Genomic DNA, 72,089 nt, shown 5'->3' with positions numbered 1-72,089 from the left:
ACGCTATGTTTGGTTAGGGTGAAAATGTGAAGAATGAAAGTAAACTTGTTTGGTTAGGGTGAAAATGATATGAAAGTTTTTTTTTTTTTAAATGTGGATCCCACAAAACAATAAATACATATAAAATTGAGATGAAATAGGTTGAAAAAAATTATGAGAGAATTCAAAATTCTGAAAAATTTTAAATTCTAAGAATTTAAAAGGTAAAAAAAATATTTAGAGTGTGATTGGATGAGAGAATTTAAAATTATGATAAATTTTAAATTCTAAGAATTTTAAATATTTCAATTGAAATTATTTTATTTTCAAATTTTTGTGTTTGGATAAAAAAAATAAAAAATGTGAGGGTGAAAGAAAATGAATATAAAGAGAAAAAAATATATGATTGGTGTGTTTTCAAAGAAGATAATATTAATGCGGTATGGGGAGTCACAGGGAACCAAGACACGACAACATACACCACCACACTCTCGACCACAACATTCAGTCTACGACGCAAGACATGACCCAAGTCCTCCGCCTCAACGAGTATCTCTGTCGCATGATGGACAGCGACAACTGATCCCCTAACAGGCGGGTGCATTTTTATGTGCTCCCTACACCCGCACCCGATCAACCCTCCACGAGTTTGGACGATAATTCTTAAAGAAAAGGATCATGTAGTGAGGAAAGAGTTACGAGTTTGAAAATAAGATTTCGAAAACTTTCAAGTGGAAGAGAGGATGAAAGTGATAAAGAAAACACAAGAACGTTTTGAAATATAAAAAAAAAAAATTCAATTTCTTATATTTTAGAAGAAAATTAAAATTATATATTTTTAATTATTTAAAATTCTATTTTAAAATCTAAAAAAATTAAATTATTCATAAAAAACATCCAAATAATAAAGTTTAGAATAAAAAAATTTAAATTCTTTAATAAATTAATTTTCTGGATTAAAATTTCACAACATTTTTATTGTTTTCCTAATCCAACATGTGTAGTTCAAGTTTCTACACATGATTTTTCTCGTCAACAAGGACATATCACATTACCATTAATGTTAAAAGAATTAATGCTCTTTAAAACTAATTTTATCATACTATTTACGTGAATTAAATTAGTAGTTTTTAAAATGCAGAGACAAAATTGACACCAGTAAACCAAATAATTAATTTAACCGGAGTGAGAACATCATTACCCAAAATCAAATACCCCTTCTCTCGTCTCTTACCGAAAGAGATATCCTTTTCATTGCTTTAGCTTCCCTATGTCTCCGTCTATGTAAAATCGTTGTTCCTATCTCAGGGGGTTATAAAACACGCCGAAAACGAGAGATTACAATCATAAATAATCTCTGAATTTGCCTGCTCTTTGCTTCCGAACACCCCTTGCGTGAGTGGGAATGCAAGAAGCAGGGTTGGGAATGGGAATGGTGAGCGGAGAAGTGTCCGCCGCCGGCGACCACCATCACCACCACCGTCAAGTGAAGGCGGAGATAGCCACCCATCCACTCTATGAACAGCTTCTGTCTGCACACGTGTCATGCCTCCGCGTGGCCACACCCATCGATCAGTTGCCACTCATCGACGGTCAGTTATCGCAGTCCCACCATCTCCTCCGCTCTTATGCCTCACACCATTCCCATTCCCTCTCGCCCCATGACCGACAAGAACTTGACAACTTCATGGTACATTTTCTTTTCCCATTTCTCATCTCCTTTTTGTCCTTACTATTTGTAATTTTTATAAAATTATAAAGTTTGAGACTCTAATTTCATTTTTTTTTTTTAAATATGAGCAAATCTGGTCTATACTCTATATATTTACCGATCAAATTTTCTAAATTTTAGAAACTATTTTTGCATGATGATTAGTATACTTTACAAATATTAGACTCATATTTTATAAGAAAATGAATTTGAATATTTTTTCGATTTGAGAATATTGAATGAACATTTTTGAACCTTGAGACTTACTCTAAATTGATTCACCTAAATTTTTTGTTTAAAAAAACTTAATTGTGTATAAAAAATATTTTATGAGTTAATTTTATATAAGAAATATTCTAAGAATTAAATGTGATATTATAAAAAAATATTATTACTTAGAATATTGCCAATTATCTCTGTAGGTACATTTTCATATTTAGCTTCAATTCTTAAGAATTTATTTGTTTATGCCAATAATAAAAATTCGCGAATTGATGTGAATTTTATGATTAGTGTGACAATTTAATTATTTTATGCAGGCACAGTATTTGATTGTGTTGTGTACATTTAAAGAGCAGCTTCAGCAACATGTGAGGGTGCATGCCGTGGAGGCTGTGATGGCCTGCCGTGATATTGAAAGTACCTTGCAAGCTCTGACAGGTACTCTCTCCTTCGTTGGTTTCTTCTCTAAACATCGTCTCAGGAATTCAATTTATTTGTTGTCTGATTCTTTCGTTGGCTTTAATTATTATTATGCGAACAAGAGAAAGGCATCACTTGTGTATTAATTAAAAGCAAAGAAAATCGTTAGGCATGTAAGCTATTTCTGGTATGAGGTGCGGTTTCTTTTGGTTATTAATTCTTTTCTTGTCTTCGAAGCGATTTCAGAGAAAGGAATAGCATTAACCGATGCGTGTTTTCTCTGGGTCGGTTAAGGCTAATGAGAGTGGTTGTGTTACTACTAACGTTGTCTAGAGAAGTATACAGAAATAGGAATATAGAGAGTGGGTTTGTTTGGTGGAGGGTGGTACTCTCGCCCACCATGCTGCCATTGGCAACAACCTCTGATGCCGTAACTTTTCTTTGTTGGTTCAGAAATCCAACCGTTATGGATAATTCTAAATCCTCATACTTCATCTTTCCACAAAAGCACAAATTCTCCTACTAGTAGGCTTTAGATGTGTTTTATATCTCTAAAAGCATTAAATATTTTTTATTTTTCATTCATTATTTCATAAAAGATAGTAAAGTCCCCTTTGTCTGCAGAGAAAATGGTGAAAAAAGAAAATAAATAAATAAATAATAAAGTGATGTAACATTCATATTTTTATATTATATTTTAATTCAAAAACTTTAATCTCATGTGACTTTTATTTTTCTTTTCACTACCGAACGGAGCCTGAGAGAATATAGCATTACTCAACCGTTATATTGCTGAAAAATTTCTAGTATTAAAAACTTGGAACTAGTGCCACAAGCAAATTCATTCTGGAAAAATATTTTCTTTGACAACCCATAGACAGATAAAAAAGTATATATACTGATTTGATTTCTGAAACAAAAATAGACAATGATAAAAAGTCAGTGGCAAGATTTAGTGGAATCCCTCAATCAATTCTTTTATTCACAAGACTCATACCAATATCAAGACTTTCTTTTTAAGGAATTTCAGTTTAGTTCTGCTCATACAACATATTATTAAGAATATAAAGTGAGTATAAAATTGGAGTGAGAAGATTTTAAAATTGTTCATTTTATAATAAAAAGGATTAAGTTATAAAAGTATAATAATTAATCCTTAAAAAAAGTATAATATTTAATCAAAATAGTGACTAAACTTATACTGTCAATTGATAATATTTTCGACAATAACTAAAGACAATAATACTCTTGATCAAAAGGCTCAGGGTATTTTGATAATTTTAAACAAAAATCTAGATAGTTGTAGAAAAAAATTCAAATATTATAGTAATTTTCTAAGTTTAAAATAAAGCTTTTATAATTTTTCCAATTGTATTTTGTCTTAAAATGAGATTCAATATAGTTTGATGCATGAGGGAAATTTTGGTAATTTTCAGATTTTGGTCTAGAATAGCATTTAAATTTCATATTTGAACAGTACTTTATAATCTGAAGTCAATAGTGTATGTTAGAATTATCGGTCTCAAAAAATTATTTTCTTCACTGTCATCTTGGGATGCGAGAGGAAATAAATAAATAAAATATTATTATCATTTTGTACTTTAAAAGTTTTATTTTGATTTATGCTGACGTGATCGCAACATGACAGATCAACAAGTACATGGCATAACACTTAACACGTCACCTCATCATATGTTAATAGAGACACTAAGATCCTTACGATTGATTAACTGGACTGATAAAATGTAATTTTGGGGATGTTTTTGCCATTTTCATGCTTTTATGCGAGGCCTCACATTTTTAAGAATGGAAATGGTGGTTTACTCAATAGAAAATGATATAAAAGGAATCTAAAATTGGAGTGTGAAGATTTTGAAATTGTTCATTTTATAATAAAGTCATTATAATTAATTAAAATATTGTAATTAAGATTGCAATAAAATATATTTGTTTATGATTATTTATATGTTAATCAACATATTTTCTTAGTAATTATAACTTTTATTTTTTTCTCGAAGATAAATATTACTAATCAGGAGGAACTGCATTAATAATAAAAAAATCATCAACATTACGTTGGTGCTAGTGGAATTAAAATCAAATGTCTAAAGTAAGATGTTAGTTTGAGTCTTAATTTTCTCACTTTCTTCATGTATATAATACATAGATAAAATATAATTAATTTTTTATTGTTTTAAAGTTATTTATAATTTTGTATTTCATATAAGTTTAATTTAGAGAAACTTTTCATACACTATTTTTTTTTCTTTTCAGATAAAGACAGAATTGAAAAATATTAAATTTTTTCATAAAGATATAAAAAGTGACAAATTAGAAAAAAGAAAGTAGTATTAATAATTTTAATAAAATATGAGATCAGATTTTCCAATTTCTTAACACACATTTCATTAGCTTGCATTGAGAATTGGAACTGGATTTGTTTATTATTTCCTCGAATTTTATTTATAAGACCAAAATTAAAAGGTAATGTTTGATTCTTTTTATTAGATTCACTTCAAATTCATAATGTCTCTTGCATTAATTATTTTTAAATTAAAATATCGTCGGTTAAAAAAAATTATAATGACAAACAAGTAGGAGAGAGGAAAAAAGGGAGTATTAATAATAATTATAATTTTGAAAAAAATATAAATTTAAGACATTTATTATTATTAAATTAATTAATTACTTTACTTACGATAAATTAGTTAATTGTCTTATAAATAGGATGAGAGAAAATATTATTATAATTTTATATTAATTGATATGGGTTTAATTTGGTAAAGTTTTTAACAAATATCCATGAAGAAAATAAGTAGGTAAAATAAATTAAACTGCTTTGTGTGAATAAGATAATTTAAAAAAGTTAAAGGCATGTAAATTAATTTTAATTTATGGAAAAAGTTTGATACATTTTATTATTATAAGAAGTTTCATCATCACTTGTTCAATAATCTTTGAAGACTAGTTTGATTGGGACTAGTGTTGGAGGAAGCGTGAGACTCTTCACTCTTGTGAGATGTGGAAAAGTCTGAGGTAATAACTGATAATAAGGTCACTAGTACCCTAGATAGGCAACCCCAATGACCCCATAAGCCTCTGGTAACATCTACTTACGTCTTCAATCATTGTCGCTTCCACTACTAGGAATACGAGGAAGTCTCAAGTCTCATTTAAGGCTATTAGAGATTAGGATAATTTCGTCTCAAAAATTGCCTTTAAATATTTTTAAATAAAATTAATTGACAATGTAAATTAAAGTAAGTTATAAATGGTTCAAAGTTGACTCATAGTTTGGCAGGAGTATTTAAAACCTCTTTGGATTCTTTCTTAGCGTGAGTAGTTTGAAACCTCGTTATGAAGACCTCTTTCTGAGTTGTCTCACTTGTAACAATGATTGTAACTTTCATACCATTCTTTACACTGTCTTTAATACTAGTATAAAGATAGAAGCAAAGAAAATGAGGTGAAATTGTTATAGTTCGTGCAATGTGTAGTGTTTATTACCACAGAACTAGCAGCTGGATCTTTAGTATTGAGATTAGTTACATCAATAATTCATCCTTAATATTCAACGGCTAGTTAATGCTAATCATACAAGTATGTATGTGCTCAAATCTAGTTAATAAAAAATGAAACACCTTTTCCCCCTAAGCTTTTTCAAACACATTCTATCTGATTCACTATGTGATTCAGGAGTCAGTTTGGGAGAAGGAACAGGTGCAACAATGTCAGATGATGAAGATGATTTGCAGATGGATGGCTCTTTAGACCAGTCTAGCGCTGAGGGACATGACTTAATGGGATTTGGTCCATTGCTTCCTACAGAATCTGAAAGGTCCCTGATGGAAAGAGTTCGTCAGGAGCTTAAGATTGAGCTCAAGCAGGTTATTCTTAAAAAGTCAACAATCAATGTGCATGCTGTTAGTGCAAGTGTGTCATTGACAATTTCTTTTTTCCTTGGCTTTGAATCACAATCCAGATTTAATATCTGCAGGGTTTTAAGTCTAGAATTGAAGATGTTAGGGAGGAAATATTAAGAAAACGGAGAGCTGGGAAATTGCCAGGCGACACAACATCGGTTTTAAAGGCCTGGTGGCAGCAACATGCTAAGTGGCCCTACCCAACTGTAAGTAATGTGTAAACCATCTTCTTCGTGAGCAATTGAGCATCACTCATTGTGTAAGCAAATTAACTAATTTCTGTCCCTTTATGTTTCATCAATCTTATAATTTATTTCTGTGTTTTGGTGAAACCAAAACTAGACTATTAAGGTTTATTATTGCTGCTGCATACATATTTACAAAAGCATGTTTATTGTTAGTTAACAACAAGAATAACAACAACGAAATCCTTATCCCACTGAGTGAAGTCAGCTAGCCGATGGGGTAGCTCTAACTCATTTGACATTGTACTTGAGCCATACGATTTACTTCCAAGTAATGACCTAAAATTAGTAAAAATCTGTCGTGGGTGATTCATGTTCAACATGCTGACCGTGACCAAATTTTATAGTGGTTGTCAAGGGCCTAAATCAACCCTTCTCCTTAAGCCGGGCTTGGGACTGACTATGAAACCATATGCAGAGTTGTTTCTTGTAAGCTAACCAGCGATAAATTATGCTGTGAAGAATTCATTCTATTAAGATCCAGCTAATTAGTGTGACTATGTATGCTTTATAATTGAAGGTTACTAATATTATTGACATTGTGCAAACGACATCATAGTATCTTTTAGGTTTTAGCTCGCAACACATTGATCATTTGATGATATGGTACTTCTGGGCTCTGGCTTAATTAGATTGTCACTAAATTTTTTATTCTTTCAGGAAGATGACAAGGCAAAACTTGTGGAGGAGACAGGGTTGCAGCTGAAGCAAATCAATAATTGGTTCATCAATCAAAGGAAACGCAACTGGCACAGCAACTCTCAATCAGTTACCTCTCTGAAGTCCAAGCGCAAGAGGTAGAGAGATTTAGTTTCGGGTTGGAACAGATATAGCAACATTTATATATGTTTATGGACTTTTAATTACTTTATGCTAATTGCTGACAGAGAGTATGCCCACTAAGGATTCCAGTCTGGTGCAGAAGATAATAGGTGATGCACTATAACATAAGATGGCTTACAAAAGTGATGGTTGTAAATTCATGGAATACATAACGGATACGAACTATTCTTCTTGTTGTGCATGGTTGCCTCCATTTCTTTCAAGTGTTTTTTATATGTAAATTGTTTGCTATGATTTGACTGGCCGAAGAAGTATTTTTAGCAGCTGAAAGGCTGCAAGTGTTTCCTATACTTGATTTGCTTACATGTACTATTATGTAAATTTTGTGTTGTACTTGATATCAGTTAAATTTACAAGTACTAACATCTCCATCCTTTGGAGGAGATAACTGTAATTTGTAAGGATGCAAAAAGGAATTTAAGGACGAATTGGCTAATGAAATCAAAGTGTTTCGGCTTCCCCGGTCAGCTGTTACATTGAGATACAGATATTTATCAGATATGTAAAAAGCCAAGACAACCAATTAAGCATGGTTAAACTTTTACGAAGAATTAGAGGGTGAAAAAGAAGATATTTGAGAATTTAAAGATGGAATATTCTGCTTTTAAAATTCAGGAAATTGTTAGTCAAGTGACAGTAAACATAGATCTAAAAGGTGGAAATGCAGATTACTTTTACCAAGTTTGATCCTCTTTCGTGACAAAAGTTAAAGAACTATCTCCTATGGAATACAAGATGTAAAACGAATAAGAGATAGAAAGACAAACAAAGATAATAACGTGGATCCAAAATATAAATATATATTACTGTGCCTGGTAACAGGTTTTCTTATGTTTCGTTTGATGGGATATATATGGCCCCAATTTGATGACAGTAATTTCAACCACTGGGGTTTGTCGGTGGAAACAACAGAATGTGATTCTCAGGTTTATGGCACTGCTGCTTTGGTCTACTTGTTCCTAATTCTGTGGTTGATGTTTGATGTGTATATTTTACTGTTGCTATTACAAACACATGTTTGATGTGTATATATTACTGGTCGATTTAACACTCCATCGTTTGATGCATGATGTAAAAACAACAGAGAGATATAAAAGAGAAAAAAGTGAGAAATATAAACAGGTAATGAGATGTAACATGAGAAAGATAAGAGAGAAAAAAATGAGGTGAAAGAAAAAGTAGAACTACTATTCAAATATATGAATATGATTATTAATGACAAAATTAGGAGCCATTAACAGTGACCAAGCAAGTGCTTGTAGGTTGACTGGTTGAGGCTACTTTGGGTGAATTGGTAAGTCAGGAAAATTAACATCAGCACTCAATGATTTTCCTTCACTAGCAAATTTTCTTTTCTTTTGGTATCATCTAGCAAATTAAAATAAACTTACGACATATCTGAAGTTGCAAGCCCTAGCTAGTTGTTACATCCCCTTCCTCAAATCCACATAACCAGAAAATTGAAACAAAGATTACCAGTGTACTGTGTGTATCGTCATTCCTCTTTGGCTTACTAGTAAAGCTACTCGCCTACTCAGCTGATTCTCGTTTTCAACTGGAAATATGCCGTAAGTGATGAGGCATATTTACAGAAATCATTTCTTATTTTCCTATTTTGGAAATTTTTTTGTAAAATATAACTTTTCTTATTTTGATTTTCTTTTAAAGAAACGATAAACTGTGTCTCTTAATATTCTTTCATCAGAATTATTATTAAAAGGAAAAGGCAAATAAACAAAAACATGCAAATATTGATTATCAATTTAGGTATTTTGTTTCACTAGAGTTTATCTTTCTTTTTTTCTATATTTTTATAAAATAAAATGAAATTGGAAGAGAGAGTAGAGGTTAAATTGAAAATAAAAAATGTAAAGAAATAGTAGATAATTTTAGTAACTAGTTTTTGAAGACATTTGAAAGGTATAATAAGGGTCTAATAAAGTTGTAAAATAAAAAGCATCTCCTTTGTATAGTGATGATATAGGTGATAGATAACATATATGTTAGGTTGTGTACCGGATTAATATTTCAAATAATTTTAAAAAAACTTATTTTTATAATGAAGTTATGTGGTATTTAATTAGGACTAGATAAAAAAATGATGATATTTATTAAAATTCTTTATAACTTATAACAAGTCTCAATAAGTCAAAATATACAAACTTCAATGAATTATTTTTAGGATGAATTTAAGTGGAATTTGTGTAATTTTTTTGTAAGATGTACAAATACCATACACATTCAACAATCACATTCAAAACGCATGAGACTTTCTAGACTTTTATTCTTTCTTTTTCTGTTAATTGTCAAACTTGTTTTCTTTCTTATTATATATAAATATAATTTCTTTCTTTTCCCTGTTGTTGAGAGTGACACAGACATTCATATGTATCACCTCATCAAATCTCATTGTAATGATTTTTCAATTGAGCCAGTAAACGAATCTTTAGTATTATTAGATAGATAGCAGAGATCTAGCGTATTCTCTCGCTCTTTCTTTTTCTCTCTTTCACTGTCACAGAGAGAGAGAGACATCATGGACTTCCCAGCCAACGGCGCCTCCGCGGCCCATTCCCTCAACTTCCTCATCTACGGCCGCGCGGGCTGGATTGGCGGCCTCCTCGGCACCCTCTGCCGTGCCCAGGGCATCCCCTTCCAATACGGCTCCGGCCGCCTCCAGAACCGCGCCTCCCTCCAAGCCGACATAGCCCAGCTCAAGCCCACTCACGTCTTCAACGCCGCCGGCGTCACGGGCCGCCCCAACGTCGATTGGTGCGAATCCCACAAAGTCGAGACCATCCGAACCAACGTCATCGGAACCCTCACCCTCGCCGACGTCTGCCGCGACCACGGCCTCATTCTCATCAACTACGCCACCGACTGCATCTTCGAGTACGACTCCGATCACCCCCTTGGATCCGGAATCGGCTTCAAAGAAACCGACATTCCGAATTCGATGACTATATTGGATGAACTGCTTCCTATCTCCATTGAGATGGGGAAGAGGAATCTGACTGGGATCTGGAACTTTACTAACCCTGGAGTGGTTAGTCACAATGAAATCTTGGAGATGTACAGGGATTATGTTGACCCCAATTTCACTTGGAAGAACTTCACTCTTGAGGAACAGGCGAAGGTGATTGTTGCTCCCAGGAGCAACAATTAATTAGCTTGACGCAGCCAAATTGAAGAAGGAATTTCCAGAGCTGTTGTCTATTAAGGATTCTCTTATTAAGTATGTCTTCGAGCCAAACCAGAAGGTTAAAGCTTGAGTGTAAAGGTCTAACTGTTTAAGGTTCCCATTTTTATTATTACCATTGTCCTCATTGATTTAAGTGTGTGGATTTTGTGTAGATGTCAAACACACAAACTTAAGGATTGCAATCATAGTGAACGATGCTACTGCCTTTAAAAATAGAAAAACAATTAGTTGATAATGCCCATAAAACTTGAGGCTTATAAACCAAGTGGAATATGATTTTCTGCGGTAAGACTTGGAAATCTTCAGTCCCATAACACAACATGACGAGTGAAAAATACCTATTCTTATGATCTTTTTATTCTTTTGTGTTCCATAAGGGTGGTGATACGATGCTTGCTGGGACAGTCTCACGGGGTTTGTTGCTGAGAAAGGACAAACCATTCAAAAAGTAACCAAGTCGCGCCCTGCACACCTTAATGTTCAATAGTGCTTTTCACTGTATTTGGCTATCAGGATCACTTATCAGTTCAAAGTTCACGCCAAATAAGCCCATTTTCAAATGCCAATGATAACATGCTTTAACCCGTCACCATAAGTCAACGATTTTCGTTCCTAATTTTATCCACACTTCATTCTTTTTACATTCTCATTTGCAAGGTTACGGCCATTTCCTGATTTAAATTCACTTGGGGGCATTCATACCCCTTTCTGCACTCCCACTCCTGAATCAAGACGAAGAAAAAAGACCAATTTTTGGTACTGTTTAAGTTAAAACATGTACTCTAGTTTTTTTTCGCTCCCAAATATATTTCTATAGTGAGAGAGACTAATGTTTCAGTATCATAAGGAGTTAAAATCAGGGTCATCACCAAATTTTTTGTTTCTCTATACGCAGGAATATTAAACTCAAATCAAAGGTCACGTCTTTCAGAAAACTTTGTTTTTCAACCAAAACACATTCGTATATGTTCGCCAGTTTTGACTTTCAACATTGTGCAGATCTTCTTTTTTTTTTTTTTTTTCTCACTTGTAATTGTTGGCTTGTATTAATATTTGAATGTATGATGCACGTGTTTGAAAATAAATTAAAGAAAAAAAATCATCTTTAAAAATGCAATTAAATGCTCTCGAAAACCATGTGACGAAACGAAGGCATACTTGGCTACTTTATTCACATTAAAAGATTTTTACTCCTGTAAGGATTAAAAAAAATGGTGATTCTATTCTATCCTTTATGAAGTCATTCCATTTTTGTATATCACCCAAGGAATTAAAGGATACCAATGTTATGGGTTTAAACTTAATCCATGATCCAATCCACCTTAATATAATTCAGTTGAATTTTGGATTTTTTTAAAATGTTTGGATTAAATTTGACTTAATCTGATTAAGATCCAATCATGAACGGATTGGATAATGAGTTTTATTTTTTTAATCCAATCCAACCTATATCATATAATTTAATTTATTAACAATATAAATTAATTATTAAATAAAAATATATTAGTACACATAATTTATTAAACACACGAAAAGCACATTCTCTATTTGGAAGCCACTTCAGGAGGGATTTATATGAACATAGAAGAGTAAAGAATAAAATAATGAGAAGACCAAAAAGAGTTTCCAGATAAAGTTTAATACTGGAGAACTTAGCTTAAAGGGGGATTTTGTTGTGTAAATTACATCAAATTCTTACGTGAAGCCTAAGAAAAAGGATTTCTTACATAAACAAAAGAAGTGAAACACACTCTCAAACACCTTTTTTAAGTACATCATCTCCTATTGATTAAAAATTATTTAAAACTACAAAATTATTAAAGAGATTCATTAAAATAAAATGCGGGACTCACAATTTTGTTTGTGCAATGAAAAAACAAAGTAATTTTAGATATGAAAGATATACTTTGTAAACTATAGTTTTATTTTAAAAATTGTTATTACATGATTTTTATATTCAAGTATTCTTTTATCTTTTCTTTTTACTTTTATCTTTCCTTCTATCATAAAAATGTTTATTAAATATCAAATTAATAAAATAAAAAAACACTCAACTATAGTATATTTGATAATTGAAAAAAAATAATCTAGTTATAAACAAGTTAAGATCAAAGATTTTTTTTTTCAATAAGTCAAGCCCAAACTATAAATTTAATTTATTTAAATGCACAAGTCAAGCTTAAATATCTTATATGTATATATATTTTTCATAAATTGAGTTTTTTTATTCATGGGAAAAACAAAGCTCAGAAATTGAGTTTGATTTCAAGCTATGGTGGTTGCATTATATTTTTATTCCCAACAAGTTAATGACCAAAAATTGATGATTTGGATAAAAGAGTACAACGTTTTTTCATTTATGAGAGAAGCCCAATATTAGGCTTAGGAGAGGGTGATACTAGGTGCACCCAGCATTTTAAGTGAATGGGCGAAAATGCTCTTCACTCAAGTTGATCCGTACGAGTCATATAAATTAATTTGATCCGTATGAATCACATGGTTCAACTTAATCCATACTCATACGGATCAACTTGATATGTACGACTCATATGGATCATATTGATCCGTATGAATCATACGAATTTTATACGAATCAAGTTGATCCGTATGTTTAAATTATATTTACGGATCAAGTTTATCCGTATAAATCATACGGATCAATCATAGAATAATTTTGGAATTAACAAAAAATGCTAAGTGCACAAGCAATAAAACGGCTGCATCCAGCATCACCCCTTAGGAGAAGGAAGACAACCCATCAATTGGGCCCAGTTTCCATTAGCAACTTAAAAACACGCGGACGAGTTATTTTATTACGCTCAGTATTGTCACTGCAATTGACTGTGGAGTATAAAAACATGGACAATGCTTCCGTTACACAATAATTAACAGAAATACAGCATATAATCGAGAGTACCTCAAAGAAAAAGAAAAATCGGATTCGCTAAGCATGATTTTAGAATTTGGATATCCACAGAATATATTCTCTATGCATAACTATGGTCTATGGGTATATATATTGATATGACAGAAATTGAACTTGAAGACTACATAAGCGATGACAACACATATTATTTAACCCCAAAAAAATATTATTTACTTTTGTTTTTGTTTGTATTTTTATATTTTTATAATAATAATAATAATTACTTAAAAATTTATTTTATAAATTACAAAAGTTTAATAGGCCAAGTAAAATAATAAAACAGAAAGCAATTTTATTTACAAATATTCATATAATTTTCTAAAATGATTACTTTGTAATATGTGTTTTAAGTTTACACTAATATAATAATAAAAGGTAAAATATAATAACAAATTACTTGTAAATAAAATAATATAATAATGGATTTTTTTTTAATTTATATGAATATAAGTAGAAGTATGATTATTTGTCCATTGGAAGAATCATCACAAAACAACATTTACCTTTACCTTATCTTGAAGTTCTACAATTTTCTTCTTGTAATTGCACATGTGATCACTTGTTGCATTGTTAATTAAGATTCCATAAACAAGTATCATTATTCTCTTCATTATTAATGCTAGTAATAGTATTGGCTTTTCACTTTCTTCGTTATTGACAATATTGGCTCTACACTCCTACAAAAATGATCATACTTATGACAAATATAATATTTAACATTATTTTATCAATATTTTCATTTATTCTACTAAAATTGCTTATAGCCTTTCATTTTCCATGACCTCTAATGGATTGTTGACTCCTTAAAATTGCCATGGTCTTTTCTTGGTTGGGCACGCACATTCTTTTCCTCTTTCACGACCACGATTTTTTTATTTCTTTCTTTTTCATTTTTCTTTCATCTACCCTTTGACTCTGGGGACTTGCTCCAAAGGCTTATCATGTATTCTCTCGAGCCTTTTTTCATATGCACAAAGTGAACCCATGATTGGTCCTCGGAGATCGAATCTAAATACTTAGACTCTTTAATTGTACAGACCATAAAATTTGTGGTTAAAGAGCAGGTGTTGAAAATATGTTTGATATTTTTAGTTTAAAAAAAAATAATTTAGTTTATGTTTTAAGAATTTGTTATTTGTTTGAAATTTTTAAGATATTATTTAGAATAAAAAATATATTATGAATTGGTTTTCTCTTTTTAAAAAAGATTAGGAATTTATGTTTATAAATAAATATTCTTGATATGAGAAAAAATAATATTCTTGAGGCTACAGATCTATCAAGACTCAAACATGGATCCAAGAACAAAGAAAGAAAATAAAAAAGAATAAAGAAGAGAAGTTTTTAATGTGTCTCAAACAGTTACAGACAAAGACATAAAGATAATTTAATGTGATTATTGTAAATAAAATCAAAATGATTGTAATAAAGTGGTCAAATAAATTAGTGATTTGTTAACATCGACAAAATCAAAATCCCAAATTCACGTGTGTGAAACTTTCATGTTAATTATTTTTAAAGTTTATATCATAAGTTGATATATAAATGATTCAACTAAAGCTAATTTAGGGAGTGTAAGACTTTATATTTTTTTTTTTTGTAATACTACAACACACCACTACTATAAAAAAGGACTTCAACGACGGTCTAAAGTGAGATACAACGACGTTTTTCGCCCGTCTTAGAATGTAACGTCGTTGAAGGTTATAAATTACAATGACGTGTATGAAAGCATCGTCTTAAAAAGTAAGCAACTTTCAAAGACGATGTTTACCTCAGCATCGTCTTTGAATGTAGACATTCTAAGGCGTTGCTGATGTAAGCACTGTCTTAGTAAACTGACATTCAAAGACGGTGCTGATGTAAATACCGTCTTAAAATGCTGACATTCAAAGACGTTACTGATGTAAACACCGTCCTTGAATTCAATATTATTTTTAATTATTGATATTTTTCTGGTTCATATCCCATCAGAAAAAATATAAATAATTAAAAATAACATATATTAGCATATACTAATTATGTTAATATATTATTCGGTCTCCGAATCATACGCAAATGACATTTGCCAAAAAAGATAATATATTCATAGGAAGTAGACTTCTGCTATAACTATTATATCCTATACTGCAATCACCACGTGGCTCTTGTTATCAATACACATAAATGTAAACTGTTGTTATTATTATTTGTCAACTATCAATTAACGACCATAAAAACTTTAGTTAAATTATACTTATAGCAGCTAAAAAAACATAAGTATATACCAAAAATGAGTATCTACCAATTTCACAATATTTCTCTGCACAAAAGCAATCGGCTGAGATTAAAATTTTAGAAGAAATAACATCAACAACCAAATGTACCTATAATTGGTTAAGGGTATAAAGTTAGCAAGCTTCCCACAATCTGGATCATCATCAAGACTGTGTGTGTCAAGAGCAACCCTCCAAACCTCTCCATCATACCAGACAACAGCATCTATGGCAGGCCCTTTATCATCATAACTCTAAAACATAAAATAGCATTGCCTTTTTAGTAAGATAACTCAGTTGACTAAATACTGAGCGAGATCAGGAGGTTACAAGCACCAAACCTCTTATATTTAATTATATGGATTGAACTCCAATATTTATTATTTAAAAAGTTTCACCATCTATATATGGTTCTTTTGAAAAGTTAATCACCATTTTAGACAGAGACAGACAGTCAAAGGGTAAAAAGACTAGACGAACAAAGAACAAAACCTCCCAGGTTAGAACAATCTTCCATCTTGAGGCTTTTGAGGATCTTTTTATTAGCAACAAATCGAGCAAATTCACCCCTGCATTGTTAATGTTGCAGAATAGACAAAATTAATCAGCAAAAAGTGGCAATGTGGTATCCTCTAGTCAAGCTTACATGGTACTACAAATTGTTTATGGCTTGGTGGTGGCCAAGTTATCAATTCTAAGAAAAATGAAATTTATAACTTTTTCAACAACAAATTGTACTGAGTTTTTTATATATATATAAAGCTTGTATTGAGATTCTTTTCTTATTAATAATATGCCAGCTAAAATATTTTTGGTACCTATAGTTTGGCAATTGCCAGCTAAGAAACACACGCTCACACAAATTAAAACATCTACTCCCTCCCACATACCAACCCAGTTATGTTAGTCATAATTAACTTTACTTATGATGATTATCATTATAAATACATAAATATTATAAAACAGAGAAAAGCAGCCTGGATACCAAGTTCTTCTTTGATTCTTGAGAGGTGGTTGGTGATTTTAGCCTAGCAAACAACTCTTGGATAAATGTATAGTCATTCTTCAATAAAGAGACAATCTAAAAATAACAGAGCATACAACAATAAGGACAATAGCCTCTACCAGAAAATCCTCACCTACCTCGATTCTCTTCCCTCTGTTGAAGATTCTGATTACCCCAATCCCTTTGACATCTTCCTCCACCTCGACCCTAACCACACCGTTCATGACACCTTCCTTGGCGCCAGGCTCTCCTGGACCAACGCCTCCGACGACGCGCTCGTTCTTCGATTAAAGAAGAAAGACAAGCACAGAGTCTTCCGGCAGTACTTCTAGCATATTCTCTCTGTCGCTGACGAGATTGAGCAACGAAGAAAAAAGGATATCAAGCTGTACGTGAACTTCGACGCCAGTGAGTGGCGATGGACGCGGAGCTGAAGAACAAGGTGAAGTCCGATCTGGACCAGTTCCTGAAGTCGAAGCAGTACTACCACCGGCTAGGCCGCGTTTAGAAGCGGAGCTACCTCCTTGAGTGGAAACTCACGAAAGGGAATTGGGAGTGCCGGACCAGCGAAAAGGGAGAGGGTGAGGGAGAGGGAGAAGGACCGTCTTATTACTCAGATACACTAAGAGGGAGAGGGGGAGGTACGACGACTTTTCCTCTTCGTACTCTCTCTCTAGAACCTTCGGTACTACAACTAGCATTAAAATTAAAATAAAAATTCTTTTCATTCAAAGACGGTTTTTCAAATGGACCGTCTTTGAATATTTGATAACAACGCCGGTCATATATCAAAATCACCTTTGTTTTGTTATTTTAATTGTACAAAGACGGTTTTCGTACAAACCGCCTTAAAAATATTTATTATATTTACAAAAATACCATCCTATTGAAGATAACGACATTTTGGAAGGACCGTCCTTGATCCAGTGTCGTAATAAGACTATTTTTTAATAGTGCACCAATCATAATAATTCTCATTTATAAGACAAAAAAAATTGAAAAAAGTTCAAACCATTGTTTCATCTCTCAATAAGTATATATAACTCACTAAATATATCTCTCAATTCTCGTATCCTAAACTATGTAACCACTTTTTAGAAATTAAAGAGAATATATATATATATATATATATATATATATATATATTCTATTACTTTGCCACACAGGCACATAGTAAGTTGATCCTCTCTTTATATAGAATAACCTATAATCATTACATGAATTCTCAATTGAAATACTAAATAAGTATAATGTGAATCATAAATACCTAATAGTTACATAGAAAATAACAATACCCTTTAAACAAAAAAATACAATCCGTTAATGTCTAATACAGTAATTTGCAACCGTGCGTTCATCTTCACTGAATGTAAAATTAATGTACTCTCGTTCTTGCAGCAGGGTAAAGAAGGACCTGTCTTTGAATTGTTTGTAGTTATGATGATTGGCAGGGGTTTTGGTCCCAGCTAGCACAAGTCAAGTGAGTGACTGGTCCTATTTTTCTTTGGCTCCTGAACTCAATATTTTGACTTTATTTTCCTAAAACCTTAAAGCCACAACGTAGTTGCTATGCCAACGGTAGTGATTTTTAATAGTGGTCCAGGCGTGGGCTATGCCCCTTTCCCCTCCTTTTAGTGTTTTTTTTTTAAAAAAAATAATTAATGTAAGTAAACTTGTTTAGGCATTGGATTTATTTCATTTTGGTCTTCTCATAAATGCAGAGGGTGAAGGAGTGGGTCCAAGTTTTTTAGGCATCCCCTATTTCATATTGGGGAGCATATTAACTTCATCATGCACTTAAGAACATTTTAGCCGTTTGATTTTGTAAATCTCTTAGATTTTGTCACATGTTCTTAAATGATTTTTTTAAAAATTTTAAAAATGATAACAACGAAACTTATGTACTCCACATGTTTCCAAAATCTTTTACGTTTCACCACGCACTTTCATCAAGTTCGTTGGGCTTAAAAGTTTTCAAAAGTTTGGACATCAACTACCATTGTGAATTGAAACAAGAAAACTCGCAATTCTTATTCTTTACTCTGCAGGCACGCCAGTCTAAAATCAATCAGATAAACACGAAGACAGTGTGATGGTTGAGAATGGAGGCATCTATGTTTTTGCCTAGTGTGAAAGCGTTACGTGCAAAAATGGATGTTTTAGAAGACAAACTTTTAAAAGCCATGTGTTAAAATCAGAGTCATTAAACTAATTGAACGACACAAATCTTCTCAATTGCATGATGCAGTTTGATCACGCCACTAAGTCATCGAATCCGCTCCCTTTCATATTGACCTTCTCTTCTCATGTTCATGAGTAAATAAAAGTTTCGATTTCAAATATGTTATCATGTTTGAAAGAGGTTACACTTGTCAAAATGTTAATTATATTAAAATTAAGTATTATTATAGTATTAATTTGTTTAATTTATTGCTAGTTTTGATGTTCACTTGTCAAAATTTACATCTCAAAAACTTTTAACCTAAAGAACAAATTTTAACAGATTTTTTAGCAAATAATTTTACTTTAAAATAACTTTTTCTTCTAAGATACAATTAACTAGAGCTTCATTTTTAACATATTTAAAAACATGTTGGGAATTGAGAAATCACCTTTGAGACGTGAAAGTTATAATCATTAGCTTCTAAAACGTAAAAATTTACATTTAATATATGAAATCAAACATCCTATTTATCTTTTTTTTTAAAAGAGAAATCAAATTAATTTTCTTTTTGCATTAATCCAACTAATTTCGAAAGATTTAGGTTGATTACAAAAGATTCTAATAATCGGAATTAGGTTGATTACATTTAGGGGTATTTGATAGACAAAAAGTTTTTATTTTTTCCAAAAATTTAAAATAAAAAATTATGATTCTCATGTTTAATACGTAATTAATAAAAAAAATTATCAAGACATCATGATTTTTAGAATCAATTTTAACTCATTTCACTTTAAAACATTCCCAAAAAAGATATAGGAATTCAACTTTTTCACGTGGAAAAGGTTTTAAATTTTTAATTCCCAGTAAACATTTTAAGGCAAACTAAGTGTATTTTGTACATTCTCAAAAATCATGATTCTTAGGAATAAAATAGTTGATTAGACCATTAAATGTGTGAATAATCTGGTACGAATAGTTTTGAGTTTGAATATTAAATATATAGGTATCTTAAATATTTAAAGGAAAAATTTTAACACGGTGGAAGATGTATGTATTGTAAAAAAAAAACAAACAGTGTATTGGACAACGAGTTGCATTCCCTTATGAATCTTTTTTATAATACATTGAAAGTAAAGTTTTTTTTTTTACATTTTTTTATTGAATTATATTGTTCGGATGATTGTTAGTTTTTGTAATAATTTTAATTATTTTTTTTAAATTTTTTATATATTTATAATGTATTAAACTTAAAGTCTTATTTTATTATAAAAATTGATATTATATATAACATATTTAACTATTTTTATTTTTTTCTTATTTTTTATATCTTAACTGTATTTAATATCTTAAAAATGATCATAAAATCAAATAGACAACATTTTGTACTTTTAATTTGTGTTGAAGAAACATTTGTTGAATAAAAGTTTAGTAAGAATAGTTTTGCTCGTAAAAAATAAAAAAAGAATAACATGTCAGTGATGAAAAAAAATCCACGCCTTTTCTATATGTAAGAAAAAAAAAATCTGTTTTGTTTTACAAGAAACTATTTTACGAGTCTTGTGAATTAACAAGATTTAACTTTTTCGGAATAAATAAATGTACAAAAAGATAAATTATATCTATCATTAATTTATATTTAATTAAAATCGGCCATGAATACATTCTTAATTTTTATTTTACTTATTTATTCACTTTACAAAAAATAAATCTAAATTAATAATACTTGTTTATCGTATCAATTTAAGAAGACTAACTTTTACATGCAAGAATTTCTTAAGAGGATTCTCTCTGCTATTAAAAAGAGAAGGAAATACCAACAAATAGTTGGTATGAGTGGTCTTAGTTTGGTTTCTCTAAGTAAAATTTTACATTTAAGTAAGTTATGTGGCTAAAAAAATGATTAAAAGAAAAAATTCTGTTAAAGGTCCTCAATTAGATTTTTTGAAAAAAAATTAATCACTAATTTTAGTGGTAAATATTCCGCACAAATTTCATAATAATAAAAAAAAGTACAGAAGGAAACTTGAATATAATGCGCTTAATAAAAGTTGATTGAAATTTCAAACATCCAGATCCAAGAATTTCATGTCTTGATTGTGATTATTTGGGTATGCTGCTCATCTATTTCAAGTTGCATGCGTGCTTTGATTTAAATAATTTTTTTTTGGCTAATTTGATAGTGTAGTGCGTGTGGAAATTGTGGAGGATGATGATGATGAAAGAAAACGAAGAGGTAGCAGAAGTTAAGTTGGGGGTGATTGGACCCCACCCTAGTCGTCCATAAAGAACGCCGTTTCTTGTGATCCAGGAGATGACACCTTCAAGGCTACCCCACCATTCATTTCTATAACTTTTTTATTTTATAAAAATTTCACAACCTATATTTAAATTAAATGAAACATCAATAATAAATTCAAATAATATATCAATACCTAATGGATAAATAAATCCAGATCTGAAAATCTTTTCAAAATGCAAATATATTGATAAATAAATTTTCTTATTTTCATCGCTATTCTGGAATCTGAAATAAGAGGAAATTCATATTGCCTTATTATTATATGTATGTATACAGTGAAATATGAAGAAGTGCTTTTTTTGGGAGGGGAGATCCATCCGGCATCCACCATCTCCATTTCTATGTGGGCCACACTCCCCACTCCCTCATTCCCCCCTCACCACACGTGTCACACTTTCCACTCACGTGTCGTAAAGCTCATACTCTCCACTCCGTACTCCGTACTCCTCCCACTCCCACTCCCACTCCCACTCCCTTAGTCATGAAAGTTCAAAGTGTAAGATACTAATTAAATTATTTTTTTAAAATTAAAAATTTATTTTGAATCTTTAAATATATAAAAAGTATGAAAAATTAATCTGAAGATAATTTAATTATTAAAATTTATAATTTAATATTAAATTCTTCATTAAAAATATAATTTATCATCAAATTGATTTATAAATATTATAATTTAATGATAAAATAATTTATGAAACTTTTTTTATATTTAGAATTAAATTTATATATTTTATGTTTGAATGACTATTTTACCGTCTTATCTTTTTTTTATTTTTAAATATTATCGCGTAACAGAACCGAGACATTCTTTCCAACAACTCTCTTCCATTCCGTTCCGGAACCTCCGTTTTCCGATTCATTCGTTATTCTCTTATACGTGGTGGAAAGATTAATAAACCTAAATAATCGTCCATTCCATTCCACATCCTAGACACGTACATAATCTGCAAATATTCAGCCACAGCAGTTGCGGACTCATACTATTTCATTTCCATTTCCAACGGATATTATCACATTATACGCAACATCTATCGCATTTTTCATATCATATCATATCTCTCACACAAAACCATATGCAGCAGGTAAGAGTATATTAATCTAATCAAAGTAGACTACCGAGTTTAAAAATTGAACCAAAGTTGCAAATCCAGCACAATTTTTCACAAACAATTGTGACTCTCGTTTATTTGCACACCGTCACATTTATTCAACTCGAGAGAAATTTGTCACAAAAAAAAAGAAAAAACAAAGGTTCCTAGTCGTGGATTAGCATCTAACTCTGCGCGTGAGTCCCAGAGCGGCCCAAGAGCTGTAACTCTTGTTTATCGCAAATTTCAAGCGAAAAATCCCTTAACATTTGAGTCTTGCCACTCTTGGTTCCGCTAGAACTAACACTGGGTGCCATGCTGGATTTCGTTGCCAGCTTAGCCCCCACCGTGCTCGTGCTAACGGCGGAGTTGGAACCGTTACTGCAGGCCGTCATAACGGGCCGGGCTTCTGGAATATTGGTTGTAACCAGAGGCGATATGGGCCTGGCGGCGACGTTGAACACGGAGGGAGATAAGGCCCATAACTGAGGCTGCTGGCTTGCAGGGCCCGCTACTCCACCCGAGGGGTTAGGTGTGGTCGCGGCCTGAGGGATCATCCAGAAAGTGTTAGCGGGGATCACCATGCTGGGGTTACTTACGGCCCAGACCGGGACCAGGCCCTGCGGCACATGAACCGGGGCCAGACCGGACGACTTTGAAACGGCGTCGTTTATGTTTATGTTTATGTCCACGAACTCGCTGTTAGAGGGGCGTTTCCGCTTCTTGTTGGAGGAGGCGGCGGCGGCGGCGGCGGCGGCGGCTTCCTCGTTGGAGTTGGATGAGGTGGTTGGGATTTTGAGCGCGCCGCCGACGGAGACCGCGATGGCCGGAACTGTGCCGGTGCCGGTGGCCTCGATGATGGCCGGCTCGGCGTGCTCCAGGAGCCACCGGACGGTCTCGCCGTCGGACTTGTGGCCGAGCTCTCGGGTGAGCTGGAAGATCCGCGCGGCGCAGGTGGCGGGTATTCGGATCCTGCGGCCGCGCCCTTCCACTTTGGTGTGGCGGTCCTTCGTGGAGGAGCGCTTTGGCAGTTTGACCGGAACAATCTCCGTGTCAGGGTCCGAATATGTTGGCTCCTCCTTTTTCAGCGGCAAGACTTGAAAACCTGTTGTTTCTTCAAACGCGTTGTTCTGTTTGGGGACTCCATTGAGGTTGTTTGTGGTTTCTTTCTCTGCCACGTCGGCGTCGCTGGTGCTGAGGTTCGTTGTTCCTGCTTCGTCGTCGTCTTGATCCATCAATTGGAAGAGATGGAGCACGAAGCACCAAGAGGGAATTGGAACTGCTTTTTTCTTGATTTGTGTATAAAAAGTCTAGTGAATGAGTTTGGTTTTATGGCTTCAGTGAAATTCAAGGAAAGAGCCCAGAATTTTTTTTTCGGTGTGCTGGCTAGAACACCCAAGTGCAATACAACAAAGGGAATGTGATATAAATAATGCTTATTAAATACACGGATAAAAAGGTAAGATACTACTTCTTATTCGAACAGTAAATTTATATTACATTTTTTTCTCTCTCTCTCTCTAATGTATTTTTATGAAAAATATTTTTAATAGAATAATTGTATGTTAATAATAATCACTTTAAAAACATACTGACCATAATTTCTAATTAATAAACAGTGTAATATTTTTTTTACTATACTTATAAATTACACTAAAAACAAATTTAAAAGATAATATTCATGTGTTTGTTGATTAGCGTAAAGTTTCTACTTTATAATATCATTGATAACATCAAATTGTTAGTTGATCATCCGGAGTTCTTGTTACGTGTAATTTTGATAATTCGTCGTATTTATAAATTTTTTTAAAGAATAGTTTATACCAATAACCTTTATTAATTAAGAATTTTGGAGGGGGGGTGGGGACGAGGTATATAAATGTTCAAGTGGGAAACTTATCCTTATCATCACACGATTGTAGCTAGATCAAATGGGTCAAGGTAAAATAATGAGGTGACACGTGTTGAAAGCTGCATGGTGGGTTCCACTATTTGTCACCCATCTCATTCGTGGACCACTGGGACGGGTGGTCTTATTTCTAGACCAATAAGGCCACAGGATGATGTCAGGGAGGGCCTTGAAAAGTTGGGCTTTCTTGCTTAATAAATGGTTTTCATTGGTAGGCACTACTGATTTATGTGGTTCATACACCATCAGAAAAGTACAAAAATTAATGTAAAAGAGTTGAGCCTTAGCAACATGCATTTCTAATTTTTTTTTTCACTTAAAAAGAAAATACACAGAAAAGATAAATAATCTAAAAAAAATTGACAATAAATTATTTTTAACTTTTTAATATAATAATTGTTAAATAGTATAAAAGAATTAGTGTAATTAAGTTTGTTAGTATCTCGTTACTCGAAAACTGTTAAATAAAAAATACTATTTTTTTAAAATATATTTTAAAGTATTAAATATATTTATTTTACAAAGAATTAAGAATAATTATAAGAACATATAATATTTCTTACTCTCATTACTATTCTTTTTCTCCCATTTATAATAATTATGTAAAGTATTTAACAATTAAATAGGAATAATAATAACAAGATTAGATCTAGTAAAAAAGATTGGTCACTCGTGACGTGTCAACGAAAATTCAAATTTTTATTAAGAAAAATATTTATATTTAATGTTTGACACTAAGAAAGATAACTTTGATAAAATAAAAAAAGAATAATAACATAATTCCAAAAGTAATAGTTAATATTATATTTAATTATGTTTTTTATCCTTAAATTTAAGTCATTTTCATTTTTTTCCTCCAAATTTAAAATTACTTATTTAGTCGTTCAATTTTTTTTAAAAAATGTCCTTTTTAATTTTACAGTATACCGAGTTCTCAAATTTATAACTTCCAATCCTTCACAGTGATACATTTTCAAAAACATGGTTGCTAGAAACAAATTTTGATGGAATCATTTAAACTTGAAGAGTAACTACATCGTAAAATATTTGAACTAACAACACCTGGCTTCTACGGATTTCATAATTGTTCATCTGTCCTCCCTTAAGAAGAAACTATTGCAAACAAAAACAACCTTCTAAATGTTGCTAAGCACAGTTGACTTCCTGGCTTCATGGTTTCAACAAATTTCTCTGGTGGAAACTGCATAAAGAGTTACACTTATCAAAAGTCTAATAAATTGTATAACCCACAAAGGGTTCTGCTTTCAGCATCTTGTTGAGCATTAAAACAATATGGTAAAAAAGAAAAATTGGTAAACTTCAGTTGCTTATATGTAATTATGTTATCATTATTAATCCTCAAGCCAAAATCCAGGGGGTTTAAAGAGATGAATATTCCCAAGTCATTAAAATTACTTGAGTACACGAGTAACACAACTAAAATGAAGAACAAAAGAATGTTGCGAAAAAAAATGAATTGAAGAACAAAACAAAGAAATTTTCCAAAAATTGAATCTTTATCAACTTAGACACTAGTTGATCAAATATTTATATAAAAAAAATCATATGCTTGCTTTAATCTTTATGGCAATAAAAGATGCGTTAATGTATTGCTGGAGCATGTAGCTATATATTCAAAGTAAATCTTAAATCTGACAGCACCTATGGAATACTTGTATTAGTGAAAGATTCTCAAAGATAAATACCTCAAGCCTTGACTTCAATTTGCTAGAAACATCACTTTAGCAATGTTTGACAAGCTGAATGGATGTTGACCTTCTCGTAATTGCAAAGAGAACATTGTGGAAGTTAAGCCACTTCCATACGAGAACAATATTACCCTCTTACCATCCTGAAAATTGAAAAATGTAAATGTTTATAAGAAAACATGAACCTTTGTTGAGAAGAAGATTATAATTGAGTAAGATAGTATTTACAATATTCACCAATGTGCTATGTTTGTTGTGAATAAGTGAAATAAAGGTTGCATAAAGAGATGCGGTGTACATGTTGCCAACTTGTTTCGGTATATCAAGGTGGTTGGATGCACCTTTGCATCGTATTGAGGCTTTGCAAGTTGTTGGGATGCCTGCAAATCAAGACTACTTCACACCATTAGCAGAAGTTTCAAATTTTCCATTTTTTAATAGTTACATAAATAGGAAATCGCATCTTTGCTCTCCGACCCAAATGAAAAATGAAAAATAAATGAGTGACTACAAGAAACAGAAGAATATTGTTTTACTTCCAAAACTATACTTAGAACTCTACTCTCAAATCTTTTCTAGATCCCGGCTCATCACCAGATAATGTTGCAAAAGGTTTCAGCTTTTCTTTGGCAGCCTCATCCACAAAACTGTAATCATAACAAACTTTTAAATGCCAATACATGAAACAATTAAAAATGAAAAGGTTTCCAGATAATGGAAAAAATATAAAGAACCTGGGATTTTTCAAGAAGTCATAGAACACCTACGAGCAAAACTTTTTTGTACAAGCTGCAGTAACTCAAAGTATTAAAGATATATATAAACAGACGAAAAAATACACATGTAGATATCAATTAAGGGAGATACATTCATGAATGATTATTATACAAAGCATTCTTAACTGGGGGGTGGGGGTTGTTAACATATTAAAACGAGATGCTTATAGCCTAAATTACCTTGTCATATGGAGAGTGAAATACAAAGTATTCAGCATCAGAAATAGAAAATTGCATTCCCTCTTGTATATCATATCTGTAATTAAGCGATGTCATAAGGTGCCTGGTTTAAACTTACAAACCAAATTTCAGAAAACTAAGTTAACAGTAGAAGCCTACTTGTGACTTAAGTGATTATAGCAAGAATCAAGGGCCATAAGGTAACAAGTTTGAGAAAGCTTCCCATCAACAACCTATAAAACATACATTACGCGGATTAATTGTAGTTAGTCAAAACTCAAAAGTAAAGAATGGACACTGTCGAATGCTATCCCTCAACACTTTCTCAAACCAAAAGAAAATTGCAATGATTGCTTTCACATTAGTGGGGGAAATGGAAGTTAGCTTTCAAAACATAGGATCCAGTCAAAAGTTCTCTGACACAAAATGCAAAGAGACTGAACAACTTACTGGATATTCACTGGCAAGATTAGGCTTGTAAAAATCATAGGCATGAGCCATTGACTTCCCCTCAATTTGCTTTCAAAAGCAATGGGAGCATTGGGACCAATTAGCATGGCAACAGCAGCGGCTCCACCAGTATGCCGAGCAGGTCCTTCAGCATAGACCTGAGAAAGGACCCATCAGTGACACATGCTTGAGCTGAGACTAACCTCATTGTACAACAAAATCTAGCATATGCATCAAAGTTTATAACTTGTAGTTGTTCTTAGAATTGCACATTTAAAAGGGAATGTGAATAATGTTCATAAATGTATAATCCAAAGGTCGTGAATATGGAAATGATCTTTCAGCACTGTCAGTGCAGACAAGAAGTCAATAGCGTCCATCCCATGAGCTGCTCTCAACCCAATTGACACAATTGAACAAGGCAGCAGTTCCTCCATAGCATGCATTAGTTGAATCAACGCCCTCAATATTGGTATTTCCATATTTCTGCGTGTTTCAGACAAGTAAATGAATATTGTATTCAAAAGCTACAGAAATAGATAATTTGATCCTCAAAGTCATTAACAGAATCAAACAATTCTGATTTTTAACAATACTTGTTATATTTAAGAGAGTGGAACATTACTTAATGACTTTCCAGTGAAGAAGCTAGTATCCAATCCAGGTATAGAATAAAAAATGAAAAGAGTCCAGATAATTATGAACCACTTCAATTGTACTCTGTTTCATATACCCAACAATGACTGCTAAAGACCTCCAATCCAACATTAAAATACTTGAATCTAAGGTTTAATCATTCCATATGTATAATTGCATAATACAAATTTATATCAGTTTAGTTTTTAAACTACCATCACCTTGTGAAGAAAGTCAGTTTACTTTGACAAAGAGAATCATCTATCCATGAAGTATGACCCTGAAAGGATACCTCAAAGATTTGCATGATGAAATTTTGATGGATTTGCTTTTGTCAATCAGTCTCACTGCCTACTTCCAGACGACCAATTTGTTTAGGATCAATCGCATACTTTTCAAGAAGTGAAGAAACTACTGTCAAATTGAAAATGACAGAGTTAGTCCTCAACAACAAAGTCTTATTTAACACTTAACACAAAAGAAGCAAACACAGCAAAATATCATCAAGTTGGCTTTGGTGGGTATGTCTAGTGTTATACAAGCAGTAAGGTGAAAACTACATCAAGAATATAAGACTGTAGAAGATTAAAATAATAATATGACATTGAAAATTTTTGTTGTGTATAATGCAGGAAACTCATATCCTTTATATGGTTATAAAGGATTTATGATGGAATAAACTCATATCCCAGAAAAAAGCATCCTTGTTGAGGACTCCAACCTTCAATGGAGAAAACTATACTTATTAGAGAGATGAGATGATGATACGAATAACAGAGTAGGGGTGCAAGCAGCAAGGCCCAAAAGGCATAGTAGCACACCCATGCATCTGAAAGACTACGTAATAAACAGGCCATGAAGACATGAACGTGCGCAGGAGGGCGCTCGAATATTCTAGAAGGAATAAAGAATAAAGGAGAATAAATCAGTAGGTTAGGATTTCTGTTAGGAAGTTAGTTTTTTGTTGTAACCACCACGAGTGGCTATAAATGTACAAACAAGCTTTGTGGAAAGGAAGGAAAAAATATCTTCTCTCTCTCGTTCTCAAGCTTTCTCTCTCTCTATCCCTTTTCTCAAGAGGACTGTTTAGGCCTCGAATACCAAACGCTATCATTGGTGCTTTCATTGCTCACGCCATGGCTGAAGCTACTCGATCAAAGGCAAGTGTTGATCGCTGGGAAGAGGCATTTGCAGGACTCTCGTCTTCCATGTCTTCCAAGTTCGACGAGCTCCTGCACCGTATGACTTAGTTAGAGACAGCGCACGCTTCGCCGCGAGTGTCATCGTCGTCTCTAGGTGTGACAACCATGCACTCGACTCACTGTATGAAGCTCGAAGTTCCACGCTTCGATGGCTCCGATCTAGAAGGTTGGATATTCAAGATCACACAGTTCTTCGAGTATCATGCAACTCCAGATCATGAAAGACTCACCGTAGCATCTTTTTACATGGAAGGCTCAACATTAGCCTGGTTTCAATGGATGCATAGGAATGGTTAATTGTCTTTGTGGTCCGCCTTTTTACACGCCATTCACGCAAGATTCTCATCTTCAACCTATGAAGATCTAACAGGTTTGCTCTATAAATTGACGCAGCGATTAACTGTCTCCGCTTACCTCTCGGAATTTGAAGCTCTTGCCAACCGTATAATTGGTTTGCCGACACTGTTTGTGCTAAGCTGCTTTGTGTCAGGACTGAATCCAGCGATTCGACGGGAGGTGCAAGTTATGCAACCTCACTCATTGGTTCAGGAAATCTCCTTTGCTAGACTACATGAGGAAAGGATGCTAGATGGGCGACGATCTTCAGTTTGAAACTCCCCTAGTTCGTCGTACAGTCTGCCGCCATGAGTATCACCACCGGTTGTCACTAAACCAGTTGAGTTGCTCTTAACTTTGTCACCAGCTAAACCCGCCACAACCACCATTCCTTTTAAACGCCTTTCCCCAGAAGAATTAGCTATTCGAAGGGAGAAGGGATTATGTTTTAATTGCGACGAAAAGTACTCACGTGGCCATAAGTGCACCCCGTCCTTGTTCCTGTTTGTTATAGAGGATGAGGAGTGTCTGCAGGATTTTGATCCCAATCCTCCGTCTCCAACAGCTCTTATAGCTTCACAGGAGGCATCACCAGCTCAGATAAGTCTTCATGCATTTTTCGATCACGGAGCCCCGGAAACCTTGTGAGTCACGGGCCTCATTGAAAACCACCATGTTCAGATTCTCATTGATGGAGGAAGCACACACAACTTCCTACAACAAGAGTTGGTTACAACATTAAACTTGCAACCACAAACAACTTCTACTCTACGAGTAACAGTGGGGAATGGCGAGGAATTACAGTGCAACCAAGTTTGTTCGGAAGTTGCGGGACACATTCAGGCACACACCTTTTTGGTTGACTTCCATATTCTTCCAATTTGTGGAGCTGATGTAATGCTAGGAGTACAATGGCTAAAGTCACTAGGATCAGTCCTAACAAACTACGCAACTCTCACCATGAAATTCATTTATAATGATAAATTGATTGAGCTCAAGGGTGATCGCGATACCAATATTGACCAGATATCACCATCACAACTACGACGCCCTGTGAACACAGGTAACACTAGTACCTATTTTCACATTCAGCTTGACTCTCATCATCCCGAACCCTTACCCTTGACTCACCCGATACCGGTAATTCAAACCTTACTCACCAAATATTCCTCTCTCTTCCAACCATTAATGACCCTTCCTCCATCACGAGCCACAAACCATTCCATTAACCTCCTTCCTAACTCAACACCCGTAAATGTAAAACCCTACCGCTACCCATACTTTTAGAAACAAGAGATTGAAAGACAAGTGGCTTCGATGCTTCGCAATGGGCACATACAACACAACTCAAGTCCCTTCTCGTCACCAGTTTTATTAGTCAAGAAACGCGACGGAACATGGCGATTTTGCGTGGATTATAGGGCATTGAATGCTATCAAGGTGCGTGGTTGCTTTCCTATACCTACGGTGGATGAATTACTCGACGAACTGGGAGGAGCAACGTGGTTTTCTAAGCTCGAACTAATGCAAGGATATCATTAGATTTTGGTGAAAGAATCCAATACAAGCAAGACAGCCTTCCGCACTCACCACGAACACTATGAGTTTCGTGTAATGCCCTTTGGACTTTGTAACGCACCTTCTTTGTTTCAGGCAACAATGAACCGCTTGTTCCAGCCGCATCTACGCAAGTATATCATCGTCTTCTTCGATGATATCTTGATTTACAGTCGTTCCTTCAGGGATCACTTGGAACACTTGGAGGTTGCATTTCGGGTCTTAATGGAAGGAAAGTTTACATTGAAATTTTCCAAATGTTCCTTTGCTTAGCAACAAATCGAGTATTTGGGTCATGTGGTTTCTGGCCAAGGAGTGCAACCCTTATTGGATAAGGTACAAGTCATTCAACAGTGGCCGCAGCCACGCACGGCGCGAGCACTCCATGGGTTTCTGGGTCTCGCTGGCTTCTATCGACGATTTGTAAGAAGCTATGCTACCTTAGCAGCACCACTCTTGTGACTTTTAACTAAGGAAGGATTTGCATGGACTCCTGAAGCTACAGTTGCCTTCCAAAACTTGAAGAATGTCGTGACTAATTCTCCAATATTATCACTTCCTGATTTCACCAAACCCTTCGTGGTGGAAACAAACGCCTCTGGCTCGGGAATGGGCACAGTGCCATCACAAGGAAGACACCCAGTAGCCTTCTTCAGCAAACAATTTTGCCCTAAGTTACTCAGCTCCTCCACCTATGTTTGTGAACTAGCTGCCATTACCACTGTTGTTAAGAAGCGGAGGCAATACCTATTGGGGCACCACTTTGTAATTTTGACAGATCATTGAAGCTTAAAAGAATTAATGAACCAGGTTGTTCAAATGCCAGAGCAACACCGATATTTGGCACGTTTGTTGGGTTTTGATTACTCTATACAATATAGAACGGGCAAAACTAACATGGTTGCAGACACGTTATCACGATGTTCAGAGGAACCAAGTGCCTCATTTTTCATCCTCTCAATGCCTCACTTTGCGTTTCTTGAAGATTTGTCTAAGGAATTACAGTCGCATAATGAATTTATAACCTTAAGGGAGAAGGTCCATGCAGACCCAGCCACCTACCCTGATCATGTGTTAACACCCAACTTTATTTTGTATCAAGGGCATATTTGGTTACCCTCAGACTGTACTTTCATCACAGCTTTGCTCACGGAATTTCATCAAACACTAACAGGAGGCCATATGGGTTTTTGAAAAACCTTGAATCGTGTAGCAGAAAACTTCACGTGGCAGACCGTGAGTAGTGACACTCGTAAATTTGTGGCCCAATGTGTAGATTGTCAACTCATGAAGTATGAACCTGCAAAACCTTGGGGTTTATTATGCCCGTTACCAGTTCCATTGCAGCCATGGGAGGACCTCTCCATGGACTTCATCGTGGGACTTCTAGCTCATCGCGGCAACACCTGTGTCTTTGTGATTGTTGATCGCTTTTCGAAAGGGGTACACCTCGGCATGCTTCCTTCCCATTATACGGCACAAAGCGTTGCTCAGCTCTTCATGGAATTAGTAGGCAAGCTCCATGGCATGCCCAGAAGTATTGTCTCTGATCGTGACCCGCTATTTGTCAGCAAGTTTTGGCAGGCTTTGTTTTGTTTGAGTGGCACTAAACTAAGAATGAGTTCTGCCTACCATCCCCAAACAGATGGCCAAATGGAGGTGGCAAATAGGATCATTGAACAATACTTAAGAGCTTTCGTTCACCGTAAACCAAATTCCTTGGGTTGCTTCTTGTTATGGGCTGAGTGGTCCTATAACACTTCTGTCCATTCCTCTACGGGAATGACACCCTTCGAAGTAACGTTTGGATGCAAACCTCCCACTTTCCCTCAATATCTCACAGGCACGGTCAAGGTGGAAGCAGTTGATGACTTGCTTAGTCAACGAGAGGTTGTATTCACCTTACTTCATCAGAAGTTACTGAAGGCCCAAACACATATGAAAGTTGTTGCAGATGGGCATCGAAGGGATCACGAGTTTCAAGTGGGTGAATGGGTTTGATAACTTTGTTGTAAAAATTGCATTTTCAAACTTATATTTTTGGTACAGAAAAAATAAGAGAATATAAAGACCAAAGACGAAACAATACCCTCAAGTTACGTGAAATATTAAAAAAAAATATTGATCTTACAAATTCTTTGATAAAAAGTGAATGTAGAGATAAATTTAGCATACAAAATTTGGTACAAATGCTCAACATGATTCTAAAATAATGTAACTATAAAAATGTTAATTATTGAGAAAAATAACGAGGTGATCAACAATGCGAAGCAACGCATTCATACTTCAATAGTCTTTTGATTTAGAGCCATGTATCTCCACCTCTCTTTCTCCACAAAATCTGCATCCAGAAACCTAGAAAGAAAAGCCCATAATCTGTAGATATCTTCGAAGTTTGTCAAGAGGCCCAGTGCAGCAGTCACAACAAAAATCCCAGGCTCTTGGCTACGTGTCTTCTTGGACAGGCCCAACCCTTCAACCTCAGAACCACCTCTTGTTTCCAAGGCCCAATAATGTCTCTCCTCTTCATTCTTGTCAGAGAACCTTATATTTCTCAAATATGAGCTACCTAAAGAGATGTTGTTCCTATCAGCAAGCTTCTGCACAAGTGCAGGATCAATTTTTTCCCCTTTCCAGTCAAATATATTAAATGCCACAGCGGGTCCACGTAATGAACTTATCTTAGGCCCATAAATCCTAATTAGGGAAATGCTATCTTCATGATGTGGATGTTTAAGACTCATTAGTGCATTAACCAGCCAATTGACCAAGTACTTGGTCCTGCTACTAATTAGTAATAACCCCACCGAGTCTGCATGATCTAATCCTCTACAATGAATCTCTAAGCCTTCATTTTTAGTACCTAATCTGTTTCTATCTGTAGATGAGTCAAAGGGTATGCTTAGCTCCTCAATTTCTACTTGCTGATGATGTTCCGTTTCAGTTTCAATAACTACTTGTTCATTGGTCTCATGTCTAAATGCTGGGACAAGGCTTATGATTCCTATGCTTATGGCATTACCAGGATCTTTCAAAGCAGATACACTAGACTTTTTCACAAACAAGCACCCAAAACCTGAAGGGTTTTCTCCAAAAACCTTGTAGAACGAGCAAACCATGAAATCAGGCTTAAAAAGTGACATACCCAAGGTGCCCATTTCCTTAGGTTTGAGCCCACACACATCAAGCAAAACACGCCACCCATGTTCTTGTGCCATGGACATCCAAACATAGGAATATGGTGCTCCTGTGACCCTCGAATGAAGTGGAAAAACAAATAAACCTCCTTTTCTCTTTTCCCTTTTGTTTTTCGTTACCATCTTCTTTAGTTTCCTCCACTCCATTCCGAGGTTCGGCCAGGAGAATTCTGCTGACAAGACATGCACCCCTTGCTTCTTGCAGCTCTCAATCATCACATCCAGTGCCTCGCTGCTGTGGTCATACACTGTGAGGAGCTGTCTATTGTTTTGGAATTGGAAAGAATCAGCTACAATTTTAAAAGCAGATACCTCATTGGCAATGAAAACAAGGGTGTATTCAGCCTCGGAGACGTTCATGAAAGACATGATTCTCTTCCTGATTCTGGATTCTAGTTCTGATTCGTGTCCACCGTATAGAACCTGTGACTGCAAGTTCACTGACTTGTATGATATATCAAAGAAAGATGCATCTGATGTAAAGTAAGGCAATGATGACGAAGAAGAAGAAGCAACTGTGGGGTAAGAGTAAGATCTTTGTTGCTGATCGTAGGAGAAAAGGCCATATCCAGTGTAGTCGAAGCAAGAGTTGGAGGAGTGGTTCAGGTGATGGTATTCTCGGGCTCGAATTCGATCAACTTCAGAAGTTGTGGAGAACTGAGGGAATACTTTGGTGAAGCTGATGTATGAGTCTTGCAAAGATGGGAGGGACTCGTGGTTTGTGAAATTTGTGTGTGGGTGAAGGGTGGAAGATGTGGCTGCGACGAAGTCATCGTGTGATGAAGTTGCATCATTATTGACTTTGGGCTTGGAAGTAGTTCTATGGGACCTCTCAGAGGCAAGGAGTGGAGATGGGAAACAGCCATTAAAGCACGGTTGTGATGCTGCTTCTGCTTCAGCACGAGATGGGTGCATTTTTGGTTTTTTAGAAATTGGACTTGGTCGTCCCCTCCAAATTTCAAAACATTGACTTTAAAAGTTTTCTTGTAAATGGCTTAATAATTCATGGTCGTTCAACCACCACAAAGTTAACATAATTTCTTGCTTCAGCCAGCGATGGGTTTTTTGGGACATACAATATTGTAGAGTTGACTATTGGTTATTATTATTATTTTTAAATCAGAAATACCTTTTATCAGAAATTTTTTTGTTTCAGACGATAGAATTATTATGAAGGATAACAATTTTCTTTTTAAGTGTAACTTTATATAGTCAGATCCAAACCTAGACCACTTGTTAAGCTAAGAAAATCTGATTCAAGTGCCGGGGATGACTATTGATTATAACAATTAATACTTATTTTCTTAACCAACAAAACTGGGAAGTTCGTGACATATTTATTACAGAAGGTGTTGGTCTAGATTCACTTATTAATAGGGTTAGAGATTACCGGTGAAGATCATTGTCCACTACAGCTGCGTTTGGAAGGGATTATTGGTCCATATTTATGTGGTGAACTGATCTCGTCTTAAGTACCTTACCATTAGAGCCCATCTTAGTCGAGATGAAAAATGGTTGTGGTGTTTATCTTAAAAGTTTAAATACATTTAGGGTTTTTTTATTTTATTTTAATTTTTGGTTCCAATAGGTTTATTTTTTTTAAATTTTAATCTTTATAAATTTATGTCTTTTCAATTTTGATCTTTATAAAATATTTTATTCATTTAATTTATATTTTTTCAAATTTAAATTGTTATAAATGCGAACTTATAAAGATTATAAATAAAAAAATTTATAATCTTATAAGGACTAAAATTAAAAAAATATAAACTTATAAAATGAAAAATAAACTAAATATCTTATAGAGATCAAATTAAAAAAAAAATACTAATTTATAGGAATTAAAATTAGAAAAATAAATTTATAGAAATAAAAATAAACAGTACTAACTACTTATGAGAAAAAAAATCATATCTAATATCCTTTGTTGAAAGAGACAAAAGCGGTATAGGAAACTTTGGAACATTGTAGTCGTAAATATGGGGATATCATAAAGAAACAGCGAAAGTTAAAGGGCATAATTAGCAGCCAGGAATCAGCACGATCATCAATGATCATGTAAAGGATAGTGGTTTGGGATAATTAATGACAGTATTAGACGTGAGTTATGAGCTTATGGTACATGCTGTTATCTTTGTTATGAGTCTCTTACTTGGAACCGGTCCACATGCACCACGTGATGGTTTGAGTGAGTCAACAACTAGAATTAATATGCAGCATCTGATCAAACATTGACGCGGTCTTTTTATGAACGTACCCTTTTGTGGTTGGACCGACCACTTTGACTTGCATCATTTGGCTTTAATTTCAAGTTGGTGGTGCTCAAATCCTTTGTCCTAGCTAGTATGGATCAGTGAATTAGTAAATTGCATGATGAAAAGCTAGCTAATAATCCAATTAATTATCCTTCACTTCTTTGATGGTGTCTATATGACTTTATAGTTAGTGCATAGTCGAAACCATTTTAGTCACAATTGAACTATCCTTTCCTTACTTAAAACTATATAAATTAGTAAAGGAAACATGTGTCCTCAATTCTTTCATTACATTACGCTAATGAAAATTTTAACACGGTAATGTGTCAAGAGTTAGATGTAATGCAAATTTGTACCGTGAGCTTTATTCATAATACAAAGAACTGACTGCATCTGGATGGTAAAGGTTACACCATTTTGTAAAGGTTGGAAAGTACTTATCTGGTACAGGTCAGTTCACCTTGATCCCAAAATTTTCCCTAATCCAAAATAATTTAACCCTTCTAGATGGAATGTAAGTCACAAAGATCTTTGTGCTTGCCTTTTGAATTGCACAATTTACGAATCACATGTAATTTTAACTTGGTTTTGTGCTTTATTCATAACAGAGGGTACCTTCTTGTACATAGCTGGACCTTCCTATTTTCTTATCAAATTTGGAGTTCATATTAAATTTAAAGAAATATTGCGACTAAATTTCTAACCATTTTTTTTTTTTGCCTAAATATGTTTTTTGCCGATGAGTTAGTACCTTTCATTTTTTTATTCCCATAAGTTTATTTTTTTTTTTAGTTCCTATAAATTGATGTTTTTCTAATTTTGGTAAGATATTTCATTTATTTTTAATCTTCATAAATTTATATTTTTTTTAATTTTGATTCTCATAATATTTTATTTTTTTATTTATAGTTCTCATAAGTTTTCATTTCCAAAACTAAAATTAATAAAACGTAAACTTATATGAACTAAAAATAAACAAAATATCTCATGAATCAAAATTAAAAAAATTCAAACTCAGAATAACTAAAATTAGACAAATAAATTTATATTAATCAAAAATAAAAAAACGTTAACTTACATAAATAAAAAACATATTTAATTTTTTTTCCGTAGGTATTTGGAGAAGATTTCTGTGAAGACAAGCTATCTTGAATTGATTGAACTCATTCAAGTATTCCCTTTTTCAGTGTCCTTATTCTTCTGATGGAATTATTATATATGCTTGAAATTCATATATATATATATATATATATATATATATATATATATTGCTCCATTTTTTAAAGGTAGTGAACCATGCCAAGAGGTTATACGGTGTACCCAGAACTGGAATTGTATGCAAGAAATCACACGTGGAGATTCCTTAAGGGAATAGATGAACAATATAATTAACCTCATAAACTTAGGTGAATCCAACTGTATATTCCATTTCAGAAAATGTACATGTGCAGTTCTTCACTAATGCAGGTTTAAAATATATATAAATGGAGAGCAAGTGTCTCATTCCTCTGTTTTGCTCGAAATACCATTGAGTGATCCTCCATCAAGAAGGGCTGAGAGAGAGTTTTCCTCAAGTGTATGCACTCTTAAAGGTAAAACCCCTTTTCCTTAATAGTCAAGCGACATGACCATGAAGCATATGTATCTGTCTTCAAGCCATTGTAGACTGTTGAAGCTTCAAAAAATGACAGTTAACCTTTTGTTATTGATTTTATATATTAGCTTTAGAGTTTTTCTCTCTTCTATGATAGTGGATACACCCTTATGTTTCTTATAACACCTTTTTGTACCTCAGGAAATTCATGGTTTACTCAGGCAAGGTGCTATTATTGATAAGATATCTTCAAAGCTTTCACCATTAGTATTTAATCTACTTGAATTTCCACCACCCATAGGAAACAGGTAAACTCATTTATCATGTTAAACACTAACCTTGGGTCAATTAATTTCCAACAGTATGGCAAATAAATAAAATCTGACTATGATGTTTAATGTTGCAGTTGCTTTTCTACCCTGAATCCGATGATTTAATTATGAACCACAACTACATATATGATTGAGAGTAGGTCCTTAATTATCACATCAAACTAGCAGTCATTTTTAAGGTTGATTTGATTGGTACATATTATATGTACTTGTGACCAATTAGGCATCTACTTGTTCATAAATTTGAAGCGTGATAATATAACCTTTATTTGGTTTATTCTAATTTATTTGTATCATTCGTATTATATTAAGCTATGATTAATATAGCTTTTATATACATTGCAGGTCATATCTGCAATGCCTTGAGGGAATAGAAACTTGTTCCAAGGTGGCTAGGTTCTCATCTAACTACTCTTTTATTATTAGCTTCTCTAAGGATAGTTAATGGAATAAACTTTATTATCTTGTAAAATCAAAGCAAAGGCCTTGCTATGGATCTTGACTTACAGTGGTGCTCCTTCCCAACTCTGGGCATGCTTGACTTTAGTATGAGAAAATTGTCAAATATACATGGGAGATTTTCTGTGTCTATGTTTCCTTAATTATCTCCACACATGTTCCCAAACATAATCATCTCACTAGTGGTGATTTATATAACTTTTAGTTTCAAGTATCTGCAGGCCTTGAGGGAAGTTATATGCTTTATGATGGATCGCAGCCTTTGAAAACATGTCTATGTCCAGTTTTCACATAGGTTTGATGGTATTGATAGCAATGATCGATATGCCAACTGTATTGCAATTCTCTTCAACGTAAGTATCCTATGCCATGCATGTTCATTTGATTTTTGTTGATAGCTGATTTGTTACTGTTTTATTGGGATCATGCTACTATGGCACATAGGTTCAATATTGCCACATTATAATAATTGAAATGGTAGCAGAGGATGCTACAACATGCTATGTCCAGGTTCTGCACAAGTGATAAAACACTTAAGAGCATTTCTTTTAACACCTTTCGGTTAACTGCCACTCTCGGTCAAACTAGTGAGACCATTTTCTTTTTCGCAGAATATACAGTGTGAGATTCAATTAAGAGCTTAATGCATATTATACAATGTTGCACTGACGTGCATTAATTTACCCATAATAAAAATCAACAATACTTTTTTTTCTAAAATTCTTAGTTGTTAATTTGTTAAGTTTTGTCAGTGAGAAGGATTTGAACCCATGATTTTATTTTTCCTTTTTTTTAATCTCCAAACCAGCCTTAATTATAACTCCAAAAATCAACAAAGCATAATTAACTAAGAACATAAAATAGAAACCGCGTAAATATATAGGACGTTTATATGGTTTGAGATGAATAATACCCTTTGATCACATCAAGATCAAGATGGTTGTGCCTGTTTAGCTAGCTGTACATATCCATTAAGCAAGAATAGTTGTAGGGCAACTCTCCTTTGGCGCATCATTCTAGAACACAAACGTGTGCGATGTGCCAATCTCAAACTCTCCTGAATGAGTCAGAACATCTCTTGTGTTTTGCTTTTTCTTGATAGTTAGCGAGACAGCTCCTAGAGGAATTTATAGTGAGCTGAAGAGGCAGCACATGCGAGCATATGCTAGTGCCTGCTTTCTACGCCTTCCATGCAAAGCACGACAATATTGTCTCTGAAAAAGGACCTCCAATATTTGCTCCAATGTTAACATTTTCTTGGATTGCTTTCTCTTGAATTCTCAATCACTCCAACCATGTTCTTACTTTCTTTAACGTATAAAAAACAGGCAATAAACATTGAGGCCGATGGAATATTTCATGTTATATTCTTCTTGATGGAGTATTTTTCTTTTCCTCATTTTTCTTTCTCAAACCTATAGCAGTTTGAAAGGTATGTAGATAAACATGTGTAGATGCGGACACATTTATATCTTTGTTTTTTCTTTTAATTGGTAAGCATTTGTAGATTTTACGGAGATTTTTAAAATATTAAAAATAGAGATTGAAAATATTAATTTAAAGAATAATAATAATTTTTTGACTCATATATCATGAAGAGTGAACCTAGCTAGGAATTAAGGAAGTGAGAGATAAAATATTAAATTAATCTTACCATATATGAATAATTTATTTATGCCTTAATGTTAAATTTATATATAAATTAATGAGCAATATATAAAAATATTATCATTATCAAATAATTAAGGTAAAATTCAAATATATATATATATATATATATATATATATATATATATATATATATATATATATATATATATAAAAGTTGTCACATTTATTAGTTTATTTCTTTTTCTTTATTTTTTTAATTTCCCTCCATATCTCTTTTACTTTAGGCCTCTAATGCTGACATTTATACGGAATAAAGATAAAGTGTATTATGAGAGACTCAATCTATAATTACAATTTAGTATTTTGATAATGAGAGAATAAAAGAAAAATGAAAGGAAGGGAGAGATAGAGGGTAGAGAGGAATTGTGCTGGAAAGGATCTGAATACGAAGGCTTAACTGATAGAGGTGACTTAGCTTTGAGAAGACGAGAAAATTAATTTAATTAATATAAAATTATTTATATAATAAATACGTACAATGAAAATATAAAATACATACTACTTCAATTATTTAAAATTTTAAAACTCACTTAAAATAATTTTATTGATTAAAGATTGTTTTATTCATGATTTTTATATATTTTATTATATTTATCGTAACTATTAATTAAAGAAATAATAAAAATAACCATTTTTAGTTAATCTAGACTTGAAAATATTAATTTGAAAAAAAAGTTTTACTGATCAATATTTTTCTGATTCAATTGAATTAGTCACATGACTAATACAATATTCAGATGATAATACAAATATTATTACTAATAATAATAGACGTGGAAGCAGTATATCATATATTTCATGGATAGCTTGCAAAATGCTTTTCCCAAGAATAATAGAAAAAAAAGTTGTACACTCATTTCTACCTTAAAAATTGTCTAATGATTAAAATCTTTTCTTCTTTATGCAGTCTTTAATCTTTTTATTCTATGAGCATATATATGATCAGTTATTCTAACAAAATTTGTTACCAACTAAATTAATTATTGGTGATATATATTGCTAAAAACTTAGCAGTTCCTTCCACTCATATCATTTTCTTTTATCTCTAGGCTGTAGCATTTGAAAGCCTTTACATCAGTCCCAGGCTCCTCTTCCATCTTTTTCTAGCTAGCAATTGAAGTCAGTGATCAGGCTTAGGAAAGTAGAAAGCAAGGAAAATCATCCAACCTATCCAGTTTCACCAATACTGCTAGGCTGTTTTGGAAAGCCAGCTAGCTTTAGGGCAAGGAAGTGAAATTGTTGATGCGGACATAACGAGGATTTGGTGGTCAAGAACATTACCTTGGAGGGTTAAGAAATAACTTTTATTAATCTCGATTCCTAAGTGACTTAAGACTTTCTTGACATATTGAAATTGGAACTGTTATTATTTAACCGTCCTTTCAAATACCCCGTCAATATCAGTCCAATTTATGCAAACCTCCCCCTTTGCAACTGGTATTGTTTAGAATTGTTAAGAAAAAAAAAATGCAAGTATCAACTTAAATGTGTTTTTTAATATTATTCTCCAATTAAAATTAAAATTTGGCCTCAATAAGATATGTAATGTAAAGTTATTAATTAGGATTTTAAATTAGTTATAATTATCAAAATAAAATTCTAATTTTAATTTTAAAACCTCAGGAAATACTTAAAATGTTATACCTAAATTTTATTCTTACAAAAATAACTCATCCACACCACGGTCGTAATCAAAACAAGAGAAGATTTCCCAAACAAGAGAAGATTTCCCTCGTCCCCCTTCTAGTTTCACTTCATCAATTACATGAACAATGTTTAATTTGTTATTTTCCTCGTTGAAAGGTTACTTCACAAATCATTCTCACAAGAATTTTGGTTTTCCTCAGTGACACGAAGACACTTTGATGAAAACTTCACACGGAGAAAAACTATACAACTTATTGCTCTGTTTCATCAGCAGCAGCCGCACCACCTAGTCTCTCGCTCAATATTTTCACTCCCATATACCTGCATCAAATTGAAAATTCCAACAACCCACACGAGTTAAAGCTTAATATATAACAATAACATATACTCAAAGAAATGGGACAAATGAATGGTCAATTTAATATTAAAATTGCACTTTGCTATCATTATAGTTTTTAGATCTGATGAAATTAAGAACATGTCCTTGAAACTGTAATTCATTTTTATCTAAGTTCCTAAAGTTGAGTCACATATATATTACATGTAATTTTGAACTGAAGTGTTTGAGTTTGGAATTTTTTTTTTAAAAAAAAAATTGTTAATTCAAAGAACTAAAGTCATAACAAATCATAATTGAAAAAACTAAATTGATTGTATACTCAATTAATATTATGAGTAAAATATTCTTTTAGTTCTTATATTTTTAGTAAAAATTCTTATTTTTATGAGCAAAAGAGAAACTAGTATATCAATTGAAGGTGCAAAAATGTACTTTCAATAAAAAAAATTTATTAGTCTCATATTTTAACCTTGACTAATCAAGTATCTGAACTTTATAAAAGTTGACCAATCAAGTATATGAACTTTATAAAAGTACAGATTTTCATCCTTATTATCAGATATGATTTTCTCACCAGATGGACCAAAAATCATTATTTTTTTATAAACTTTACAGACTAAAATAAAATTCAAAGACTATAATCAAGTTTCAAAATAAGAAATACCGAACTGAAATCATATTTTATCGTATCAGAATTAAAAGACAATTAGGAGAATTATATGTACCTGCCAAGCATCATGACAGTGGCCTGAGGATTAGTTCCAGGGGAGTAGTTAAAGGTGGAGCCATCAATAACACGCAGAGCGTCCACACCAAGAACCTTGTAGTCCCTATCAACAACCTTAGCAACTTGGCAGCCTCCATGGTAGTGCCAAATGGTCATGACAGTGTCTTTGCAGTACTGTTCCAAAGATAGTGAAGAATTGGTGTGCTTGGGCAACAAGTTAACGGGGGCACTTGCGGTCATGTTGAGCAGCACAGGAACAGGCATGTTGGGGTATCTGAAGGGAGAGAATGCCTTGGACTCGATTATCTTCTCCACGGTGCTCAGGCCCTGCACGCATCTCTGCAAGTCTCGCGGGTCCTGGAAGTAGTTGAAGGTCACTGAGGGGTTGTCGTTCGGATCACGGCTTCGGAGCTCCAAATGCCCGCTTGATATTGGACCCATGATTTTTTCCAGGATGAATCCACCTCTGAATGCTGCTTGGTCCAGAGTTTCCATCACTTCTATTGCCTTGGCTAGGGCCTCCGGAGTTCTTTGCTTCGGAGGCACCGTTGAGAGTTGCCCAATCTGCATTTAGGAACATCAATATAAGATCAGTCATATGATTTAAATAAGGATGGAAATAACTCAAAAACATTCTCTTTTAAGAATGAAAATGGATCATTGTAACGAAAAGTTATTTAGTTAACAATTTTATAGTTATGTCTTAGGATGTGTTGGGGAGATTCAATGAATCTATATGTGGACCACGAGTCACTACATAAATGAAGTCTCACAGGACACTTTAATCTAAATCTTAAGATTCAGGTTTATGGGTTTTTTCTTCAAATTATATGGTGTTCAACCTTTTCAGACTTCACCTTACATTTTACTCTACCAAGATGTAAGTAGGTGAGTGAAATGCATCAATTCAATAAGAAAAATATAAAATTAATATAAAATTGAACTTAAGTTTTGTGGAATCTTTTTAGTCAAAAAAATTCTAGCTTAATGTTCATTTTTTTTTCTAACATTATATTTCTATAAAATTAGTTTTTAAAAATATAAATGTAACCTGAATTTAACGAGGTTGATTTGGTTTTGATTACTCATCTTCTTCTTTTTCCCCTTAAACCAAACCAATTTGAATTGGAAAATTTTAACTAGTTTGAACAAACTTTTCTTCTAAATCCTACCCGCTACACTCCTACTATACATCTAAATAACTCCATGTATTATTTCATCTAAATTACTCGTCGTTATATTAATAAGTATCATGCGAGTTTCATTATAGATGCAACACAATGGCGTGAATACCTTGGGGGAGAACATTCCGTAGTCTTTTGGGGAACCACCGGCAAAGTTTTCACCACTGGCAGCTTCAATGTAGGTGCCAAAAGTGGTGATGCCCACCACCTCAATCAGAGAGATCTCTACGGGGACAGGAGATGGGACAAAGATGGCGTTCATGGGGTTATCTGACATTCCTTGTCCTACTAATGGCTGATCCAATGTTATTCTGATGTTGTGGGCTTTAAGGTGCTCTTCCGGCCCAATTCCACTCAACATTAGAAGTTGTGGGCTTCCAAGTGCACCGGCCGAAACGATTATCTCGTTCCTTGGATCGGGCTTCAGGTACGCCTTGTGCCTACGACCCAATGAATCTCTAAACACCACTCCATGGGCCATTGGTTTTGATCTATCTGCTCCATTTCAATATTAAGGAAATCAATAAATGGGTTACCAAAATAAGAAGAGAAAAGAAATGATAGGAGCGTATTATCCACACATTTCTTTAAATACACTTTTTTATTGATCGAAATTTATAAAAATATTACTAGATTGTGCGGCTCATACATTTTATTTGATTAATTTTTACCACGATATTGTAATTTTTAATAATAAAAAAAAATAATGAAGAAAGTGTTTGCTAACACTCCTCACACAAAAACGCCGATCTCCAAAACAAATTTGCATTTTTGCTGATTTTTTTTTCCCATTTTTGTTCACTTCAATTCTCTCAATACTCTACATATTCTTCCTTAACACATTTTCTATTATTATTTGAAATTTATGTGACTTTTATTAATTGAAATTAGGATTACTAAATAAGAAATGAGATCCATAAGTAGTAGTAGGAATAGGATTTCAACAAATTATAAAATGTTAGTTGAAAAGACTGCTAGCATTTTTCATGTCTGAATTTCATATTACTACATATACTAAAATGAAAATGGGCCACGCACCTTTGACTCTAAACAAGATCCTATGCACAGTGGCATCCAAAAGCAGGGTAATTCCAGTGGGTTTGGCATATTGCAGAAGATCAGCAGCAGTGTGCCTGAAGCCATTCTGGTCAAAGATGGTGCCCCCTACTTTAGTCCCATCAATATGGTCATAAGTGAAGCCATTATTAGGCACCACACCTATCTCTATTAGTCCATCCCGCACAGATGACTGCCACTGCTTCAATTGTGGCTCAAATGCCACTATCTTCTCCACCCATTCGTACGACTCATTCACTACCCTTCCATCCCACCCCGCTTCCCTACCCATAAACAATCAATTAATGCTCATCATACATACATATTAGCAATCACCTATGTGCACACACATAATGCATCATTCATTATCTCAAAATTTGGTACTAAAATATTACTATATTCTTTATCTAATAAAATTAAGTAATTAATATATAGATATTCTGTACATCAACAAAATATGATGCATCGGACTTTTGGAATTTTAATATTGTTATACACATACATTACATTTTTTTTTCTCTCTAGAATATGAACATGTGTTGGTGTTCATTGTGTGGTGGCACGTGTTTCCATACCAATCAAACAAATGAATAAAAGATATATTTCTAATTCTTTTTTAAATACTCTTCTGAAGTCTCTCAAACCACAACTCAAACATACACTATATTATTTTTTAAAGATAATTTTATTTAAAATACGATTTAATAAATATGTATTGTCTTGTTAATATAAAAAGTTTTCTATTATTATTTAATTATAATACATCATCAGTACGAGTTTTTAAATATTTATTATAAATTAAAAATTAATAAATTGACTACACATGGTATTTTATAATTAAATAATAATATAAAATTGTTTTAAGCTAATAAAATATTAAAACCCTTAATATATCACCAGACGGTAAATAAGAACATTTCTGTGAACAAAATTTCAAACATTAATTAATCATTTATAAAAGACTGTCTCTTTTTGTTTGACCAAATCCTATTAATATACACCACATGCATAACATGATGCATAAGAAAAGCAGAAGGTTGCATAATTGAGTATTGTGTGTACCTTACATATTGAGGGCTAGCGCGAGTGTAAAAGCCAGCGTTCAAGCAACTTCCACCACCGAGGACGCGAGCTCTTGAGTTGATGACACCGTCTTCGGAGATGAAACGCTGAGCGGGAGAGGTAGGGGAGGTGTCTGAGAGGGCAGCACCGAAAGCAGCTAAGTCGGAGATGTTAGGGTTGCCGTAGGGTGAACCACCGCGTTCAAGGAGCAACACGCTGTAATTTTGGGACAGTGTCGCAGCTAAAGGACACCCTGCGGTGCCGCCGCCAATTACGATGTAGTCGTAGTATGATACGTCTGGTGCTGTCGTTGCATTGTGCATAAATGTGTAGTTTGGAACTGAATATATATGAGCAACACCATATTCGTTAGATTTTCCAAAGATTCTAAAATTTTCATCTCATTTGTTTGTGTTTTTGGATCTGTGATGATAAAATTGATTTTGAATCAAATTGATTTACAGAATTAATTATTGTAAAATTGATTTTAGTAGAAATAAAAATTAATTACTTTAACTATTATCATAATTTTTTTATTATAATTGATTTTATCATAATTTTAAAAATAATTCAAACATATAAAATTTAGTCAAAATCAAGATTGATTCACTTTATCTTATATAATTTATCAGTTATCCAAACACACATGTTACTAGCTACTATTTGCCTTTCTACTAGTTTGAAAGAAAAAAACTTTTTTTGACGCCCAAAACTAATATATATATATATATATATATATATATATATATATATATATATATATATATATATATATATATATATATATATATATATATACTTTGAGAGAGAGAGAGAGAGAGAAGAGAGACAAATTTTGAAAATTGAAAGAATGATGAAAGGTGAAAAAGAAACTGAATAAAATAAACACCTTCTTAACTACGTAGTATTGTAGCCACTAGCCACAAGAAAATGTTTACGGTTTGTCTAAATGAAGAAAATGGAAGATGCGGATAAATTTTTAAGTAACTTGTTTGGCTTTTTCACCTGATTAATTACTACATGACGCAATATTTTAATGTGAAATTTATGATTGGATTTAATTTAGAAAAAAATGATTGTGTTAAAATTTTTTAAAAATATAAAATTATTTTACACAATCAATACGTAAATATTTTTAATTTAAATATACATTTTAATTGCACGTTAGGAAATTAATTATATTTAACTTTAAAACAAATCGAGTCAGTAATCCACGAGAGATTTTTTTAAATTCGGTAATAATGAAGGCGAATTATCATACTTGTACCATTATAAATTTATTTAGAGTTTGAGATAGTAAGATCATAAAATGTCAAGGAAACACCTAGCTGAAGGTTTCCTTTTCGTCTCTTTCGTTCTAACTGAGTTTTGATGATGTAAAATGTTTAATTTACCCTGTTTTCTTCATTTGCCTCTATTTTTTTTTTCATCTTTGAATTAAAAGGAAAATAAATGAAGGAAACTTGGGTCACCATAGTCATATTGCTGGTCTGGCATGTCAAAATCAAGATTCAAGTTCAGTGGCTGAAACTCAGTACACCCAACAAGCACAAGGGCATTCTTCAACTGTCCCATTTATTTAGGATATCTTTTCACACAAATAGATACTTTCATCTACATAATAGCTAATGTTTAAATTTTGTATCTTCTTATATAATGATATACAAGTTCCATTCTCTCCCCGCCCGCCCCAAATATTTATTTAAACATGATTTTATCATATTAGAATTTAATGTTAAAGGATTCATACATATTTTACGTATTCTATTGGTTGGTAATTTTAATATTCTCGTCTATGGGAGAATGGTGAAGGGAAAAGGGAGCGGGAGACATGGTGGATTCAAATTCCTCCAACTTATGTTTTTTATAAAACTGACAAATTAATATTTATTGATAAAAGAAAATACTTATTTATAAATTTTGAGCTTTAATTTGATAACAATCATTCTTTTAAGGATATTAATAAATTTATTGAATATACTCAATTGACAACATACATTGAGTTTATGAGAAAAAAAATATGAGTTATTTATGTAAAATACATTTTTGAAGAAAAATAATAAATTTTAAATATGATTAAATTCCGAAGCCAGTGTTATTATATGTTTCTTAAATAAATCAAAGGTATTTTTAGTTAATGATTGAAAATTAATTCTTTTGAAATGTGCAAATAATTGGTATTCATTTTATAAAAATTACTGAAGTGAGAATTATCTTTTTTAGTAAAATCTTTTTTCATGATATACGTAATAATTGAATCTTAATTGACATAATTAAGATAGCATTTGATGAGCAGATGAAATAGAACAAAATAAAACGTTCTATTCTATTTTCTTTGTTTACACTTATTTTAGTTCATGGAACCAAAATGTATGAGTTTTTGGTTTTCATTCTATTCAATTTCAAAAGTACACTAAATATAGAATATAACTCAAATGTTCTATTACATCTCATTTTAACTCGTTTATCAAACACTATTTAAGAGATTCAACTGCTTACTAACCCTGTTGAGTTCTGTTAGTTGGTTTTTAGTAAGAAATGATACTTGTATAATAATTTGTACAATAAATTTTACAACAAATAAGAAAAAAGGGAGAAAAGTAAGAGGAAAGTGAAAATGTAATAAATAATATGATAAAGAAAGATAACCGTGTTGTACATGTATCCTATCTCTTTAGTTTAATTATTTTAATTTTAATTTTCTAACTATAATTTTCTTTGTAACTCTTTGTGAATATGTGAGAGAAGCTCATTAATGCATCTATCGTACGTTAACTACGGTTTATAGTCCTACTTAGCTAATCAATGGCCATGTGCTAGTTAGTTGAGCCAATTTACGTTTATTGAGTTTCTCCTCGCTTCAATAATTACACTTCGTTAACTAGTTAGCCAGGGCACACCAGTAATTTATATTTTTAATTTTTAGTTAGTTTCATATAGTAGCATTAATTGGTTGACATTTTATCTTTATTAAGATATCTTTTTACTTTACTAACAAAGTTAACATAGTTGTTAAATAATTTACTTTCTCATGCATAACTTTATCAGGACAGGTTCTATTTTTGCACTCCTGGTTCTATTTTTTTACTGTGTCTAGAAAGAAACTTTATGATGACAGGTTCAGCTCATTTGCAATAAAACCATGAAATAGTAACCAGGAGTTGTTTTTATATTGCACAATTTATTGTAGTTAGAAGACAAGCCCAACCCGTTAGAAGAAATAAAATTAGCTTTAGTGATTTTTATATTCCAAAAAGTGATTAGTAACAAGGAGTTCACATAAAAAAAATCCCATTCGATCTATATTTAGTAAAATATCAAAAGATAAAAATAAAATTAAAAACTATATCTTAATAACTATTTTAACATGACACGTAATTTGAAAAAAATTAAAATTTTCAAAATAATCATCATTACATTTCGAAATTTCACTAATTACTTACTGAACAAACTCCATTGAATATCATATTATACTTATTTTTGCTTGGAATGTATTTCGTCTGAACCCATATAAATAAAAATAACTATTTTCATATATATTAAGAAAATTAGTTGTCATAAGTAAAAATAAGATTATTCCTAACTAAAATTTTCTTGATTAAAACTTAATATCAGAAATAAAATAATTTTTTTAAAAATAGAATTACAATAAATGAAAGAAACAATTTACTTATGATTAAATCTAAGAAACAATTTTTTTTTACTTATATATAAATTCAGATGAGTAATCTAATTAAATAGCTCCAATCTGTAAATGGCCAAAAGAGAGCAAAACAAGATGAACAATTACCTTTTTGGGAAGCACAATGTTGGGTTGAGAAGAGAATCCCAGCAAGAGCAGCAACAAACAGCTTCCACCACCAAACACCCATTTGCAGTTATACACCTCAGCTCACTTTTCAGTCACAGAAGTAGTATATAGTAACCCTTCAAGTGATGAGGCCTTTTGATGAACCAAGCTTAATGTTCCCCCAAGTAACTGAAATAAACTCTTGTTCCTATTATATACAGTTTCAAACCACAACGATCATGATGACGGTCATATATATTTGAGAAAAATATAAAGATTACTGGCTGTTTATGTAGCCGAAAACTAATTTAATTGCGGGGACCCACAGTGTATAAATACTTAAGAAAATGAAGAGATTTTGAAGTGGCATCATTCAAAATCACCTTCCGATGTCTTTGCCTTGCAAATATATAGTACCAAATTAATGAAAAATTGTAGAACACATAATTTTTTTGGAAGACAGTTGAGTTTTGATAATTGCACCTAATAACTGCCTTCACGTACAATACAACTTGTTTGATGGGGAAATATATATATATATATATATATATATATATATATATATATATATATATATATATATATATATATATATATATATATATAAAATCCTTTTTGTTTTCTCATTGCCACTCTTTCTCGGTATAAATCTATCTCTTTTCACTTCTCTATCTTTTTTTTTTCCTTTTCTAGTTAAAAAATAACGCATGTACGTAAAATACTTCTATCTCTTATAAAATGTAGCATTCTTTCTTAGTTATTAGCTTTGTGTATGTATCATAGTTTGATTGAAATAGGAAAAATAAACATTCACAAAGATAAATATCTTATTCTGGCCATTCTTGAAATGGAAATTGTGATTGAATGCAAAATTAAGGGCCTTTAATTTTCAGATGTATGAGCGAGGAAACACATGTCAACAGTACATATTTTCTGTCTTTGTACTTGTAATTTAAATGAAATACATTAAATGATATTTAAGTGAAGTTTGATTTGCTGTCAGAAAAAAAGAGTAAAGTTTGATTTATTTCAGAGTACATAGTTGTTTGTTACAGATAACAGAAAATAGTTTGATCATTAATATAAATATAAAAATATGAGAATTTAAAATTGTTTTAAAATTTTCCAAAATTAGTATAATTATAATAATTATTTTCATAATTATTTATAAATATCTATTATATTGGATATTGATTGACGAGATTTGAGTATTAAATAAATTTTAAATAAGTAAATGTCCTACTGTAGTTTTTCCCTCAAACCTTGAACATCCTTGAGCTGAATCTAATAATTAAGATTAAGACACAAAATTATTTTTTTTCATTTTATACATTTAAGTTTATTTTACTACAATTGTAGATACACCACCATTGTATTGAGATTTCATTTAATGACTTTGATTGTGTTTATAATTTCATCAAGTAATAAGGTAAAATAATAGAGTTCTTTTTACGCTTGTTGCTCAAAGATATCATTTCTTAATTTTTTTTTACCATTACAAGAGATTTATGTGTCATGTTATGATGTTTATAAATAACAATTGCTGAAATTTTATATAGAAGTCCATTAAGAAAAGGAAAAAAAACTAAAGAACTCAAAAATTTCGTCCATCATCCAGAGAAATACAAATGGAAGGGTGTAATATATTCGGTCTATGCCAATTACCACAAATTAGTGTGACGCTCTAATTTGGAGACTCATCAAAGCTTTATAATTATAAATGTTCAATCAGCAATAATAATTGTTTGATCGTTTCAACTTTCAACAAGCTGAGAGGAAAAATTCCATAATGAGATCCAACAACGACTTCAGTATGAGTAGTCCAATAATACCTTATCTTTTAGATTGATCAAAGTTATACCAAAATTCAGGTAGCTGCATTGATCAAAGCTCGTATGGATGAAAATACTTGCCCTACATCGTGCCTGTCTTTATTCCATCTGTGGGGACAAGACAACATTTGAGCCAAGTCTTGGCCACATTATTAGAGGATATGGTTCACGGGATTCGATTTTTAGCTTGTTAAATAAAGTAAGTTTCACATAACTTCAAAACGGGGAAAAAGAAAAAGAGAAACAATAAGTTCTTTAATGGACACAATTGAATACGGTTAGAGTAGCTAGGTTACTGGGTAATGGAATTAATAGCACAATAATACCATATCGTTGTTTTGCGGCGATTTAATGTCTTTATAATGTCTCATGTATCTGTCAATTGTCATTGGTTATGGACATTTAATACGTTCTATTAAATACTCTCAATTACTAGTAATTTTAAAAAAAATGTTAAACAATATCTTAAGAGTATTATTTTTTCATTGTTAACAAAAATTTATGTTGTCTTATGATTTACATAATAAATATTTTTTTATTTTAATTTCTTAATCTAAGCAAGATCCTTTTAAAAATACTGTACATTCAAATAACGATTTCAATTTTTTTATTACTTTTTACTTTGTTTTCTTAACCAGTCTCTAGTGTATAGTATATATTATTTCTTATTTCTTATTTCTTATTTCTTATGTAAACAGCCTCGACCATAAACCTTTTAGATTTGAGCTAGCTATGTAATTTGTGTGATGTTATACTTACCGCTTAGATAAGATTTGTAGTGTCTATTGCATTATCTATTCAACAATTGTATGAACGAGATGATGGTATATGCAAGTCCTTATCTCATAGTCTATAGTAAGTTAGTTACTGGATGCATTATGCACAGTAGATTCTACACAAATACAAGTTATAACTGTTATAACAAAAAATAGTTTCTTTGTTTATTTTCTAGGAAGTAATAATTGACAGGAAAATTCAATTCTCCTTTTGGAAACTAAAGTGACAAAACACTCATATTCCTTTTCAATTTGTGAAGAGTACAAACAGACTTGTACGGTTATAACAGATCTCCAGCAATAGATCTTTGTCTAACTTCATATATACTTGAATAGACTCCAACATGCTGCAGAAAAACAATATAACTTAAAGTAAAAGAAAACAAAATTGAGGTGTAAATTGAACCAACAATTCAAAGTTTCTAGAAGGTAACTTAATTTTTTTGGTAAACTTTCAACTTCAGTTTTGTATGGCCTTTGACATATTGAAACACTGAATAAATGTCAGAAATTCAAAAGTTCAACACCAAAGCAAATACAGACATATAATTTGGTAGCCTTTTAATTAAAGGCAAATACAGATTTCCAACTGCAGACGGAATTAAGAGTCAAATACAAAAGGTCTAATATAAATAGTGTTGAGAATATAACTGAACATTCTGCACGTACCGCCTTTAACGAAATTTATAGGGGAAATATTACCTTTTAACGTTCATTTGACACTCATAAGAGTCAAATCAAGTGTAAAAGTTTTATAATATGCATGGAATCATTAAAATTGATTGAATCAGAAAGCAATTCTAAAAGGCTCATGTATGAATCGAAAGATACTACAAAAGGACATTACTAGATCCATAAAAAGGGGGATGATTCAAAGGGATATTTTTTTTTTATCACAGCCTACCACTTATAGTTGTTCCCTGCGAGGAAAGGTATCAAACAAGTCCCAAACAACATTGGGTGTATAGACTTCATAGTTTTCAACAATTGCAATAGTGATGCACTATTCGTCCTCGTTTTCTTTTTCTATACAAGTATATTCACCTTGCATAATCATGTAAACTACATAAAACTTCCTGACATTTCGTTATCCAGGTCAATCAGGATGGTAAAACTTCAAGCAAATATATTTAATGCAGATAAAGTTAGATAGGTAATTCAGACCATGAATATGACATTGTCTAATGTCTATCTCCACTACCATGCGGTGTCCTCTAATTTTAATTCGGAAATAAGACATGGAAACACACACACACACAATAGACAAACATATTTGATCATTGCCCGTTATGTAATTTCAGGTACTAAGTTTGCATATCCATTAAGGGAGCTTAGTTAACAAAAGGATGAATGTGATTCAAGGTGTGACTTGTTATGGACCTCTTATGAGTTCAATTTTTGTTAGTAGTTAATGTGTCCTAGTGGTTTTTGTACTAATTTAGGTCTTTACTGCAAAGACAAGTGACAGAGAATAATTTTCAGGACAATCATTTTTAAATATTTTATCATATTATTATGAGTTTAATTTTGATACATTGTTAATATAAAGATTTTTACATTTTCCAATGGGAACTTCTAGCGCACTAGTTGGTAAATCACTGATGGAAATTTCCAGCACATACAAAATGGAACTGTTAGTGAAATCAAACACACAATGCAAAGGTGAACAGGATGATCTGTACATGCAATGAAGTAATTGTTGAAACATTAAAACAATAAACTAACAGGAACAGCAAAGGGCAAAAGCATCCACTTCTCACCATCATCCATATCATCTGAGTGGCCATGGTTAGAGGGATCAGAGCTTTGATTTCCTACAAATTAAAGATAGAAGCTTAGCAACTAATCTTTAAAAGTAAACAGAGGCATAAGCTTCACTTACAGTATAAGGTATAACTTTGAACTAAAATAAAATAAAGTATAAGGAGTAAATGACAAAAACATTTATTTAGCACATTAGTTCAATTTTTCTTACATTCAATGTTATTTGACCAAGGTATTTTATTTTACAAATTAATGTGACTTCATTATGAAGTTGCACTATTGATATGAGTATTTGTATAGAGAGAAGAGAAATAGCTTTAAGATTTGCTTAAAATGGATGACACATCAAAACAGTATATTCTGTACAAAGCTGCATGCTGTTGTTTGATTTAAGGCAATTGCTTCCTGCACATCCATAATTACTTCGTGTACCATTTTAAGCTTCCAGAAAGGCTAATCTAGAATGTAAAATTACATTATGGAATAGCCTTCCAGAATGTAAACTTTTGCATTCTGAAAAGCCTAATCCAAAATGTAATTTTTCAATCCGGATTAAGTGTAGGAAGCAAAGATATAGGTGCAGGAAGCAATTGCCTAAGTATTAATCCTGAGCTCATTATTCATACTGACCTAAACTTGCTTGTATATAATTTATGGGCATACACTTATGTGCACACCCTCTAACTTGAGTTTGCCCATTTTGATTAACTAAAAGTATTAATGGGTAAAGAGTTAGAGTCTAATTAAGTCTTAGTTGGTTTTTCAATTAACTTCGTAAGATAAATTCTAATCCCAGTTTTGACTTATTGTGTGATCATATAAGTTTCTGTTACATTGAAAATACTGTTAAAATCTCAAAATTGCAAGCAACAAATAATATCTATAATCTATTAATAACTAATTTTATCTTGAGTTTAAACTCTTTAATTTAAGTATCCAATATATTATACAATTTCTTTTTCCTTTAGAATTATAGGTATTTATTCAACTCAAAAATATTTATAATATGATGAAATTAAGTCCACCAATGAAATTGATTATAATCAATTTGAGGCATAACTTCTTTTATTCAACTCAACTATTAATTATTTTCAACGAAGGTTTCAGGCATAACTTCTTTTATTTTTTAGGACATATTATTTACTTATTTCATGCTGGCATAAATTTTTCGCCCCTTTTGTTGCACCTCAAGTGGTCTAGCTTTTGTCATGTGCAAATGTTAAATATTTTTATATTTTTAATATAAAACATTTTACGTTTATTTAATTCTTTATGTGTGTACCTTAACTAATATGATAACGGTTTGTTGATTGCATAGAATAATTATAGAAAAAGATATATTATTTATAAATAAATTGATACATCATTTTCATATCATTTTCTTTATTTCTTTGTCACATTAACTAGCTCATCTCACATTTCTTTTTCTTCTCATCTTATTTCTTTTTATTTTGTATATTCCGTTTGTACAAATACAATTTCTCAATCGTTGAAAGTAATTAAGTTACTAAGAGTTCATATATACATGTTGGGAAGATTTTATTCTATTTATATATATATATATATATATATATATATATATATATATATATATATATATATATATATATATATATATTAATTTGATCTCCTCAGTCAACTATTTATCATCAACACATCTAGCGTCATTGTTGTTATTGCTTGTTGGAGAAGATGAATTCAGTGTATGTTTGATTGAGCAGTATGGTAACTACACCTTGCTTTTTTTTTCACGGCACTGACAAAGTAACTTTTTATTTCTTCTGATTTTTCAATTATTCTTCGTGATTTTGAAAGCTAAAATCAAATCTCTTTAGGTATCCATACATGCACTTAATTGGTTTCTCCCAAGTCGTAATATTTATGCAGGATATGGGGAAGAAAAACATCATAACTAAAACCAAAATTTCCCCTAATAGTTCCTTCCAAAATTTAGCATCCCGTGTCCCCGAGACAGGGAGAAGAGGCTAATACAATTAATGTAAAAAGCAAAAAAAAAAAAAAAAAAAACAATGGAGGAAGATACTTGCAACATCTCATTAGTGGCTAGCACATGACGTGAGTTCAAGTGTGAACTCATTCACCAAATTAGTGAACACCTCGTTTGCCAGCTCCTGACCCAATTGTTGTATGTCTTGATCAGAGCTCTTCCACTCCTCACACTTATCCATCTCCCTAATGTAGACACACCTTCCTCCTTGCACTTCCCAACCCAAATACATTTCTTGGGGTTGTCCATTTATCCAATCTTCAGCTACCTTGCAAATTTGAAGCTTCTTTGAATAATCAATGTCTTTGTTTTCCTCAATACTCTGCTTGAAGTAATCAAACAGCAGGTTCTCTGCCTTTGTTATCAAACTGTTGGGTGTAATTGACCTTTTAACGAAGTTGAGAAGATCACGAGCATTGTCCTCATGGTTGTGATTGTTGTCACGACGCAAGTTGTTTTGGGCACGCACTTTTGGCACTAATAAGCGGGAACATTGTTTTGTATAATGGTTGTGTGGTTCATCCTCCAGCTCTAACCGCGCGAACATTTTCTCTAAAACCACTGGCTCCAGTGGAACCACACTTTCAAAATGGCATCTTTTGTGCATATGCTTGTGTTTCCTTCCTGTAATTACATCATTAAATATACACACTTTCATTCATTTGTCAGAGAAAAAGCATGTATTTATGCTGCAAAACAAATCTTCATCAATTTTTGTGGTATTTTGTTGTTGAGAGGGAGAGAGAGGGGGCATTACCTTGAGAAAAGGAAAGAGTAATGGAAGTGGAATTGATTTGAGACTTGTAAATATCTTCTTCATCTTCAAACGGGCAATCTAGTATTGATTCAGGACTAAATTGTTCCTTCTCATCATTCGGCCAATATTCCTGTTTCATGAGAACAGGTTAACTAATCTCGTATTTTCATTTGATAAATACAACTGACATTTTATTAAGGCAAGAGTTCAAACAATCAGAGTGAAGTCAACAAAACTTCACCATGAAAAACCAACTTTGTACTTAAATTTTTACGTGGAATTCATTTTCTTTAGGCAAAAGAACGGATGGGGATTAAAGCGATTCCAACTAGGTTGACATTTCCTGAATCTACGGGCAATTCATTTTGGAGTTTATATACTATCTATTTATTAAAACACACTATTTTCTTTATTTAATGCATTTTGATTTAAATGACCAGTCCTAGCCTTAGTGTCAGTAATTGCAGTGAGTTTCAAAAACCACCACACCATGCACGTGCAAACCACATTACCAGCTGTGCTTCCCAAGTTGATTTGATTTGCACATGCATGGTTTACCAAAAAAAAACCCCATGCATGATTAATCAAGGGAATCGTATCCTCCAACGCAATATATACTACTTATGATCATTAATTAAAATTAATAATTAAAGATTTTAATAATATTTAAGACGTACATGCAAAAGAATATTATAATATCAACCATTGTTAAGATTTTAAATTTTTAAAGTGTGTTTTTCTTACTTTAAAATAGTTAACTTCTGAACTAATCATCAATTTTGAATTTTGCATTATAAAAATGTTTGTCTTACTAATTAATGTAAAACAGATGGCTCCGATTTAAAAGCCATTCATGGTCTTTAAATTTTTGAACTAGCTTCTTGTAAAAGCCACCGAACCCCCGAAATCTCCAATGTTCTAATTAACCCACCTAACACCTTTTGTTTGGGTATAAATGTTATTATTTCGAAATATTTATCGATTAATCTTTCTTAAAAAATCTAATCATTTTTAATATAATTTTTTTAATCACTTTTTTTTCATGAAAAAATTCAAACGAAAAAACTTATTCAAGAAAATCAGGTGCAATCCCATTATAACCAACAAACCAATCACCGACTTATTAGTACAGAATCCATACACCAAAGACAACTTAAAAAAGATTACTTACCTTAGTTACTACTTCTTCCACCTTGTGATGGGGCGCACCCTCTTCGGTACCCTCAAGTACGAGGTAATTCTCGTTGGAGCTCTCAGAGGAAGAAGAAGCACCGGCAGATGTAAAAGTGAACTCGCTGTCTCCCCAGCTTTCACTGCCACAAGCGGAAGAGGTGGTCACGCTCGGGGCATGCGCAGCGAACACGGTAGTACTATCCTCATTCAACGACGTCGCTTTACGATGCTCCTCATGATCCAGCATGATGAGTTCATGGAAAGATCTCCTCCTCCGCGGCACATCTTCGTTTCCCTCTTCCCTCGCCGCCGCTTTCCTCCAGAATCTTCTACTCAAAACCTTCCTCGAGAAGCTTCTACAAAGAACACCGGCAACACCTTTCTTCGCTTTACCACTCTTTTGTGACAACGGCGGCAGTGACTTTATCGCGTTGATTACTGCTCCAGAAGCTCTCTGCAAGGCCGATATGGTTGTGGATCGTCGTCGAGGGAGCGTGCTCCTTCTTTTGCGTTGGAGCTGGAGATCTTTCTCCCCGAAGAATCCCACGGTGGTGCAGCATTGTCGGCGCGGGAACGATTTGAAACCGTTCGTTGAACACGAACTGAGGTCATCCCTCAGGTAGTCCTTCAGCAAAACGGAGCGTTTTGGGAGATGTATTAGAGAATGATTATTACACAGAGGTGTGGCACCACTAGAAGCCATATAATATGTAAGGAAAGTTAATTGAACAAATTTAAGGTAGCTAGGGACTAAGGAGAGAAGAAAAGCGAGTAATGGTGTAGAAATATAGAGATACTTAGGGACTATATATATATATATATTGTTGAAGAACTGCACAGAAAGGAAAGACTTAAGAAGGTTCGGCGGTGAAGATCTCAAAATCTCAACACTAAACACAGTCTGTGAGATAATAAAAATAATGTGTGGGAAGAAGAGAAATTTAGAGGTTGAAGTGCATGCGATGAAAAATATGAGTTTAATGAAGTGTGAGAAAGAAGAAGCTTGGATGCTTCTTAATTGATATTCATAAAAATTTGAATCTGGAGAGGGATTAATTTTATTGTTATTGGCTCAATTTGAAGTTTGTTGTGTAGTGAGTTAAACAACTAATAGTAGGATACTGGCTGCTTTGGACTGCCAGTAGACTCCTAGTTGACCCTTCCTTCCCTCCCTAATTTCTCTCCATGCGCTTAGGCACGTGCCACGTGTTTCTGATCCTCCTGTTGACTTGCGAGTCCCCACAGTCATCTCATCGTTTTCTTTTTAGTATTTCTTTCCGATTCCTTTCTTTTTTTCTGGTTAATAAAAGAATTGAACACATTTTAAAATTGGCAAAAGCCGATAAACAAGGGTAAGACTAAGAATCAAATTTTCAAATGAGAAATTTAAAATAAACAATAAGAATTTTAAAATTCTTTAACACTATTATATATGTTATTTATTATTAATTTTTCTTAACTTTAATTTTACTTGTAATCTTTTAATGCATATTTGACAAATTCTGTCAAGTATCAATATATTCTTAATTTCTAACATACTCCTTATTAATAATTAAATTTTTATGATTTTTCTTATTTATTTAATAAATTTTCTTAAGAAAATTGCGTCCCAAGTAATCTAAACTAATAAAATATGTATTAAAGTCATAAAACACATAAAAGTATTGTTAACTCATTGTCAATTACATCAATTTAGATGGACTTTATTTGTACTTAGATTAATGTAAACTCAATTTATAAGTCAGAGATAAGAAATTTAAATGTAAAATTTAAAGAAAATAAGAGAGAAAAAGGATAAGAAATTTAAAATAAAAGATTAGGAGATAAGATAAAAATTAAAGAGATAAGAGATTAAAGTAAAAGATAAGAAATGTAGAAGATAAAATAGATAAGATGAGAAAAGTAAAAGATAAAGATAATGATAAAAAGATAAATTCAAAATGTGATAATGTTGGGACCTAGCATGTCTTATTTGCCTAATATGTATTATTTTAGATTTTTCTCTATGAATTAGGTAAATTTTCCCTACTCACATCTATTAGAATACATGCTCCTCATGCCTCATGATGTCAAATCTATCTTACATATTTATCTCTCAAACGTCTTTGCAAAGACTCAATAGATAAAATGCATTAAGTTCTAATTCTAGAAGTTTGTTTTAATGCATGGACATAATGCAATCACCTTATGACTACCATGATTTTATTAAAGATACCCCTTCCTCTGAGTTATATTAAAAATTATCCTTTTTCGAACGACTAATTCCTAAAATTGATGCATATAAGATCTTCCTTGTATTTCTAATAAGGATTATCCTCTTTCGAGCGCCTAACCCTTAAAGATGATACAAGGATGAATGATATATGAAATTTAAAATAAGAAAGAATAATAGGAAAGAAAATACATGTTTGCATTGATAGATATGAAGCATACAATATATCTTTTGGTCTTTTTAGGTCTATCAGACCCTAACTAAGGGGGTTTAGTCTTTGATTGTCATGAGAAACTTTACACTTTAAGGATTGTTGTGGATAGAAGAAAAGGGATGGACAGAGAAAGAAAATGGGATAATGAACATAGAAAGAGGATTTCCCCTGTTAGAGATACTCAGGCTTATGATGTATTCATTAAAGAGTTATGAGTCTTCGGGGTGGTCTAGGGATTGATATCCCGATGTGTAGGTTGTTTCTTTCAATAGTAAAATACAAGTCTATATAACATAGAAAAGCAGGATGCTCATGATGTGTACATGTAGGATGAACCAAATCTTCATTAAATTGAATTTTTCCATTATAAGGTGCTCGCACCTGTTCTACAGTACCTCCAGTGAATACTCCGCCAATATGAAAAGTTCTTAATGTTAGTTGAGTGTCCGGTTCTCCAATGGATTGGCCTACAATAATACCTACCACTTCTCCTAATTCCACCAAGTGACCATGAGTAGGACTTTGGCCATAACACAATCGACAGATCCAAGATGTATTCCTACAGGTAAAGGGAGTTTGGATAGATATTGGTTGGGTTTGAAGGGTTTTAAATCGATTCTTTTCTGCTTCCTACTCCTTTTATAGGACTAAGGTAACTTACTTTTTACGCTGACTTCGTGTTTAGTGCGGAATTTCACACTAAATGCGCCTTTGAGCTTCTTCATGGGCCTTATTCGCGCTAAACGTGAGCTTACCCGCTTAGTAAGGGTGTGCACTAAGCAAGCTATTCAATTCTTCCAATTTTTCTTCAAGGTTTTTTCTTTCAATTTTTGCATCAATTTTCCTCTAAAGCACTTGAAATCTTCTTCTTTTAGCTTCTGCTAATAAAAAATTACAAAGATATTAATTTCTTTATTATTTCATTAAAAACAACAATAAAGTAAAGAAATTACAATCATTTTTAGTCAAAATTGATTATCAAATTTTGCAGTTATCAAGTATTGTTGATAGTATTCCTCTATTTTGTTTTAATCATCAATATTAATATGATGACAAAAATAACCAAAAAAGAAGAAGCTAATATCAAGTTCTTAATTTGTGTTTTATACAAAGTATTTAAGAAGAATATTAACAATATCTTTTTGACTGATTGCTGAATTTCATGTACATTAATTCTATTAAAAATGTTGTTACAACCTTCATAACATTTATTCAATAGTAAATTCAAAAGAAATATTCTTTTGAACTCAAAAGTGAACAATGATGATAATAATGTTATTGTAAAAATTAAAGGGTTTAATTCAGGTGATGGAATATGATTCGTGAATTATTATAAATTCTATGGTATTTATTTTTCATTCTTGCAAATTAAAAAAATAATACTGTTGCAAAATATTAATTTAATTCGTTTAATTTTTCTCAATTTCATTTAAAAAATAAACGTTATTCTATAAACTATCCTTCACACGCTAATATTAATAGGTTGAAAGAGTAAATATCTATTCTTCGGTTCTCTTGAATTCTATATTGTCTTATCTTTTGGTTCACTTCCTTTCCTTTTTCATTGCACCTAAAAGAGTGATCGTTGAAAACTAATTAAGAAAATTACGAGGGGGCCCATTATTTGTTGTGTTCCCTTCATGTAACACGTACGGTGTGGGATATGAAAGTATGCGTTCAGTTGGGGTAAGGGTGAGGGTATGTCTTTTTTTCCATTTGTTTACTCTTATTGTACTATGCTAATTGAGCATCTTTTGTAGTATCATTTAATCTTAACAAAAACACACACACACGTTTAAGGAAAGACATATAAAAATACTATTATTGATAAAGCTATATGATAAAATCACACACACACATAAGTTGAAGGATCAAAAGCATATAAAAATACTATTATTGATAAACAATATGATATAATCATGTCTTAAAAATGAATAATATAATAATAAATAAATAAATAAAAGATGTCTTAGTTCACAGGGTAGGAATATAAAAATAAATTAAAAGAATATGGATTTTGAAATTGAAAAGTAAGTTATATGATCTGTTAGAGAGAGAGATGTGTGTTGATGAAAAGGTGTTTGATAGTATTTAGGAATTTTTAAAATATTATTTCTCTTATGAAAAATGCATGAGAAGTTTAAAAATTTGAGCTAAACTTATTTGAGCTCTATCATTATAGCTTAGAAGATATCTAATGTCCTTATTTACTTAGATAAGTTCGTAATAGTCTAATGGAGGTGGTGTATTTTAACACTGGTTACTTATCCGATGCCTTTAATTATTTACTTAGAGGAACTTGCTTCATGCAAGGCAAATAAAGTTTTGTTTCATACAGCGTGCATATTAATTGTTGATTGCATAATTTGAATTTGTTTATGATGAATTATGCAATCAGCTGCCATTTAACAAGACAATATCTATATGTATCTTTTTTATCGACCGCTGGGGGATTGCAAAACGTGTTTCTTTGCAAGACGTGCATATATATATATATATATATATATATATATATATATATATATATATATATATATATATATATATATTGATGAAAATGGAAAATTTATTTTACAAACCTTTCCTTTATCTATATGATTATGAGAATTACAAAAACAACTGAATGAGAAAATTTGCAATGTCTTACAGTTTTATGATCCTCCCTATATAGCTAGCTCCTTATATCGTCTCGGTCTTGGTACATTTTCGTACTCCTCCGTTCCTAATTATGTACAAAAACCAAAAACGAAAGAAGACAAAGAACAAACTAAACGCACTAAATTGTGAAGCTCCACAAGGATACCTCAGCATCATCCTCCACAAAGTTCCAGACATCCCTAACATTAACATATGTTACAAAAGTAGGCGATCTTAAAGGCTCATCCGCCATACTCTGAAGCCACTCACGCATGTCCTCAAAAACCGGTGCATCTGCCATTGTAATTTCATCCAAATCACAAAAAACTCTCAAACCTTTGTTGCTATTGGAATCTTCATCAAAGCTGACGTCACTTCTGCTAACTTCACAATCATCAGCAACGGCATCATTCACAATACTATTCTGTAACTGCTCGCCGCAGCTGTCTTCCGCCGCAATCGCTACAGCAGCCGCCGCCGCCACTCGCCGTATCTCCTTCGCATTTGTCGACGCCGGCAAGGGCAGCCGCCACGCCGAGTCGGCGAAGTTGAGGCAAGCCGACTTGCCCCGAAGCGCGAGCGCGGCGACGTCGTGCGCACGTGCGGCCATCTCAGGCACTGGATACGTTCCAAGCCAAATCCTGGTGGACTTGTCGTTGGGAACACGAACCTCGCAGACCCACTTGTTGTTGTTCCTCCTTCGTACTCCTCGGTACACCGGGTGTCTTGTCTCCTTAAAAATTCGACGCCCCGCACGTTTCTTAGGACGCGCCGAAGCTAGTGTGTGCACTTCCTCGTCGGAGTGAAAAGTGTTTGGAATGTTAGAGGAGCTACCAGTCTCCGGCGACGAACAAGAGTAGCTTCCGTTGTTTGATTCGTTGAATGATTGTCCGAGAATATTCATTTGTTGAGAGTGTTTTTGTTTGCACTTAGTGGAGTTGGTTGTAGAGTGGCTTATATAATATGTGAAGTGGAAGTTGTGAAATTGAGTGTGAGAATTGAAGTGAGTGGATATGAATGAAGAATAACGCACGTGGCTACGATGTGGACACGGGTCGGGTACAGTTGGCATTAGTTGTATGGGGCCAGACTTGCTTTGGCTACTTGAAAGGATTCATTCCAATTTCTTGGTTGACATTCATTGTCACAATCTGTAGCCAAACTTAACACTTTGACCCGGATTTCCCCGCTATTGCTGCAGTTTCGGGCTATCAATGCTATCGCTTTGGACTGTTTGGGAAACAGAGTCTAAGACGTGTTTAGAATTTTCATGGTCGTGACTCGTGTGTAAAGTAGAAAGATAGAAAATATGTGATGGGTCATTCAACATGTCATTCACGTTAGCTCAGTCATACAATTCATTTTTATTTTCACATGTTTTAATAATTACCCTAAATCATAGTCCTACACAGTATCATCGTAAATGTTGAACACTGAGTTTTCACGGTTTGAGGGGAAAGAAATAAGAAAAAAAAAAAAAGAAACGAAAATACATTTAAATTAAAGAAGACGGTAACACTATTAAAAAAAAATGATTCCTGAAGAATCATCTTACTATATAAGATAATGGTATTTTTATAAATAAATATAATTACTTTACGATGATTTTATACAAATCATTTTAGAAATTATTATTCTAAGATGAATTTTAAAAAATCGTCTTAAAAAGATATCTTTGTCTACGAAGATTTTTTATGAAATTATCATAAAAAGTAAAGACTTTTTATAACGTTGTCTATGACAACGATTAATAATCATCATAGAAAATATATTTTAACTTACATAGAATAATCTTTTTTCAATAGTATAATAATGTGAATTTCACACATTTTATTGTTCATTTTTTATCCTTTTTCTTTGCAAACAAATGAAACTTGATGGTGTGCTTGGGAAAGGAGGACAAATAAAATACATCTCACAATTGTAAGAGAATTTTATCAATCAAATAACCCTTTTTTGGGATCTAGTTTCTATTCTTGAGAATTAATATTAATTCCTCCACAATTGTTATTGGCCCTTTTTCTTTCTTTACTCTTTTCCTTCCTTTCTTATTTCCCTCACAAATCTCTTTTTGATGTGCACTTTTTTCTCCATTTTAGTCAATATAATAAAATCATGATCTCATATGCAATTTGTTTAACGAAATCGTGATTCCATTTGTATTTTTTGACAATCCATTGGAATCACGATTTCATTGTGTTGTAGAAATCATCTCACAACGAAATCGTGATTGCATTTGACCTAAAATTATGCAGGAAATTTTTTTTTCTTTATTTCGTAGGTCAATTATAATTCTGTTGTGCAATGTTTTTACAACCATTTTGTATAATAAAAATGTACTTTTGCTGCACTAGTAGGATACCAAAAACATGTACAACAAAAATGTAATTGTATTGTGCATTTTACAATAGAATCACACATTTGTTGCATAATATTTTTTGCACCCACACTAGTACAAAGTAACTCTGTTTCCCCTATACAAAGTGAGATGATATTTTTGAAATTTTTTAATGTTGATAGACCAATAACAATGTTATTTGTGCCAATAGCAATTCTCTCTATTCTTTATTGAATCCAACTAGCGGGGCACTGGAGAGTGTAGGCGTATGGCGTATGTAGCCCATCGTAGGCCCAGTTTAACTAATTCTTGAGGTCTAATAATTTTAAGGTTATAATACAATTTTCATAATCCTATTTTTAATAATTTATAATTTTGATCTCATATTTTTAAATAGAGACACTGTCTCCTTTATTTTAAAAATTTAATATTTTCATCCTTAATTTATTAAAATAAAGAATAAAATGTTTCTATTTTAAAATATATAGACTAAAATTACAGACTATAAAAAAAATCAAAATTATATTTTATCCTAATTTTAAAATATTATTTTAAATTATTTATATTTTTTAAAATGCTTTTAATTTCTTAAATATTTAATATTAATTTATGTAAGAGTATTTTGTACTTTTTAATATGTACTCTCTCCATTTAACAGTAGAAATTCAAAGAATGAAAATGCTAATAAAAAATTAAAGATGGACCAAAACTTATTAAAAAAATGAGGAGAGACTAAAATCAAAATCTAAAAAAGTTGAAAGACAAATATATATAACCCTTAAACAAAGCACAAAGATGATTAGATCGTACCAACAATTAGGAAAAAGAAAAGAAAATGATAGGAAGAATAATCGTAAAAGTTAAAAGCCACGAGGACTTGGTGAGTGGGATCATTTGGGAAACATATATATTTGGAGGACCACTTATTACACATCTTGAAGTTGGAGATCCTTTCAGCCTATTGCGAGGAAGTCAAGTGAGCACACATAGTTAACCTTTTAAATCTGTTCCAAATGAGGAATATGATTGTGTCCTTCAGGATGCTCCCTTTGTTACCTTCTCTTTTTTTTTAAAAAAAATATAAAATTAGGAACTGAACTCTCAACTTACACGCACCATACCAACTAGCTAGTTCGTTATTCAATTTTACTTTGTTTCATCTAGAGTATATATAGTAATATTATATTATTTCTTTATACTTTTATAAAGCAAATCCTCGTTGTCACTTCATACATATTTTTTCAAATACAATTTATATTGTATAGGTCTCACTATAGGTCGGTTACATGTCAATCCCCAATCATCACCACCAATATCTTATATTAACCTTAGTGGATTACGTAAATAGTTACTCACTTGATAATGATCCTCGGCTATTAATAAGTGCATAATAACATAGATAGATAGGTTAAATTCATTTTTCACTAGAATTCGCAAAATATACACTACTTTGAGCATTGAAATTCCTTTTCAAATACTCACTCCCACCTTTGGAGAAAGAGCTCATATTGAAGCGAGAAAAACAAAAAAGGGGTCAGAATTATCTGAAAAGCAATAAAAACACAATTACTTTTTAATTACACCAAATCCTCGATCCAACTATATTATTTTGGATAACAACCCAGCGCGAAGTAGATACATATGAGTGACATTACATGTAATAATACATAAAAAAAATCTAGACACAATGTCAATGTAAAAATTGTACCAAAAAATGTCAATATAAAAATTCTACACTACCAATGAAATAAAATTCACTTTAGATATGACTTATAAACAATTATTACAAAATTCTATAATCTTAGGGTATATGTTGATATACATAATTAAATGAGAGTATATAAATTTTTTAATTAAATTCTTGAAAAAGAATGAAAAATGATTTTTAATTGAACATACGTATTGGACAGTGAGAAGTTTTTCTTTCTTAATTTTAATTTGCAATTTATTTTTAAATTGTCTGTCTAAAAAAATGATTATGTACACTATTACATATCAAATGTTGAAAACATGAAATAATAGAACTAAAAAAGAAAGAAGAAAAAGGTAGTACGTACTAGAGACGGTCGCGTATGGATCGTGTTTCAATATTCAATTCTCCGTTTTCTGTTGTGCATTAATTAGATTGAAAACAATGAACCAGCCAGAATCCACTCCTGTCTTACCTTAATTTTTAATGTAAGAAAAAACCAGTGGTTTGGTCGCGATATTAAAACATGCATATAATTATAAATAAGATATGCTCCCAATTATAGGAGAAAAGGAAAAGAGAGAAAGAGAGAGGTCACCAACCAAAAAGCAGTGATAGGATTGGAGCCATGAAGAACGAGGGGTCAGAAGGAAAGATGTCGGCCATTTGTGTCGTCACTTTAGTCAAAATCTTTTGCTTCTTAATTTCAAACTTTGCTGCTCAAATTTCTGCTCATCACTGAAACTTATTTGGTCCCATTCCCTTTTGGATCAATAAAAGTCACTCCTTTTATTTCAATCTTTTTGTTCTTCCTCCTGCATCTGATGATATTGACTCATCAACACTGGACCACTAAGTACACACTTGAACTAGACAATTACTTGGCTAGCTGTGCTTATTAAATTAAATTATTGAGACTATAGACATGGAAATTGTAGCAATAGTTAATGCTGGTGAAAACCTGTTAGGGCTTCCACGGAAGAAATTAGTATTACGCGGTTGGATGATATGCTCTAACTAATTTCTATATAACTGCCTTTCCCTAGCTACTGGCATAATCAAGACACTACATGTTATCCAGCCTTGAATTGAGTTCTTTAATTTCGTATACAGCTCTTTGTCTCTATATTTTTACTTTTGGCATCGAAACTTTCTGTACAACCTGCACTGGCCAACCTAAGTATAAAATGTCATTGTACAATGAGACTCATGATACATTAATACACACAACCTAAGTTTACTAATAATAGCACATTAATTATTTTAAATATCAAACATTATATTTACTGTAGTACTTTATTAACTTAATTAGTATGTCTAAATTAAGGGCATTAAACTTATACAGTAATTAACTGCAAAAAAAAAAAAAACTAATCCTTGGCCCACTTAATTGATAGAAGCAAGACATGACAGATATTTTATCAACAGTTGTCTGACTTAAATAATGTAAAGAATACATGTGATATATATATATATATATATATATATCAGTTTAGCTTTGATTTTTGAATTAACTATATATTATCGTCAACACACCTCAAACACAATTACATTTACCGCGTAGGGGAAATTTCTTGTTCTTTTCATTTCTAGTGTTTACCATTTATTTAGTAGCAGTAAGATGACAAGAGAGAGAGAGAGAGAGGAAGGCCCCCTCCCATGATTGCAACCCAGACAACTGAACAGCGGAAAGGTTTAATCAAGTAATATCATATATCTGTAGATGTTGACTCAAATTAAAAATAACATTATCTCTTCCCCGAGTTTATTATATTAATGGGATGGACCACCCGTGTTTGGTCTAATTGTAATATCAAATTTGGCATAGCGATATATAGTGATATTCATTCAAATAATATTTTTCTTAATAAAAATAATTCGTTTTTTCTTTACTTTTGTTTTTAGAAACTCTTTTTTTATTTGGAACTTTATTAAATTTTGACTAATTTGGAGTTGAATTTACCACTTAAGGGGTTAAATACTCTTTCCATCTACAAAACCTTTTTAATTATAAGATCTTAAAAAAAATTGTAACGTCTTCACCATTGTTTAAAAATCAATAATAGGAAAAAATATATTAATATATTTTCTTTATTATTAAGTTTTAAACAATGCATTTTACTTATTATTTATTCTTAAGCGTGACGAGTGTATTGTTTCCAAAGATTCTACTAGCAGGAACTAATTCAGTAACTGACGGGTGATTCAGTATCTTGACCTATTGAATGACGTATAAGTCAAAATTGTTTGCTTATCTTTGTTGAAAATATATTTACTTTTTTATTTCATTTTGTTTTTATATTTTTATCGTATGATATTATATTTGTTACATTTCTCTCTATTTTTCTATCTCTTATTTTTACCTCAAACATCATATCTTGAAGTTTACCAAAGATTATTTAAGCTTTCAAAACTCAAACTTAAAATCATTAATAATTTATTTAAAATAATTTCATATCAACTAATTTATATCTTAATGTTCAATATAATAAATAATATATCAGTTAAAAATAATAATAATAAATATTAATTTAATATATATTTATCAGTAAAAATTAAAAAATAATATAAAAGATTGAGTTAGATCTCTTAATTTAGTTTAGTTTGACGTTTTAGACGGCAGAATTGTCCAATGTCCACCATTCATTATATAAAAATAGAGTGCAAAAAATAGTGTGCGAATAAAATAAATTTTAAGCATGGTACATTTCCTGCTTCATATATCATTCCATTAAAGAACATAAACTACCCGCTTTTCTAACTTTTGCGGCGTCGCAATCGAGAGATCTTCTTATTCATCGCGTCTCAAGCTGCTATTTATGTCTCCCTCCTGTTTCCAGTTTTAGTACTCTTGAACAACAGAAAAATCATGCATATACTACTTAAAGAAGAGGCAAAAAAGAAAAGGAAAAGTTTGATTCAAATGTCTCATAAAAAAAAAGTAAAAGAAAAGAAAAGAAAAAAGCATAAGGAAACTTCTGATACAAAGCACCCAGATGCATTCTCATAAGTCACAGGCATGGAAAACCTTACATATAGACATATAGTAGAACTACTAAAACACACAGACACATGGTCTCAGAACAAAGTAGCCCTGCCTTAGTTTTACTACCCTTAGTTCTCAATTTAATTAATTTACATATTAATTATATCCAAGTTCTCACTTCGATACCATATAATATAACCAAATTTTCCTATTAATCCCATTATATTAGTTTAATTAATTGATTTATATTATAGAGGGATCAAAAGTTCCACAAAGTTTCTCCAACATAACTTTGGGTTGAGTCATCGGAGGGAGGGCTCATTCTGGGAGGAGATAGCAACATTCCCCCAGCCATATCGACCAGCAAACTTGGCATGGAAAATATGGCCTCCTCGTCCATAAACTCAGTATCAAACGAAGTGAAAACGTTATTGTTATCATACTGAACTACTTCTGCCTCATTTGTTGTTGATGCATTAACGTTGTTGTTGTTGTGGCTTGCTTCAGGCTTCATGAGTTCTGCTGCAGCAATGGCAGCGGTGCGAATGTCCGCAGGCGATTTGGATGCCGGCACCGGATACCCGCCAACCGAGTCAGGGAAGTTGAGAACCGCCTCGCCGCCTTTCAGGGCCAACGCCGCCACGTCGTAGGCTGCGGCCGCCATCTCCGGAGTCAGGAACGTCCCCAGCCATATGCGGTTTGTTTTTCGCGGTTCGCGGATTTCAGTAACCCATTTTCCTCCACGGCAACGGATTCCATGGTACAATGGATGCCTCTTTGATGATGATAATGATGATGATGATGCCATGTTTGGTGGTGGTGTTGTTTGCAAGAAAAGCAAGGTTTTTTTTTGGCACGTGGGGAAATGAATGAAATGAGAAATTAAGGAATAGGAAGTAGGTGGGTCTAGCTAGGAAAGGGGAATGAAATAATTTGGAACTTGTTTAGTTTCACTAGTTTAATCGGAGGATATGATATTTGTGAGAGGAATAATAGGGTCAACTATATTTATATATAGTATCATATTCATGTGTAACGTACATATATATAAGGAGACAGTTTGGTTAATTTGGTGGTAAGTTTTAAGATGACAAACCTTGTTTCTATTCTTGTTTATATATATACATGGAGAAAGGAAACGGAGATAATGGTTTGGATTGAGGACGTGAGCAGACAACATTGTGGTATGCAAAAGTGAAACCGTGGGAATTTCGCGGGGTAACTGAGTAATGGGTGATTACTGATTTTGTTTGTACTTTAAAATGGTGGCGCATAGCTGGGCTCCATTTGTTATTTGTTAAGGTTTTGGAGAAAAGCCAATGGAAAACTAAAAATTATATAGTTATAGAG

The 72,089-nt window shown here is 32.5% G+C and overlaps 7 protein-coding genes and 2 pseudogenes across 7 annotated transcripts; 2 read left to right on the top strand and 7 right to left on the bottom strand.

Annotated features, from left to right (window-relative positions):
* The first annotated feature begins 1,211 nt into the window (after positions 1-1,211).
* On the top strand, positions 1,212-7,784 carry LOC114412083 (homeobox protein HD1-like). Its single transcript, XM_028375857.1, has 6 exons — positions 1,212-1,669; positions 2,230-2,350; positions 6,029-6,219; positions 6,330-6,461; positions 7,161-7,297; positions 7,388-7,784. The coding sequence occupies exons 1-6, from the start codon at positions 1,385-1,387 to the stop codon at positions 7,401-7,403; spliced, it is 882 nt and encodes a 293-aa protein (XP_028231658.1). The 5' UTR covers positions 1,212-1,384; the 3' UTR covers positions 7,404-7,784.
* A 1,933-nt stretch (positions 7,785-9,717) lies between these two features.
* Positions 9,718-10,780, top strand: LOC114412082 (annotated as a pseudogene).
* Positions 10,781-22,254: 11,474 nt separating this feature from the next.
* LOC114412081 (transcription factor TCP9-like) lies at positions 22,255-23,702 on the bottom strand. Its single transcript, XM_028375856.1, has one exon. The coding sequence runs from the start codon at positions 23,516-23,518 to the stop codon at positions 22,469-22,471; it is 1,050 nt and encodes a 349-aa protein (XP_028231657.1). The 5' UTR covers positions 23,519-23,702; the 3' UTR covers positions 22,255-22,468.
* A 1,592-nt stretch (positions 23,703-25,294) lies between these two features.
* LOC114413808 lies at positions 25,295-29,069 on the bottom strand (annotated as a pseudogene).
* A 4,248-nt stretch (positions 29,070-33,317) lies between these two features.
* Positions 33,318-35,150, bottom strand: LOC114413807 (molybdenum cofactor sulfurase-like). Its single transcript, XM_028378337.1, has one exon. The coding sequence runs from the start codon at positions 35,148-35,150 to the stop codon at positions 33,318-33,320; it is 1,833 nt and encodes a 610-aa protein (XP_028234138.1).
* Positions 35,151-42,155: 7,005 nt separating this feature from the next.
* Positions 42,156-50,704, bottom strand: LOC114412080 (protein HOTHEAD-like). Its single transcript, XM_028375855.1, has 6 exons — positions 50,353-50,704; positions 46,563-46,902; positions 45,483-45,784; positions 44,554-44,939; positions 43,259-43,824; positions 42,156-42,514 (listed from the first exon to the last, which is right to left on the bottom strand). Exons 1-6 carry the CDS (start codon positions 50,432-50,434, stop codon positions 42,445-42,447), a joined length of 1,746 nt encoding a protein of 581 aa, XP_028231656.1. The 5' UTR covers positions 50,435-50,704; the 3' UTR covers positions 42,156-42,444.
* Positions 50,705-56,554: 5,850 nt separating this feature from the next.
* On the bottom strand, positions 56,555-59,602 carry LOC114412079. Its single transcript, XM_028375853.1, has 3 exons — positions 58,661-59,602; positions 57,490-57,619; positions 56,555-57,356 (listed from the first exon to the last, which is right to left on the bottom strand). Exons 1-3 carry the CDS (start codon positions 59,363-59,365, stop codon positions 56,782-56,784), a joined length of 1,410 nt encoding a protein of 469 aa, XP_028231654.1. The 5' UTR covers positions 59,366-59,602; the 3' UTR covers positions 56,555-56,781.
* Positions 59,603-63,653: 4,051 nt separating this feature from the next.
* LOC114412078 (dehydration-responsive element-binding protein 1F-like) lies at positions 63,654-64,697 on the bottom strand. Its single transcript, XM_028375852.1, has one exon. It carries the CDS (start codon positions 64,627-64,629, stop codon positions 63,865-63,867), a length of 765 nt encoding a protein of 254 aa, XP_028231653.1. The 5' UTR covers positions 64,630-64,697; the 3' UTR covers positions 63,654-63,864.
* A 5,952-nt stretch (positions 64,698-70,649) lies between these two features.
* Positions 70,650-71,822, bottom strand: LOC114412077 (ethylene-responsive transcription factor ERF026-like). Its single transcript, XM_028375851.1, has one exon. It carries the CDS (start codon positions 71,545-71,547, stop codon positions 70,999-71,001), a length of 549 nt encoding a protein of 182 aa, XP_028231652.1. The 5' UTR covers positions 71,548-71,822; the 3' UTR covers positions 70,650-70,998.
* Positions 71,823-72,089: the final 267 nt, after the last annotated feature.

Source organism: Glycine soja, chromosome 5 (genome assembly GCF_004193775.1).
Source record: "Glycine soja cultivar W05 chromosome 5, ASM419377v2, whole genome shotgun sequence".
NCBI lineage: Eukaryota > Viridiplantae > Streptophyta > Magnoliopsida > Fabales > Fabaceae > Glycine > Glycine soja.
This window is presented reverse-complemented; position numbering and strand designations above follow the sequence as displayed.

Excerpts from the sequence above, each read along its gene's own strand:
- LOC114412079 (XM_028375853.1), bottom strand. The coding sequence starts at position 59,365 with ATGGCTTCTAGTGGTGCCACACCTCTGTGTAATAATCATTCTCTAATA. Across the intron at positions 57,620-58,660 it reads TGGAAGAAGTAGTAACTAAG|GAATATTGGCCGAATGATGA; the intron begins GTAAGTAATCTT and ends CTCATGAAACAG. Across the intron at positions 57,357-57,489 it reads TACTCTTTCCTTTTCTCAAG|GAAGGAAACACAAGCATATG; the intron begins GTAATGCCCCCT and ends ATGTAATTACAG.
- LOC114413807 (XM_028378337.1), bottom strand. The coding sequence starts at position 35,150 with ATGCACCCATCTCGTGCTGAAGCAGAAGCAGCATCACAACCGTGCTTT.
- LOC114412077 (XM_028375851.1), bottom strand. The coding sequence starts at position 71,547 with ATGGCATCATCATCATCATTATCATCATCAAAGAGGCATCCATTGTAC.
- LOC114412081 (XM_028375856.1), bottom strand. The coding sequence starts at position 23,518 with ATGGATCAAGACGACGACGAAGCAGGAACAACGAACCTCAGCACCAGC.
- LOC114412078 (XM_028375852.1), bottom strand. The coding sequence starts at position 64,629 with ATGAATATTCTCGGACAATCATTCAACGAATCAAACAACGGAAGCTAC.
- LOC114412080 (XM_028375855.1), bottom strand. The coding sequence starts at position 50,434 with ATGGGTGTTTGGTGGTGGAAGCTGTTTGTTGCTGCTCTTGCTGGGATT. Across the intron at positions 46,903-50,352 it reads ACATTGTGCTTCCCAAAAAG|TTCCAAACTACACATTTATG; the intron begins GTAATTGTTCAT and ends ATATATATTCAG. Across the intron at positions 44,940-45,482 it reads GATCTTGTTTAGAGTCAAAG|ATAGATCAAAACCAATGGCC; the intron begins GTGCGTGGCCCA and ends GAAATGGAGCAG.
- LOC114412083 (XM_028375857.1), top strand. The coding sequence starts at position 1,385 with ATGCAAGAAGCAGGGTTGGGAATGGGAATGGTGAGCGGAGAAGTGTCC. Across the intron at positions 2,351-6,028 it reads TACCTTGCAAGCTCTGACAG|GAGTCAGTTTGGGAGAAGGA; the intron begins GTACTCTCTCCT and ends TATGTGATTCAG. Across the intron at positions 6,220-6,329 it reads TTAAGATTGAGCTCAAGCAG|GGTTTTAAGTCTAGAATTGA; the intron begins GTTATTCTTAAA and ends TAATATCTGCAG.